Source organism: Maniola jurtina, chromosome 19 (genome assembly GCF_905333055.1).
Source record: "Maniola jurtina chromosome 19, ilManJurt1.1, whole genome shotgun sequence".
Taxonomy (NCBI): Eukaryota; Metazoa; Arthropoda; class Insecta; order Lepidoptera; family Nymphalidae; genus Maniola; species Maniola jurtina.
In genome coordinates this window covers 10902675-10974763 of record NC_060047.1, presented here as the reverse complement: position 1 = coordinate 10974763, position 72089 = coordinate 10902675, and the positions used below count along the sequence as shown (strand labels likewise).

The following is a 72089-nucleotide window of genomic DNA, read 5'->3' as shown; positions in this document are numbered from 1 at the left end:
TTTTCTGGAGTAAAAAGTAGCCTATGCCACTCTCCAGGTCTTTAAAAAAACCCGTGCCAAAAATCACGTCGAACGCCTCTAACACTTGAGCACTTAAGCTAAATACCTTAAGAGGGCTCTCTCCGTCACTCGTTTCATACAATCGTAGTTCCAATTTCATTTGAATATTAAGCAACCAAAGTCCATGAAATTTTGCAGACATATTCTAGAAACTAATATCTATGTCTGTGGTTTTCCAGATTTCTGTTAAAATATTCGGTTTCACAGTTACGCGGTCTTAAAAAATTTCATACAAATCTTTAAGCCCCTATAATTTTAAAACTACATATTTTTAGAAAAATCTAAAACACCACAGACACAGATATTAGTTTCTAGAATATGTCTGCAAAATTTCATGGACTTTGGTTGCTTAATATTCAAATGAAATTGGAACTACGATTGTATGAAACGAGTGGAAACGAGTGACGGAGAGAGCCCTGTTAAGCAGAAGAAGCGCCGGAATAAAATATGTCATGATATTGTGAGGCACAACCTGAAAAAAAAACCAGCCAAGTGCGAGTCAGACTCGCGCACTGAGGGTTCCGTACTCGGGTATTTTTCCAACATTTTGCACGATAAATCAAACGCTATTATACATAAAAATCAATAAAAATCTGTTTTAGAATGTACAGGTAAAGCCCTTCCATATGATATCCCATTTGGTATAGTTATCTTACTTTGAAGTTATTTTTTTTTAATTATGTAACCACAAATTCACGGTTTTCGGATTTATTCCTTTACTTGTGCTATAAGACCTACCTACCTGCCAAATTTCATGATTCTAGGTCAACAGTAATACGGTACCCTATAGATTTTCTTGACCGACATGATGGACGGACGGACGGATGGACGGACGGACGGACAGACAGAGAGACAGACAGACAGACAGACAACAAAGTGATCCTATAAAGGTTCCGTTTTTCCTTTTGAGGTACGGAACCCTAAAAAGTCTCAACTCAGCATGATGTTGTACACCTTGCACCTACACAAAACATGCAGCTAACGTTGCTAAATTTATTTATAGTTTACATAAAGAAAATTACAATTTGGGCGAAGGAGGTAACATAATTGACGATGTGTGCCCGACCGCAATATAACAAACAATGTATAAAACGTGTTTAATCTCGCAGAGGGAGCGCAATGCATTGTTAATAAACGGATGTAATTGGACACTGGAACATTTCTGTGCTATTATAGTATAGGAGCTGGTGGTAAAAGACGAGATAATCTAAATTCACTAATATTATAAAGGAGAAAGTTTGTATGTGTGTGTGTGTATGTTTGTTACTCCTTCACGCAAAAACTACTGGACGGATTGGGCTGAAATTTAGAATGGAGATAGATTATACCCTGGATTAGCACATAGGCTACTTTTTATCCCGGAAAATCAAAGAGTTCCCACGGGAATTTTAAAAAACCTACATCCACGCGAACGAAGTCGCGGGATCAGCTAGTAGATAAATATTGTCTGAAAGATATGTAACCATCTTAAAACTCACACTTGCAAGTTGAAATTCAGCTGGAAAAAACTTCGTTAAATCGATTTCATCCGTGTGGGTTTAGGCTTCCGAGAATCCCGAGGGAACTGTTTGATATTCGGGGAGAAAAAGTGGCCCATATCCGTCTCGGAGATAAAAGCTATATTTGTAGCAACGGATGGGCTATGAAAAGGTAACAAATAGACAGACAGACACACTTTTGCATTTATAATATGAAACAAAGAAAACGTTTATTCTGTAAACTGAGCAGCACAAGTTTTACCTAAGAGTTGGTTATCTCGGCGCTTCATTTAATTGAACATCAATATGTACATCAATTAGTACTGATTTATCTAGGCAAGTAGTACTTTTTAACCCCCGACCCAAAAAGAGAGGTGTTATAACTTTGACGTGTGTATCTGTGTGTTTTGTATCTGTCTGTGGCATCGTAGCTCCTAAAAGAATGAACCAATTTTAATTTTTGTTTGAAAGGTGGCTTGATCGAGAGTGTTCTTAGCTATAATCCAAGAAAGGTTAAGCCGTTTGAAAGTTATTCACTTTTTAGAGAGTTTTGTGTCGGGGGTTTTCAAATTTTGAATTTATGGATTATACCTCTATGACCTGGGACAACCCCTACACGCACCACAACGTATGCGTTATACTCAGTGGTACCATGTTACAATCCTTCAACTTTCAATAGCAATCTCATACCACCAGCTCTTTGGTGATAATATTTGTTGATAATTTTGAGCTAAAATTAAACGTAAAATGTTATAATGAATAGGGTGGTGATTTAGGAAATGAAATGTTTCACAATGAATAACATGAATATGTAATGATAAAGGCTATTATTTTGTTTAGTTTATAACTGCCAGCATGCCGAGGGTGATTTTAGTTCAATTAACATCGAAATTGGACAGTTTGATAATGGTAACAGGGCCTGTGCCCATGTAAGGTGGAAGCCTCCATACTTCTATACTAATATTATGAATGCGAAAGTATGTCTGTCTGCTAGGTTTTCACGTACAGAAAATAACTTGCATCCTGAGGACATAGGCTAATTTTTATCACGGAGAATTCATATCGGATTTTTAACAAAACGGGATCCACGCGGGCGAAGTTGCGGACATTATCTCATAGTTTTTTATGTAGTAGAGTTTTTATTTAATTTAGAATTGCAAACAGAAAAAAAACATTCCGATGAATTGAGAACCTCTTCCTTTTTTGAAGTCGGTTAAAAAACACAACACTACAGCAAAGTAGGTAGCACCACAGCACTAACACTTATACTACATCACTAAAAATATATTTTAACTCAAATCAACATCAGAAAAATCTATCGTAACAATAAAACAACCCTTTTGGCGTGGGATCGCTTGGGGCTATGAAACTTTGGCTAATTAAACGTATCGGGAACAACTCGTTACATGCCTGATTAGGTAGGTATTCAACCTTTTGTTTGGCCGCCAAGAACTTTTTTATTGGTTTCTGTTACTTTTGGAACCCTAAGACTTAGTCAAAGCAAAAAGATAGACATAGACAATAAATGGCTTACCCGAAAATTAAACTGTGCGAAAGAAGTAAGTTAAACACTCATCCAGCATCAATTCTAATATAAGAGACTAGATGTCTACGATTTCGTCCGCGTGGATATACACAGGTTTTAAAAATCCCGTGGGAGCTCTAGTGATGCGGAAGTGTGTTTGTTTGTCTGTTAACTTTACAAGGCCCATCCGTTTAGTAAAATATAAAAAATAACTGTCATTTTTAACCCCCGACCCAAAAAGAGGGGTGTTATAAGTTTGACGTGTGTAACTGTGTATCTGTCTGTGGCGTCGTAGCTCCTAAACTAATAGACCGATTTTAATTTAGTTTTTTTTTGTTTGAAAGGTGGCTTGCTCGAAAGTGTTCTTAGCTATAATCCAATGAAATCGGTTCAGCCGTTTGAAAGTTATCAGCTCTTTTCTAGTTACTGTAACCTTCACTAGTCGAAGGTGTTATAAATATTTAATTTACACTTGTGTACCTATGGGCCCCTACTATATATGCCTATTTCAGAGACATTAATGTAATCAGTATCTATTGACATTCCTGGATTAGACATGAATAAGACTCGAAGGCACTATCTACTTACCCAAAACAGCGTGACACGAAATACATAGGGAAATAGAACTTACCTTTGCAAAGAACGGTTTGCATAATTACCAACATCAATTGGGACATACAAAAGTAAAATAACGCTCGTCTAATCGTCGTTAAGAGTCACAATGGTTGAAATTGGGGGTAGATACACAACAAAGTTTGTCGCCTGCTTAACGCAATCCCGGGGACTGAAGTTATAAATTATCGCATGTTCACACAGATGGTGTTTTTGGGTGATTACTCGCGAATGGCAAAGTTTCCGTCATAGGAAATTAATTTTGTGAGGAGATAAGTGTTCGTATTATTTAACGCGTTATCTTAGTTTGGTTACAAGTGTAAATTAAAAATTTATAACACCCCCGACAAGTGAAGGTTACAGTAGCTAGAAAAGAGCTGATAACTTTCAAACGGCTGAACCGATTTTCATGGGTTATTGCTAAGAACACTCTCGATCAAGCCACCTTTCAAACAAAAAAAACTAAATTAAAATCGGTTGATTCGTTTAGGCGCTACGATGCCACAGACAGATACACAGAGACACAGATACACAGATACACACGTCAAACTTATAACACCCCTCTTTTAGGGTCGGGGGTAGGGGGGGGGGGGGGCTGATAACTTTCATACGGCTGAACCGATTATCTTCGTTTATAGCTAAGAACACTCTCGATCAAGCCACCTTTCAAACAAAAAAAAAAAACTAAATTAAAATCGGTTCATTCGTTTATGAGCTACGATGCCACAGACAGATACACAATTACACAGATACACACGTCAAGCTTATAACACCCCTTAATAAAAGATTAATAAAAGAATAACCCCTTAATAAGAGGGTTAATAAAAGGATAATAATTCAAACAACACCAACTCTAAATAAATTGCTTTTGTTTACTAAGACCGGGAAATGTATAGGGAAGGGAATAGAAACACAACAGAGCAAAAACAAAATGAGCCAATAGACTACGTCACTTGAGTCCATAGAGAATAGTTGTTATCTAAGTTAAACAAATTAGCGTGCTCTGCCTGGCGTCTTGTTAGAAGTTGGGACAGGAATTCCGGCGGGACTCCCACCTGCTAGATTGGATGTCGATAGTATTGGCTAGTGGAACAATATAATACAGGACAGAATGATAAACTACTAGCCGATGCCCGCGACTTCGTCCGCGTGGATTTTGGTTTTTCAGAATCCCGTGGGAACTCTTTGGTTTTCCGGGATAAAAAGTAGCCTATGTGCTAATCCAGGATATTATCTATCTCCATTCTAAATTTCAGCCAAATCCGTTCAGTAGTTTTTGCGTGAAGGAGTAAACACACATACACACACATACACACACACACACACATACAAACTTTCGCCTTTATAATATTAGTGTGATATTGATAATGGAAGCTAAGCTTTAGAGAATAATAAACGAACGTAATTTATAAAAAAACCAATAGATATGCACCCACATATAAAAATCACTCAAGTGCGTGTCGGAGTGATACACGAAAGGTTCCGTTCTATCGTAAAAAGTCCTGACTCACTGACTGACTCATAAACGGGCGTTCATGAGTCAGTCAGTGAGTCAGGACTTTTCTCCAGGACAAGAGGTTGAGGTCTGTTAGGTAACTAGTGGTTATTCGTGTCTCCAGCATCTCGATTGCGGTAGAGTGACAGCTAGGTACAATATCACGATCGCAATCACATCTGATTGGTTGACGCTCGCTCACTATTGGCTACAATGCATTGTTGCAACAAGAATAGCATAAGTTTAGCCAATAACAACAATTGCGATTGTAATCATGATTGATGCAGGTTTTACGGAATCGAGCTACTGAACTCAGCTGATGTATACAGACAGAAGACTGCAATATAATATATCCGTTTGATATACCTACATTACATCATCAATTTATAAAAATGTAATAATAATAATGTACGAGAAACCCAACAATAACCCTCTCCAGCAAATGGAAGGGTAGTTTCCAAGTAAATTGTCCAGGCCAATAGTTTGAGAATTGGCTTTATTTCTGAAACTAACTTAAACTCAATGGTTTGTTGGTTTCCTTTAAAATTTTCCGCTGCAGCTTTTATATAAAGCTTTGTTTACACGGAGCTTTTATTTAATTACGAAAGAGCTGCGTATTTTCTTTTACAATATCGCATTTTGTTGGCTGATGTCACATTTTGTAGTGTAAGTTTAAAAATTTAAGTAATTGTTTTTGTGTTTTTTTTAATCTTTTGGGATAGGTGCAATTTTTAAGCTGTGTGAGGCGTCCGATAAGACGTCCCACTTTTATTTGGGAGGTCGGGAGTTCGATTTCGGGCACTCACCTCCAAATTTTCGGAGTTAGGTGCGTTTTAGACAATTACCCGAATATCAAACGTGTCTGTGAAACTTCAACAGGCAGTATTGGAGATACCTACTTAGACAAAAAAAAGTTAACAATTTCATCTGAATGAAGACAAATAGGGGGGGGGGGGGGGAACTAATTACACCCGGACAAGTGAGAGTCGAACTCACATACGAAGGGTTCAGTGCCATCGTACAAGATATAGGTAATACTGTACATAGTGTTTCAAATTCAAAAAAAAAATTATGAGTAATTTGCATGGCACTCATTTTGAATTTCGACATCTTGGTTTTTTTAACTATATTTTTCTGTTATTCTGGCAAGAGCCCTCTATGAAAATTTCAACTCTCTATCTATTACGGCTCATGAGATACAGCACGCTGACAAACAGGCGGACGGAAAGACAGATGGACAACAGAGGTCAACGGTATCGTATTTCTAAAATCCCGTTGGTACCTATCGGGTATAGAATCCAAAATGCTTTTAATAAAAATTAAAAATTTGAAATACCCCCAAAACAAAAACCTAAAACCATCGTAATAGTAACTTTTTTATCCAAGAGCTTGTGCGTCAGGGGACACTGTCGGTTAGTCCCCTTTCAATCAAAAACACTAACTCAAAATCGGTTCATTCATATAGGAGCTATGATGCCACAGATAGACACACAATACACAGGTACAAATGTCAAACTTATAATAGGACTTCGTCTGTATTGGTGTTAGCTGGCGGGCGTGCTCTGCCTTTTTGGAGTGTTTTTTTGTTAAAACTGACTGGAAAGCGCTCTAAGGGGGTGCCGTGCGTGTGTCGGCGAGCGCCGGCACAGACGGGGTCCATACTTGTATAGTTTCCCTAAATTGTTACAAATAACTACAAACTTGACATTGGCTAATCTTTGTAAAGCCAGACGAGAGAGCAAAAAAAAAAACTTATAATATCACTTCTCCTTGGCCTTTTGAGTCGAGGGTTAAAAACATGCCCCGTGTGAGCGCAGCTTTACATCTTGCGGTGCGAGCATCGGTAGCGACGTCGCAAACAATTTTCCATTTCATCGCTTTCGTCTTATACGTAGAAGCAAAACTTGGAAAGGAATCCTAGTCTACATCCATCTAGAATATTCCGTCGGTAATTTGCTTTGATGGGGCACGTGTGAAGCGCCTTTATATCCCGAGGAATTTGAGAGATGCAATCTTGCCTCAATCCGATTTGTGTTTGCGCGATAATAGAATGCAGCGGGCGTTCTCTGAAAAAGAAAAGATTTTCAGCGTAATGTATTTGTAGGAACTATCTAGTGTGATTTTACTTTGATCTTCCTTCTTTCTTTTCATCCTGCTCATATCGCCATAGGTTTTCTTTGAGAGATCGCTCTCTAAAGTAATAAGACCGCCTCTGCATGCAAAACTATGCTTTCATAATAATAATAGTAGGTACCTGTTTTGTTGTAAACGAGCAGACGTGTCACCTGATGTTAAGTGATTACCGCCGCCCATGAACATTTGCAGTACCCAGAGGAACCGCCATGATGCGTTGCCGGCCTTTCAGGATATATATTTGATAGTCCGCCCCTTGAATAACCCCATGTTATCTAATGGGAACACCACAGAAGGGAGTTGATTCCACAATTTGCATGTGAGTTTCTTAGGGCTTGTGCAAGTACATAATCAACAGGAAATTGCGGCCTGCAACGTGTTCGCGGATCCTCTGTTGCTGCAAATGTTCATGGGCGGTGGTAATCACTTAACTTTAGGTGACCCGTCTGCTCGTTCGCTCGATATTTGCGTATAAAAAGCCACTAAAACTTAGAGTAGAAAGAAAAATTATTCCTAAGTGACATAAGTTACATTTTATTTAAAAAAGATTAGAGAAAATTGTATTAAGCTACCCGTGCGAAGCCGGGGCGGGTCGCTAGTAAGGTATAAGAGCAGCCTTGTATTTCTGCACAACATTAATCATAATGCCCCATAGACTGAATCTAACTGCACTTGCAGTACTCAAGGATATTGTCATCATAAATAATGTATGCTACATTGCCTCCGACCGTGTCTAGTGTAGTTTCAAGTTTCAACACTGTGGTATACTTTAGTTTTCCTTAGTCAATGGTCTTGTGGTTAGCTTATTTGGCTACTCATGGGATAGTGGGTTGGAGTCCCGGGCCGGGCGGAAATAGTTGTTGGGGTAGTTCAAGGAATTTTCAGTAGCAACCCGTAGCTAGAAAGTCGAGAAGCTCGTAAAGTCGTCGGTATTGTGTGTTATCTTTCTCATGTCGTGTCGGATTACTGTTCCATCCAATACGCACCATACCCACGCATAGAAATACGTGGGGATGCCCTGCACATCCCCCCCCCCCCGTCTCATACCCCGATTGCTATCTCAACCTCGCCTGTTGCGTACTATAGCTAAAGTAAGGTAAGACTGACTGACTGACAGACTGATCTATCAAGGCACAGCTCGGGATGAAAGTTTTTATTCAATTTTCTTTCGGGCTGAAATTTGGAATGAAGACGGCTATTATAAAGTAAATATCGGCTAAGAGAGGATTCTTGAAAATTCAATTTCTAAGGGCTTAAAATAGGGGTTTGAAATTTGTGTAGTCTACATGGACCAAGTCACGGGCCTAAGCCAGTCTTATAATCTATATATTTTCCAGAGTGTTAGAATAAACAATTTTCTTTCCATCTTCTTTAATAAAATATCAGTTAGAACGTAGGTAAGAGAAAACGTACCTCTATGAAATGTAAACCGTGTTATAGCCGGGAACATTTCTCACACAGCACAGTCCTGTAGACTGCGAATCTAAACTGCACTTTACATCTGTACTCTAGATTATTACGCTTAAATAATGTATGCTGCTTCAGCTGTTGCACCGTTTCAGTTGCGAACACTGCAAGATAATATTATTATTGTTGGTAGTGCTGCATATTGTAGAGCATAATGTAGGTAATATCAACAAGCTAAATCGCTCCGGGTTGCACATGATCGCTTCATTGTTATCCTTATCAATCGACTAGCCGATGCCCGTGACTTCGCGTGGATTTAGGTTTTCGAAATCCCGTGGGAACTCTTTGATTTTTCGCGATAAAAAGTAGCCTATGTGCTAATCCAGGATATTATCTCCATTTCAAATTTCCGCCAAATCCATGTAGTAGTTTTTGCGTGAAGGAGTAACAAACATACACACACACACACACACATACATTAGTGTGATAGATGCCCACGGCTGGACATAGGTCTCTTGTAGAAACTTCCACACGCCACGATCTTGCACCGGCTTGATTTTCTGGGACAAAAAGTAGCCTTTCTCTATGTATGCGTTGTAGGTACTTATGCATAATTGTATAATACGTAATTTTGACGAAGTTTGGTACAGAAATACTCTCTAACTTCTACAAAATCGATTAAACGGATGGCCGTGTACACCTAGCAGTCAGACACACTTTGGCATTTAGGTATACCTAAATATCAAGTATGGATATGGATTATAATATTATATTATAAACTTACCACTTATGTAATTTATTAGCCATCAACTGGATAAAATGAGGTCAAAATCAACATAAGTGCCCCAAAGACCCATAAGCCAACTTTCCATGGGTTTACTTTATTGTCCAAAAAATCTAAAGATTCACTCACCGTAAAGAGGGTCCCGAAATCTATTGTGCGAAAATACTTCAAAAGAAGATTCGAAAGCTTGACGATACAATATTTCAGAGTCTCAGAGCAGGTGGGAAATTTTGGAGAGGTACTTAATATAAAAAATTAAATTAAAAATTTAAAAAACCCCCGACACAAACCTCTAAAAAGTAAGAAATAATAGGTAAGTATGTATGGGCCCTTTAAGAATAGTATAAATAGTAAAGTTTTTATCCAAGCGCTCGTTGCGCCAGGGGACCGCTACCTATCATAAACTATGAAAGTCATCTGTTGTAGAAAGAATAGTTTTTGTTAACTTTAGCGGTCCCCCGACGCAACGAGCGCTTGGATAAAAACTTTACTATTTATACTATTCTTAAAGGGCCCATACATACTTACCTATTATTTCTTACTTTTTAGAGGTTTGTGTCGGGGGTTTTTTAAATTTTTAATTTAATTTTTATTTCACGCTTTTTAAACTTTTATTCATAAATTACCGTTTATTTGTGCCATTCTAAAACCCAATTTCTATAATAATATAAATCCAATAAGGCAGCTAATATCTCTTCAAAAGTAACATCAATGTGTTAATTATACGTTCCATGAAATATTTTTGACCGAACATCACTAAATCAAGAATTATCTGAATGACTCACATAGTTTAACATGACCAAAACGAAATATCTGTTTCTAACATGTCGTTGCTTTAAAAATGTACCCATTTTACGTAGTCGTATAATAGTTCGCTTTTCAAGATATACCTACGATTAAATTGAAATCGACTTTCACCCGATGAAATAAGGAATAAAGTGGCTTGTATTTCATTTTGTTTGTTATTGCATGTCAAATTTTTATTTGACATAACTTTCAAAAACCGGTCAAGTGCGAGTCTGCCTCACACATGAAGAGTTCCGTACAAGTTTTTTTTTTTTATGTAATGACAATTCAGTTGTCGGATTTTTCTGTTTACTTGGGCCACAGGAGTAGAGTGCTTGGGCTATAAGATATTGCTACCTGCCTTTCATGATTCTACGTAAACGGGAAGTACCCAATTTATAAGTTTTGATTCTCTTGAAAGATGACACACAGACAGACAACGAAGTGGTGAAGGAAAACATCGTCAGGGAACCTGCATGCTTAAGAGTTGGCCATAATGCTCCCTCAAAGGTGCGTGAGGTGTGCCAATACGTGCTTGGCCAGTGTGGTAGCTTCTCATTCTGAGAGGAGACTTGTGCTCAGTAGTGAGCCGGCGATGGGTTGATCCTGATGATGATGAATTTTAAACGTATTTTGTCAAAGTAAATAAGCTGAGTTCAAGCAGATAAAATATAAAGAAGGTGCGCCTAATGCATCATCCAAACCTGCGCGACAAAGCGACTACGATGCGGGAACCTCAGCCGCGCGGAGGGTCATCGCCTCCTACGATATTTAATGGTGACATGCACACCTACGCGACTACAACAGTCGAGGCTACAAAATTTTTTTTTCTACAGATACCTACTGAACCCTAAAAATAGTTTGACTATGGTTTGGGTTTGGGTTGATTGTTCGTGGCCTTTGGTTGACTGTTGGATATTATAATTGAATTGATGTTTTCTCGTTTAACTGTGATTATAATATTTTATAAATTAGAAACTCCGCGCCTACGATCCAAAGTATCGGAGTTTTCCAAAACATTATTTTCAAATAAATAATTATGTATCTAAGCAACGTCCATCTTGAAGCTTGACATTTGCCAATTGACAAAATATTATGAACCTCTGTTACAATAGTGAAAGATCCCAGGGCCACCAGCCGTCACGTATTTTCTGACGAACGAAATGTGGACGATTGAGTAGTGTTAGTATGTACTAAGAACGCATGCCTACAGACCTGCTAGCTTGCTTAGATGGCCATTTTTCAGGTATCAGGTAATCAAGGTACATAAAAACATTACTTACCTCACGTAAATTCTCCAATTTTTTTAATTTTTAGCTGATTTTTTTTTAATATTAATAATTAATTGACATAAGTAAACTATAAGAGAGTGAGAGAGAAGTCAATATATCCTAATACATGTCTTACTCAGTCTCATGCGCGTAGATAATGATGCCCTCGCGCTCAAACCCACAGAGGCATTAAAATTGAATTTAGGGGATGATTGGCCCTCTGGATGGGTCTGTCTTCTTGTAAAAGGTTTTAAAATAGTTGTCTGGTGGACATATATAAAAATGGAGCATCAGAATTTACGTGCAGTTAAGTAATTACTTATTTTGGGAGCTTTAAAGCGTCTGCAAAGCAATACGGCCGACGCGGGAAGTGTCTGGGAGTATTGGCGACATATTTTTAAGGATATTGCCTAAAATATACGTAAAAATCAGTTTGGAGAATTTACGTGAGGTAAGTAATGGTTTTATGTACCTTGATTATCAGATACCTGAAAATTGGCCGTCTAAGCAAGCTAGCACGTAGGCTAGGCATGCTTTCTTAATACTTACTAACACTACTTAATCGTACATATTTCCTGTGTCAGAAAATACGTAACCTCTGGTGGTCCTGGGATAAAAGTAATAAGAAAACCAGAAAAGAGCTGATAACTTCCAAACGGCTGAACCAATTTTTTTGGATTATAGCTAAGAACACTCTCGATCAAGCCACCTTTCAAACAAAAAAAACTAAATTAAAATCGGTTCATTCGTTTACGCGCTACGAGGCCACAGACAGATACACAGATACACAGATACACAGATACACAGATACACAGATACACAGATACACAGATACACAGATACACACGTCAAACTTATAACACCCCTCTTTTTGGGTCGGGGGTTAAAAAGTAACTTTTGTATCTTCAATATTTTTTGGCTTTGTATATCGGATACACGGTATCTTCTAAAAATGCTTGTCTGGGAAGATGTTGGAACTTTGGACTGGGATTCTTTATTACTAAACACCCCTTAGTAGTCACTAGTTACCCTCAGCTTATATAGGACAAGGAATCTGGAAAAGTTTAAAACTAAAAAGGATATGGAATCTGAAATTTCAAGTTATCGTCTTTCATTTCTGAGGATCTTTTCGATGCATTATCATCATGCTTGCTTGCATCATCACCTTGGAGTCAAAAGAACCTCGAGTGAAGAGGACCTATTACCAAAGATAAATGGTTAGGTGCCCCTAGAAAAGTGGAGCAATGATATCCGGAAGGTGGTTATCAATCGTATGTAAAAAGCACGTTGTCATTACTTAAACGGGGCATATCTTGAATAATGAATGTGTATTGCCTGATAATTAAGTATATAAATAAATATTTTTTATTTATTTATAACACAGTACAAAAACTGACAATCATCAACAACATCAGATATTCTTTGTATCGTTAGCCCATAAGATCGAAAGCTTAGGCGCCCTTGCTATGCTTACTTATACACCGATCAACTTAACTTTTTGGCTTCAACAGCCATCGCCTCTACAAGCATGGTTTGTCCACTGCTACTCTATACAGCTTCCTAATAGTTTTGGCTATAATAAGGAAACTAACTCTTCAAAATGATCCACCAGCTCTCAGATTACAAAGAAGGACACACGGGACACGGGACACAAATGAATAGCGCCCAAAGACGTCCTAACGTGGAGTCCCGGAATCAATCCCGGAGTGATTTACGGCTCCATCCCGCATTCCTCTCGCTCCCGATAGTTTTTGTCACCCATGTCTCGGATCTCTGAGTTATATCGGTCCTTTTGCCAGGAAATTGGGAATTACTTTTAGCTACTTCCTGATTTACATGAAGGTTTTCTTATTTATTAATGTAAAAGGTTTTGGAACATCTCGCAACATTTCGACGACTTCCCTAGCGTAATAATAATTACGAGTACTGTTTTATAATTTTTAATACAGTTGCTCAAAAAGTGGCGTATTGCAGGGATGTATAGCGTTCGGGATGTAGGCTATTACATAATCGTGCTTTTTTTTTACCTTTCCCGCACTCGTGCTTTTTCTTTCCCAACTGTCAAAATATTAAAAAAAAAAACCAACCATGAAGTTTTTACTAAAAAAATCCATAGAAGTTTTTATGATTCATGCAAATACGTATATTTCTAAAAAGAAGCTACTAATTTGTTTCAATATCAGATTTAATGATTTGATTTAATGAGTTTGGTTAGGTTTCATTTCATTTCATCTCATTAAATTTCATTTTCATTTCATATCAATAAAAAACTTCTACTGAAGACTTGGCTGTATGGGCATGTTCCCTTTGCCTACCAGAATGGGTGAAGAAAAAAAAACTCTACTTATATTCTACGGTTGGCGCCATTTTTCAGAAATTTTCTTTGCAAAATTAAAGTTGTTTTAAATTAAATTAAATTAAGTTAGTTGAGTTTATGGTGTTTTAATTATTTTATTAAATGGCTTCATTTTTTCGCAACTGTATTAAAAATAGTCGTTCAGTACACGTGCGGAACCGTCATTGCAACTCGTTCCGACTGTCAACCCTCGCCTTCAGCTACGCCTCGGCTCGGGTAGACATTTGTCGGAACTCTTTGCAATGACAGCCTTTCCGCACTTGTAATGAAATATACTATTGCATGATTGAATGTTCCTTTTCGCACGTCATCAGTCAATGTCGCTCACCTTCAATGCTTTCCATTCATAACTCAAAACTAAAAAAAACCCCCGACACAATAACCTCTATAAGAAAACTAGAAAAGAGCTGATAGCTTTCAAACAACTCTCGATCAAGCCACCTTTCAAACAAAAAAAACTAAATTAAAATCAGTTCATTCATTTAGGAGCTACGATGCCACAGACAGATACACAGATACACACGTCAAACTTATAACATCCCTCTTTTTGGGTCGGGGATTAATAAAAAAAAATATGAGTCGTCCTGATTACGATTTTGTGAACGCTGTCGATTACGATTAAATAAATAAAATAAAAATAAATAGGACTCGATGGTAAATGCCATCGGGTGGCTAGTAAAAAAAACTTCAATTTTTCTTATACTCACTCAAAAAATCACGTCTCCACAATATCCGTAATAGGATATTCAGGTTTATAATAGCAACTATTTACGCCGTTTTGCTCCATTGATAAGACTTTTATGGCATTTATTTTTTCCTTCATTTCAAATGGGTAGTGGGGATTATCCCGTCCGGTTAAATCCATCGGAAAATTGTATTGGATCGATTCCATTTGGATAAGATAACCCTAATATGGCTATACAAGAAGCTTCAATAAGTCTGCGGTTAGGGAGCGAACTGAAATTCGAAAGGTCTAAGATTTTTTTTTAAAGAATATTAGCCATGTTAAATGACTAATATTCCCCTTTCCTCTCCAACTAAGCGTCAGGCTTGTGCTAGGAGTAGGTACGACAATATTGCAACGGGCGGGGTTTGAACCGTCGACCTTTCGGTTTTCAGTCCACTCCTTTACCGGTTGAGCTATCGAGGCTCTAATTGATTGAAAAGATTGAAATAATACACTATTGTCACACCTGCTGTGTTATTGCTTCATCGTTTGCATCGATTGCAGCCAAGCGCTAGTCTGTAAATTAAAAAAAAAACCGGCCAAGTGCGAGTCGGACTCGCGCACCGAGGGTTCCGTACTCGGGTATTTTTTCAACATTTTGCACGATAAATCAAAAACTATTAGGCATAAAAATAAGTAAAAATCTGTTTTAGAATGGAAAGGTAAAGCCCATACATAATATGATACCCCACTTGGTATAGTTCTCTTACTTTGAAAATTTAAACACATTTTTAATGATAGCCACAAATTCACCTTTTTAGGATTTATTCTTTTACTTGTGCTATAAGACCAACCTACCTGCCTTTCATGATTCTAGGTCAACGGGATGTACCCTATAGGATTTCTCAGACAGACAGACAGATAGACAGACAGACAACAAAGTGATCCTATAAAGGTTCCGTTTTTCCTTTTGAGGTACGGAAACCTTAATTAAAAAAAAAAATTAATTGATAACTTTACTAATGTAAATGTACTTATGAGAGTGTTTATATTAGTAAAGTCGTAAGTTAATCATGTAAGTATACATGATTAACTTACGAGAGTAAAACTTACAGGTGTATCCGCCCGCGGCCTTTTACAACTCATCAAGCCCAAACCAACCACGATGCGAACTTTCCCAAAAGTTTTATGTTATTTTCTCTCCACAAGCAAACAAAACAATTAAAACGCTACATATCCTCAGAAATGTTTCGAATAAACCATTTTCAAAAAAGTTTTTTTGTGGTGACTGTGGTACAAATAAATAGTTTTTTTTTAAATTTAATCTCTTTTTAACATTGTTTTAACCTTTAACAATAGTTAGGATAGAAACAGTTCATGGGGAAAGATCATTTGACAGGATCATCACTTTGCTATAATTGCTTGGTTGCATATTTTACCCGCTGACTTTGGCGTTGTGGACATGTTCAAATGAATGAAACTAAGTATAAGTACGTTTGTATGGAGAGAGTGACGGAGAGTCCTCTGTTAACTGGATTATTAACACAATCAAGCGACTGAAGCGCATCTAAGCCGGTTTAATCCAGTACATTGCATCAATATACTCGTACTAATCTATATTGTGTCCGGCCATTAACATAATCTCGTAAGTGAAATTTTATGTTATAATGAACATTCATTTTCCCTATAATTTGCGTTCTTTATTTAGGAGATAGATATATACGAATAACAAATACATAATATACCTACCTATTTAAGTATTCTTTATTTGGACTGAGAAAGAAGGTCTTTTTGGAAGTAGGTAGGTTAAAAAGTTAAACAAAAAAAAATCGGAGATATTAACGAATTTGAGTTTGTAACCCTTATAGGATTTCTTTGATGTCTATCTCTGTCTGTCCATCTGCCCGTTTGGCGCGCCTGTCAAGAATACCCACAGGGTACTTCCCGTTGACCTAGAATCATGAAATTTGACGGGTAGGCATGTGTTATAGCACAAGTAAAGGGAAAAATCCAAAAACCGTGAATTTGTTGTTACATCCCAAAAAAAATATCTTAAAATGTGTTCACGAAAAACTACTTAATTTACTAAATCAATGATTAATTTACTAAAACTTCGAGTCTGACTCGCATTTTACCGGATTTTTAATTGAAAAATAACAAAGTTCCTAGAAAATTTAATTACAGTAAACCACTGGCTTCTGAACTGACGGGCTAATTAGCAATTACCATTCAAGAAATTGTACTTGTCCTTCGCAGATCACTAACATCGTCTCACTAATTAGAGATTAACTAATTACTAACTGCTGAAACTCTGTTATTAATTATTGTAGCAAATGATCATTTAATTAACTTACATTTTGTGTTGCAGAAACTTACTAAATCAAATGCTGAGTAGGTACAAGTGTAGATTAAAAATTTATAACACCCCCGACAAGTGAAGGCTACATTAACTAGAAAAGAGCTGATAACTTTCAAACGGCTGAACCGATTTTCTTGGATTATAGCTAAGAACACTCTCGATCAAGCCACCTTTCAAACAAAAAAAAATTGGTTGTCTGTAAAGTCGGTTTACTGACGATAGTTGAACGTGACAACAAAGGCCGATTGTGCTTCTTTGTTGCTCGTTCCGCGCTCTTGCTTGCACTTCAAGCCTTACATGGAACGCCTCAGAGCGAGGTAACGCCGCATGAGTCATGTTTTTTCGTGCGTGCAGCCGCCGGCTCTATCGAATTATAAGACGTTGTCACGTCAAAAAAACTAAATTAAAATCGGTTCATTAGTTTAGGAGCTACGATGCCACAGACAGATACACAGATCACACGTCAAACTTGTAACACCTCTCTTTTTGGGTCGGGGGTTAAAAATCATAGGTATTATTGTTAAGATTTATTTAATTGAATATTTAAGCTAACACAGCGAGAACTGATGCTGGGCGCTCCAAATCCTAGTGGGTCGAATTAGAAATGAGGAGGCAAATCGCTTCATATATTGTATCCGTGTGCCTAATTTAGACTCTACTGAGACTTGAAATTTTGAATGTAGACTCCTACGGGATCATTAAAAACTGACACAATAGATTTTTTTTTGTATTCAGATACAAATTAGCCCTCGACAGCAATCTCAGCTGGTGGTAAGTGATGATGCAGTCTAAGATGGAAGCGGGCTAACCTGGAAGGGGTATTCGTTAAACCCATACTACTTCGGTTTCTACACAGCATCGTACCGGAACACTAAATCGCTTGGCGGTAAGATTTTGCCAGTAGGGTGGTAACTAGCCTCGGCCGAAGCCTCCCACTAAAATACGTATGTATTCATATAGGTATCCCTCCTCCCAACAAATACGTATGTAACTTTCAAATTTATCCGCGGTTCCTTTAGTGCTGCAACTATTCATGGGCGGCGGTAATCACTTAACATCAGGTGACCCGCCTGCTCGTTTGCACGCTATTTTTATTTGAAAAAAAAAAAAAATGTAGATACTTACTGCTGGTCTAGAGCATTGAAGTTAGCATGTCAGTCATAGTTCCAAACACTTTCACTTGAAATAAATTAATACTACGTCAATTTAAAATATGGTATTGTACCTACCTACATTTTGCCATGGGCAATCAATAACATTTTGGACATTGATCATTTTATATTCTAACTGCCAACGATTCCAACACCAGATTGATAGATAACTGAATCCTATTTCCAGACTTTAAAGTAAATTTTCCAGTGGCCATAGTGAAATCAAGTTTTTAGAACGGAAAGCCATCTGTCACAAACAATGATTGAATCCGGTGGTTTTGATTTATAACTACTTTTATGGCGTAGACATTAGACTCGGTTTTTGCAATTTAAAAGGGATAGATGGTTCAATGTTTCCATTTTTGAAATTTTGATTAAATTCAGGTTTGTCTTCGTAGACTGGATGTCGTCATCCAGTGGCGTGCAGACTGTTCGAAGTCAGGGTAGGCATTAGCTAGCTACATACCTACCTACCTATTTTCTGGCTGGGCATAAAGAAAGCCTCTTCATTATTTTGACGGCCTCTCTGGCGGTTGACGCGGTGCTAACTAATGTGGGAGGTGACGGGTTCAATTTCCGGCAGGGGTTTAAAATTTTATAATTTCTAAATTTTTGGTCTGGTCTGGTGGGAGGCTTCGGCCGTGGCTAGTTACCACCCTACTGGCAAAGTCGTACCGCCAAGTGAATTAGCGTTCCGGTACGATGCCGTGTCGAAACCAAAGGAGTATGGGTTTATTGAAAACTGCCATACGCCTTCCAGGTTAGCCCGCTTCCATCTTAGACTGCATCATTACTTACCACCAGGCGAGATTACAGTCAAGGGATTACTTGTATCTGAATAAAAAAATACGTATTTTATTGTACTCTTTGACGAAAACTGAGCATTGGTTATTTGAAATGCCTTTATGCCTCTATAGCCTTCACGCCACTGAACATTTGATCTTCACTTCTTAATCCGTACAATAAGATCTTACAAAACTTTTAACTAAACTGCCACTGACACAGCCGACAAAGATTAAACGTTTTTGCACTTTTGAACAATTTTAGAAATTAAATCAATTTGGCTCTATGGAAGTTCTTGCTTAGAAAGTACCTAATTCATACTGTGATATGAAAAGTAAAAGAAAGCATACGAAATATTTCATACTGTGAGATGAAAATTAAAATAAAACTAAGAAATCTGAGTGCATAAAAGTATTCGTAGCATAATAATGGCCCTACCATTCTTTGTCACTTTACCTCATTCGGGTCTGTGTGACTAAATTACAAAAAGAAAGCACGATTTCCATTTTCAAAGGGCATATTAAAAAGTTTTTTAGCGGAACATAGATTATGTAAATGGTATGCATCTCGTGAGTATGTTGGTACCATAGACTTAGAGAAACTAGATACCGCAAGCCGCCCGTCCAGCGTGGCCGTGGGCATTGAACCTAGTTGGCATACATATACCTACATGACTATTGAGTTTACAAGTGTAAATTAAAAATGTATAACACCCCCGACAAGTGAAGGTTGCAGTAATAACTAGAAAAGAGCTGATAACTTTCAAACGGCTGAACCGATTTTCTTGGATTATAGCTAAGAACACTCTCGATCAAGCCACCTTTGAAACAAAAAAACCTAAATTAAAATCGGTTCATTAGTTTAGGAGCTACGATGCCACAGACAGATACATAGATACACAAATACACAGATACACGGATACACACGTCAAACTTATAACACCCCTCTTTTTGGGTCAGAGGTTAAAAACCGTAGAAAAATCCAGTAGTCTTAACTACTCCAAACTTATTTGTAGCTTTATTTTTCTACGGTTTTGAACTCAAATGTCTCTGAAAGTATATTATCCCTACATAAGTTACAACATTCATTGGATGCTTGTTATCACTTACTCTGTCGATTGACATTTGGCTATCCAGGCCAACATCACTGGCCGCCAAAACAATGTTTTTTTCAAAATTGCAGACTTGTAGGTATGCTAGGTTCCATACAAAAGTGTTCATACCCTTTGGGGCCTATTTTATTTACATTTCTCTGTCACTACTATCATTTCTCTTTCCAAATACGAAAAATCTATCTTCTGTTGAAGTCGATTGAAACTTTTGATTACTCGTTGTGATCATCACTACATGACTTCCATGACGTCATCATAGGTAGAAAAAAATAGGTATACGGTTGGTTTCAATAACTTCATACTATTTAATGAACAAGCGGCATCTAGCTGTTCCAAATCCATGGTCGAAACGGACGTTTGTGCCATTTTCATTTTGTGAAGAATTTCTTTGCGTGGTGACCTAGAGTTACTATATCTTGAATGTGACTTAAGCTATCTTTCTTTAAAATAACTATGGTCTATGGACTCTATGGTTATTTAAAGATTACATCCAATAATATTCTTATTAACTTTAAGGTACTTAGAAGAAAAAGAAAAATATTGTGTGGGTAGTAGTTTATGGCGAGCATGCGTTGCATAATATAAGCGATGCATATAAGGAAAACCTATATACAAAATCTCAAGATTATATATATGTGGAGGTCTGGCAGTTACCTTAGTCAAACCTCTGGGAGGTTTGACTAAGGTAACTGCCAGACCTCCACACCCGTGGACTCCACAAGACGGGATGACAGGTCCTTAAAAAAGGATCTGGCATCTGTTTTTTTTAAAGTATTAGTATAGATTTAAGTTTATTTTACAGAATTTTCAATTACTATTAAAAACCTAATTCTGTATTAACTAATAGAAACCACATCCAACATATCGAGGATCCCATAAATTTTAATACACAGTCCTAAAATTCCGCCCGGTTTTCCGCATTCGACGCGAAGAACAGTGTGGCCGGATGCTAGCATCTTTTTTTCACGTCATATCTCTTCCCTTACATTTTTCATTCCTCCCAAATTCGCATCTAGCCAACCTGGTGTATTATGAAATTGAAGTCAAAGGCTCACATTTAGAACTGTTGAAATTATGTAAATGCACTAGCAATCATAATTATTATTATATTTCATTAGCTTATGCCCCCAACTTCATCTGCATGGCCTACACCAAGCCTAAGTCCCTTGATCTAATCTGATCGAATTTAATCTGAGATGGGCCGGCGACGGCGATGGGCTGAGATTATAGTTTTTTTTTTTAAATTCAGATACAAGTTAGCCCTTGACTGCTATCTCACCTGGTGATAAGTGGTGGTGCAGTCTAGGATGGAAGCGGGCTAACCTGGAAGGGGTATGGCAGTTTTCATTAAACCCGTATTCCTTTTGGTGACTACACGGCATCGGTCCGGAACGCTAAATTGCTTGGCGGTACAGCTTTTCCATTAGTGTGGTACCTAGCCACGGCCGAAGTCTCCCGCCAGACCAGACCAGAAATTTAGAAATTATAAAATTCAAATCCCCTGCCGGGAATCGAACTCGGGACCTCCCACTAATAAGACAGCGCTTACCAATGCGTCATTGATGATGATAAACCTAAAAAATACATAGGCAAGGAGGGCAAAAGTTAGAATCATGTAATACAAGAGGAGAACAAAAGGTAGAATCATGTTAGAATTATGTAAATGACAAAAAAGCTTGGATTTGACTCGCTCCAGTAATACACGGCGCTGCAATTGTTTGTATACAGTATGGCATAACTATTATTGTAAATTGAATACTTGAAAAGAGCAACCGCCGAGTTTCTTGCTGGTTCTTCTCGGTAGGAACGGCATTCCAAACCAGTGGTAGATTATTTTGACGATTCAAAAGCACTTGTAAAAGTTTAATTGAATAAAAATATTTTGAATTTAGAATTTTTTTTTTGAAATCTATGGCACTAACCATTTGGTATTATACACTACACACCTCATATTTCGTTGTGTTATATGATTTAACAATGCTCTGTATAGCTATGTACAAAGTAGATTCCTCTTCCAAAGTAGCAAAATAGCAAAACTTTCCACGTTCAAAGCAAACTAGCCGTGTAAGCAAAGTGAACCGACTTATGAGAGGTGGCCGCTGGGGAAATAAGAGGTGCGACGTTTGTTGTATGCCATCTGTGAGAACAAACACGATAAACAAAAGTGTAGACTGTCGTACTATCATTACAGGAGATAGTACACTGACAGTATCATTAAAAGAGATAGAAAAAATACCAGACAAGTGCGAGTCAGACTCGCGCACCGAGGGTTCCGTACCACAATTTTTTTATTTTTTATTACCGTACAGTCTATATTCTTTGTTAATATTAGGTTAAGAAGTTTATTCATATTGTGTCACCCTAGTTCTATTGTTAAGCTGTGGATAGTGTAGCTGATTAGATATTTACTAATATTTTACGATATATTTAAGTTAAAGCTTTAATATATTATATTATGTAATTGTTTATTGTCCCAAATGAATAAAAAAATACAAAAAAAGTAAATCGGTAAGGATCTATTTTATTAACGAACCGCTAAACTAACTTTGTTTTTAGAGGTTTATTGTTAATATATAAAAAAAACTATAATAGTCAGAGCGTTGGATTTATTTTTCCTGTAAAGATTGCACCACGAAAATGACTGCTACTTAGTTTACAATTAACATTTCTTAGATTAAAATTTTTCTTAGATTAATTTAAAAGTTGCTCCTACAAAAAAACAGTGCGACATTGCGGCATTGCACGCGCTTCTCCATACAAACGTATTTACGCCTATTCTTCGTTGCTCATTCGTTATTCTTTGTTGTTCTAGATCTATAACTAAGCAATATTATCGATTTATCTCTCCACTAGCTGATACCCGCGACTTCGTTCGCGTGGATGTAGGTTTTTTAAAATTCCCGTGGGAACTCTTTGATTTTCCGGGATAAAAAGTAGCTTATGTGCTAATCCAGGGTATAATCTATCTCCATTTTAAATTTCAGCCCAATCCGTCCAGTATTTTTTGCGTGAAGGAGTAACAAACATACACACACACACACACACACACACACACACACACACGTAGAAACTTGTGACACGCGGACACACAGATAGACGAACAGACAGACAGCAAAGTGACAACAATCGGGCTCCGTTTTTACCTTTTGAGTACGGAACCCTAAAAACTCAAATCCGTGCAGACGAAGTCACTTCCATCAGCTAGTGCTTATCAAGTTAAGAGTGTACGAAACTGCTTTACATTTTATTGATTGCTCTTTTGCGCTTGTAGCCAACTGAATGGTATTCGGCAATAAAACGCCAATTTTTGGCCATACATTCAGAGATTTGCATAATACCGTCCGCGATTTCCGCTTGTACATCGCCGGGAATTTCGCATATTAATGGCAACATCCGGCGGCGGGTATTATGCAAACTGAATTCAATTATATGTGCGCATTTTGATGTAAGCCATTATAGAGAAATGCCAAATTTTCGCACAATACCTATTGATGGGTGTTGTTAATTTTGAATTATTATTTTCCTATTGTGTAGTTATCTAAGTATGTAATTTTGTTCTGCAATCAATTTATGAGTGTACTAAAGTTGATATAGCATACAATGTTTACAAGCATTTAATAGAAAATCAATTTTCGAAATTCTTAATTTTTCTTTACCTTTACTTATTTTTTTCTATATATTTTTTCAAAATTTTATGTTCGGCCCAGTAGATTAAGATCAATATGGCTGTGACAGAAGGACAAACAGACGCACGAATCATCCTATAATAAGAGTTTCGTTTTTCATTTGGACGTACGGATTTCCACAAAACGTTAGTAACTATTTCTATTAGTTTTGGTTTTAAAAGTAAGTTTGTACCTATTTTTCTAAATCCACGTAGATGAAGTCGCGGGCATGAGCTACATACAGACTTTACAGAACTTAATAATAGTTGCGTCTCTAACATAGGTTCCTTATAACACTTAGAATTTAAGCTTAAATTGTTAACAAGAACAAGACAGTCGCCAACTCCACTCGCAGGAGTCTTGCCAAGAATCCCGAATAGTTTTGTAGACTTTACAACTGCTACTTGCTGTAGTACTAGAGAGCACCTCTTTAGTAGGATTAAAATAAATAAAGTTCAATTTTCTTTAGCACTAAGGGCCAGCGCAAACAAACGGAGTCGAGTCAAAGTCAAATCATTTATTCAAATGTTATTAAACTGTAATGCCCAGTTTTTTACTTCTTCTAAGGCTCGATAGTGTATCTATGAGATGTGTTGTTTAGTATCGTAATAGGTATATGTTTATTTATACAACAATATAAATTAAAAATTTATAACACCCCCGACAAGTGAAGGTTACAGTAACTAGAAAAGAGCTGATATCTTTCAAACGGTTGAACCGATTTTCTTGGATTATAGCTAAGAACACTCTCGATCAAGCCAAGCCACCTTTCAAATTACAAAAAACTAAATTAAAATCGGTTCATTACTTTAGGAGCTACGATGTCACAGACAGATACAGAGATACACCCGTCAAACTTATAACACCCCTCTTTTTAGTTCGGGGGTTAAAAAAAGTGGTGATAGCCGCAGTGGTAAGAAATATTTTGTGCTGATTTTCGTCCAAAAGAATTTTCAAAAAGGGAGAACGTTTCCTTCACCGATTTTACCTACGGAATCGAAAACTTCGAAATTCCTACCGAAACCGGGAAAGGAAAAGTTCTCCCTTTTGAAAGGAAACGCTACAAACTTCGGCTTCGTTTGCTGGAAAAATGGTCAAAAGGTATTCGTCCGTGACAAATCACTAATAAATGCCTACTAATGTATGAAAATTAAACCTTGGATCAGTAGGTTTAACGGCGATACGTCAAAATGGGCAATAATTGAATTCCGTGCGCATAATATCGCTTAACCGTTGTTGCAATTGCCCAATGTTGCCATTAGCATGCAAAACTCGCGGAAATGCATGCGAAAATCGTGCACAATTGCAAGATTAGAGCACAGCGCTAGATACTGTGCCAATAGGTGTGAATGGGAATCATTAATCATTGAATTATTTATTGTTAACGATTACTTTTTTAATTGCTTGAATAACGCACGTAACTCTGAAAGGTTAGAGATGCGTGCCGGGAATCGAACTCCTGACCTCGATATGAATCTACCTCGAATACAGCTTAGCCCGAGGGCAATAACTGAATTCAGTGTGCATAATATCGCCTGTCTGAATGTTGGCATTAGCATGCAAAATTCGCAGCAATGCGTGCTCAAATCGTGCACATTTGCAGCACTAGACCAGAACGGGAAATACTGTGGCAATGGGTCTGCATGGGAATGAATTAATTATATTGCTGAACGTAAGTTCTACGGTCAAGGTTTCACTAACCCCCGAACCAAAAAGAGGGGTGTTATAAGTTTGACGTGTGTATCTGTCTGTGGCATCGTAGCTCCTAAACTAATGAACCGATTTTAATTTAGTTTTTTTTGTTTGAAAGGTGGCTTGATCGAAAGTGTTCTTAGCTATAATCCAAGAAAATCGGTTCAACCGTTTGAAAGTTATCAGCTCTTTTCTAGTTACTGTAACCTTCACTTGTTGGGGGTGTTATAAATTTTTAATTTACTCTTACTTCTATTGATGTTGGTAGGTTATGCATGATTTTATACACTCTTCAATCTTAATTAAATACAAAAAAGGAAAACGTGACTGACTGACTGAGTGATTGATCTATCAACGCACAGCTCAAACTTGTCGGATTTGACTGTTTGGCATGCAGATAGCTATTATAATATGGCTATGGGGTTAAATAGAGGTTTGAAATTCGCGGGTAAACGCTAGTACTCAAAAAAACTTTATGAGTATAAATTTACTTTGGATGACAATAGATGATTATGGTACCATTGAGGTAGGAGGGGTGGATATTCAAGTACACATTTAAGTAAATATTCCAAAATTTATAATTTCTTCTCTATACAAAATACGGTTCCATAGAGGGGAAAGAACAAATGTAGTAATTAACGGCACTCCAGTAAAGAGCTGTATTGTGCAACCCTTTCCCTAGGGATCCTAGGTTGCCACCCTTTTAGAGACTACGTAGGTATTAGGTACGAGTAGTTCATAGTTATATTGAGTCTAGGTAGATGATATTTCTATTAATATCTAACTCGTTAAAATTATCAGGCTTATTTTAATCCCTGACAACTCTAACTAATGGTGGTTAATAATCAGGTTAGTTGTGTGTTTAGTGATGTTCACAGTAATATACTAATCGACTTACATGAGAAAGCTTTTAGACAGTAACTTATGGGGCACAATGCGATTTGTTAACAAGTGTAAATTAAAAATTTATAACACCCCCGACAAGTGAAGGTTACAGTAACTAGAAAAGAGCTGATAACTTTCAAACGGCTGAACCGATTTTCTTGGATATTAGCTAAGAACACTCTCGATCAAGCCACCTTTCAACCAAAAAAAACTCAATTAAAATCGGTTCATTAGTTTAGGCGCTACGGTGCCACAGACAGATACACAGATACACACGTCAAACTTATAACACCCCTCTTTTTGGGTCGGGGGTTAAAAAGAAAGAGTAGCGCATTCACTCTTTTACCTTGTGAAAAAGCTTTGATAAACAAATATTTACAACATCGACTTCCTATATTTTATTTGGGGGATTCAGTTAGAGTTTGACTTCAGGTATCATGCACATCTGACTTTTCGTAGATGCACGGTGGTATCCATGAGGAACTCCCTACAAAAAAAGGTACTCGATAATAAGTTTTTAGTGGTTTATTTAGGGTAAATTATAATATTTTCTTGAGATATAACACTGTCCGACAATCAACAATATATTTTATTTTTTAACCTCAGATCCAAAAAGAGGGGTGTTATAATTTTGACGTGTGTATCTACTATCTGTGTATCTAATGAATGTATACTAATGAACCGATTTTAATTTAGTTTTTTGGTTTGAAAGACGACTTGATCGAGAGTGTTCTTAGCTATAATCCAAGAAAATCGGTTCAGCCGTTTGAAAGTTATCAGCTCTTTTCTGGTTACTGTAAACCTTCACTTGTCGGGGGTGTTATAAATTTTTAATTTAATGTACTAGATGATGCTCGCGGCTTCATCCGCTTGGATTTAAGCTTTTAACATCCGGTGGGAGCTTTTCAATTTTCCGGGATAAGAATTAGTAGCCTATGTCCGTCCCAGGGATACAAGCTATCTCTGAGCTGTGTGTGTTGGTACTTTAAAGGTTTGATGTCTGGTACCATTAGCAATTAGTTTCAATGAATCCTATCCAGGCTTTACGTAGATATTCTGCAGTGGCACATTATCATAAATCCTGTCCGTTAGCTGGTCTGGAACAGACATAACGGCCGAAGAAATTAGAGGACTGACTCAGGGTAGTCTTTTGTAAAATATTCGCTTTTATATGATACCAATTCTTTTGGAATTAAAATTACCTTATAAGTTTGTAACTTAGAGATTGAGAAAAAATGCATATCCATATTATATACCTAACTAGTTATAAATGCGAAAGTGTATCTGTCTGTCTGTTTATCTGCGAGCTTTTCACGGCCCACCTGTTTAGCCGATTTATATGAAATTTGGTACAGAGGTAGTTTGCTTGACATAGGCAACTTTTTATCCCGGAAAATCAAAAGAGTCCCCGAGGGACTTTACAAACCAAAATCCACGCGGACGAAGTCGCGGGCATCATCTAGTGGTTACTAATTTAGTTCAATGGCCACTCTAAATAGAGGAAGTTTAAACTTCATCATACCTAAACATTGTTATTCAATTTTATGAAATTATCATGAAGCGAATAGCTCGGACTAATAACTCCGGGATGACGTCACGGGCGCGTCTCGATCTCAAATTGCCCTGTTAATCGTCTATTCGCCGAGAATCGCATTATTCTCAGCATAAAACGTGTCACCTGAATAGTTTAGGGGATCTATACATTGAAGACTGTCTTGAGACAAACAGCAACGCAGAATAGCGCTGACTTGACCGGGATCACGGTATCGTATTGTGCCAGCGTGCGACATCGTGCGAGCTAAGGCGCCTTATCGTGCTGTGCTACGGTGCGACATCGTGTGTTACGGCCCAACGTCGTATCGTGCTTCGGTGCGAAATCGTGTCGTGCTACGATGCGACACCGTACGAGCTAAAGCGCTTTATCGTGATGTGCTACAGTGTGACACCGTACCATGCTAGGGCGCGACATCGTGACACGCTACGGTCCGTCATCGTGACTTGCTACGCTGTGGCATTAATATTATGGTGCTACGGTGCGAGATTGTGTCGTGCTACGGTGTGATATCCTGTGAGCTAAGGTGAGTTGTCGTGCTCTACTACGGTGCGACATCGTGTCGTGCTTCGGTGCGACATCGTGATGTGCTACGGTGCGACATCGTGCGTGCTACAGTGCGTTGTCATGCCTTGCTACGGTGTGACATCATGCTGTACTACGCTGCAAAAATGGAGTGTAGAGGTAGTGTAAGGAGCTCGATTTCTGTGTATGAAATAGTGTTCGTTAAAATTTGCTATATAAGGGTGGCGCTACAATAAAAAATAAAAAATAATAAATAAATTTCAATGGGGTCCTTAAAAACCTATATCCATGTGGAAAAATCGAATTCTACGTATCTTTTACCTGACTACGGCAAAACCGAAGGGAAAGGGTTATGATTTTATCAGTCAATGTATGTATGGATATATGTATGTATTGTATGTGGGTATGTGTGTATGATTGTATCCAGATTCTGTGTGTTCCACCGTAGCGTCTGAACTACTGGGCCGATTTTTTTTTAATATAATAATAGCGAGCAAATAAGCCGGTGGGTCACCTGATATTGAGTGATTACCGCCGCCCATGAAGATTTACAAACCCAGAAGTTGTTGATGATTGATGTTTGCCCCGTGAATAATCTTGTATGAAAATCTAGTGAGAACACTGCCAAAGCGAGTTGGGAAGGGAATTTGGGAACGGAGGGAGCAATTTTTAGTTTCACACTCATTTAAATGCGTTTCTCTTCGACGGCTACTATAAAAATGCATAGCATTGTTAACAAAACAATTTTCGCGTAGACCGTCTTGACTTCGAATTGCAGAGATCCTTACACAAACGAGGGTGGCAATAAATATGTAAATTCAGCACACTCTACAGTAAATACGCAATTTTAGTGTCTACCCGTTTCAACTTTATGTCCAATTTCCCGTGAACGGAGTTGTCTAAGTTTACTATTGTCATTCTTCGGGAATTTTCGTTTTTATGTTTTTTCCTTGATCGATTTGTATTGTAGATTTTTGACATCGTGTCGGAGCAGGTGTAGATAATGGATGGCAAATATTTTTCGGTTATTGACTTGTTTTTAGATTTATACTAGCTGATGCCCACGACTTCGTCCGCGTTTTCCGAAATCCCGAGGACACTCATTGATTTTCCGGTATAATGTTGTGATCTGATGTAATGATTGAGATAATGTGTATCTCATGTGTGTATGTGTAATGAGATCTATCTGTTTGTCTATCTGCTAGCTTTTTCCATTTAACCAATTTTGAGGTTTATAGGACATAAACATGAAGGACATTTTTAATCCCAGAAAAGCAGAGAGCATGGGATTGTAAAAAAAAACTAAACGCATTTTTATTTGTTTTTTAATTTTAACAATTTTTTAGAACAGTAGTTTAAACTCTATTACTTTATTAGTCTGCACGATATCAGAACATCGTAGATGCAAATGGAATTCGTTATTCACGAACTGTTGTAAGAAGGTACCTGTAATCTTTAGGAAAACAGTTTTCAACACTCTTAGGTATCTCTAGCAAATGCTATTTGCAAGTTTGTCGAACTCGGGAACACCTGCATTTTAAAAAAGCACAACATAAGGACGTCGAATTCGCACCCTATAGTTACGTACAACTAAATTGCACACAACAAAACATCAATCCGAAACTTTCCCTGTCTACAAAATGTCTTAAGAGGGGTCTCTCCGCCACTCGCTCCATACAAACGTAGTTCCAATTTTATTTGAATATTAAGCAACCAAAGTCCATGAAATTTTGCAGACATATTCTAGAAACTAATATCTATGCTTGTGGTTTTCCAGATTTCTGTTAAAATATTCGGTTTCAAAGTTACGCGGTCTTAGAAATCCATACACAAATCTTTGAGCCCCTGTAATTTTAAAACTACATATTTTTAGAAAAATCTAAAACACCACAGACACGGATATTAGTTTCTAGAATATGTCTGCAAAATTTCATGGACTTTGGTTGCTTAATATTCAAATGAAATTGGAACTACGATTGTATGGAGCAAGTGACGCAGAGAGCCCTGTTAAGTAGGTACGTCCCAGTATACCTCCTTAGTTTATTGTACACAAATTCCCAAGTATTCGTATCTACAATGTGCCGAGTAGCGCCCGCTCGCAAACTTTGTATTCTGTATTGTTCACCCTAATTTACACGACATCACTTCACGAACTTTGCTGAGTATAAGCGCCGTTTTCCATTTCAAATTTGACTCGTCGTTGCAGACGGTAGACGAGACGTAAGACAATTTTGACGTACAGTAATAAAAACTTACACATGTAGCTTTAGAAACAGATAATCAGCAGCTTCGCCTTTGAAGAGCGTTGCTTATGAGCGACAAAGACGTTGTCGTTCATAATGCAACGGGGTCTTCTCAGATTGTCGCCAAGTCCCCATCTTGGCCTAATAGACCTCGAGGTCTGTAGGGCCAAAATGGGGCCAAGATGTCTGAACTCTTTTACCGGGTATGGCACAGGGCAGAACACTTCCCCAGTACTAAATTTTAAGGCTAAGACGTGATGTTTTGTAGCTGATTTGTAAGTCTCAACGATAAATAACGCTTCACGAAGCAGAAGCTGCCGATTATTTATTTTTAAAACACGCTGTGATAGGTTGTAACTTCAGCATCCTAACCTCTAACTTTTCGGAATTATTATGTCCGTTTCAAGCAATTGAATATCACTTGCTTTAACGGTGAAGGAAAATGTCGCTTAGTTTTCCATAACGTTCTCAAAGGTGTGTTTGCTGATCCACACTTAACCAGCATGGCTAATGGCCTAAGGAAACCTGTTGAACTAAAATGAGCTGATGATTGTGATCATGATGAATTTGTAAAGGAATTCAATCGTTTTATAACTAAAGATTGGCAGAATTTTGCAATAGTAAGCAATTAGTGCTGAAAAAATTGAATCAGACAATTTGATCGCAGAATCACATACATAAGACAGTAATGTCTTTTGTCTGGAATCCTATTCATGTAGGATGTTTGGAATTGCGGCAAGTAAATCGAAAGTAGATCGCTGCAACTTCTCAATTATGGCTATTATGATGAAGCGTGAGTGCCTTGTAAGACTTCAAAACTTGGAAACTTGGAAATAACTCCGAGCATACACGTTGTCTGATTAAAACCTACTTACCTCCCTCCTTGACAACCTCCCTGGCGCAGGGTGAGGGCTGTGGTCTTATAAATGGTAGGTCATGGGTTCGATTCCTGTCAGGGGCAATTTGAGATTGTCGCTGGTCTGGCCTGGTGGGAGGTTACGGCCGCGGCTAGTTACCACCCTACAGACAAAGCCGAACCGCCAAGCGATCTAGCGTTCCGGTACGATGCAGTGTAGAAACCTACAGAGAGTATGGGTTTAATACACCCTTCCAAGTAAGTCCGCTTCTACCTTAGACCGCATAATCACTTACCACCAGATGAGATCGCAGTCAAGGGCTAACTTTAGACGTAGATTTTTTAACTAAGTATTCATAACTTGTAAAACTTTAATTTAGTGGTACACTTTTTAACTATTCAGAACTTGTAAAAGTTTAAATATTTGAAAAAAACTCTTTCTATTTCTACTTGCCCGAAAGTATATTAGAAATTCCATCTGGATATAAAAAAAACAGGCCAAGTGCGAGTCAGACTCGCGCACTGAGGTTTCCGTACTCGGGTATTTTTTCCAACATTTTGCACGATAAATCAAAAACTATTATAGATAAAAATAAATAAAAATCTGTTTTAGGATGTACAGGTAAAGCCCTTTCATATGATACCCCACTTGGTATAGTTATCTTATTTTGAAAATTGAAACAAATTTAAATGTTTTTAAAATGATGTAACCACAAATTCGCGGTTTTCAGAATTATTCCTGTACTTGTGATATAAGACCTACCTACCTACCAAATTTCATGATTCTAAGTCAATGGGAAGTACCCTATAGGTTTCTTGACAGACACGACGGACAGACAGCCAGACGTTTTTCCTTTTGAGGTACGGAACCCTAAAAAAATCAACTCCACGAGGATGAAGTCGTGCGAAATAGACAGTAGATCAATTTAATCTAGAATGCTCTAGCACGACTCTAATAACTATAGGTAGTTCAGTATTAGATACTGTAGACAATAATCTCGGGACGTGAGCAAAGTGGCTGTGTAGGATTAGTAGCACTTTGAAATATTGTCTCGATACAAGATGAAACGACTTCAGTAGAAAAGCTTCACAATCAGCACTTTTAGTTGCCTAGAAGAAATCGCTAGGTACTTATTGCCTGTATTTTTGTCTTGCTTTATAATGTGCTTTTTCTGTACTGATTTTGTGGTGTACTATAAAAGTGTAAGTATTCATTGATTCATTCACTTCATACGATTATTAATTTTACTCCTATGCACAGTGATGGACACATATACAAACAATTATAGGAACCCCCATAGTTGAAGCCTGCATTGCGTTCTCTTGGTAATTGTAGCACCCGCCAAGATGTTGATTCTACCGCCTTTGCATGGTGCAATAAATAAATAAATAAATAAAAGTTTATTCAGCTCAAGAAAATGACAAAAAAAAGAATAAAAATTAAAAATACAATTGATACATATTATCAACTAAACTTAAAAATAGAAAATACTAAGACTAATATTGTATCTTCTCAATCAATCTCTCTTCAATCTTCTACGTTCTTTCGTATCTTGTATTGTTTCTTGAATTCAATTCTTTCTTTATTGCGAATATGGGTAAACAGTGGAGCTATGTTACAAAAACAAAAAGAGTACAGCCAAATTCTGCCTAGTAGCATGCAATATGTTATGATATAACAACTTGTATAATACATAGATGGTTTGGTATAATTAGTTATATTAAATATTTTGTCACAAAAAATATTAAAATCATAGTAGCAGAGAGTCTGAATTTGAAGTAAATTAGAACTTTTCTGGGAGGTGATCATTAATCGAGTAATAATGTCTTTTCTAACAGTTTAACTACTCAGTTCTCGCGTTTCAATCATAAAAATACTTCTAAATAAATGAATAAATAGCCCAGTCTAGTTAATATAGAGAATAGCTGTAGATAATATTGAAGGTAATTGTAGAATAACTTACTTAATTTATCCACTCTCAACTCTGAAGTAATAAACTGAAATATACTCCGTGTCCCTAGAAAGTTCTCGCATAATTTCAACGGAGCAGACAATTTCCGAACGACAGAGACACTAACGTTATAAAAACTTGGAGTCCAAGAATATTTCATGAGTTCACAACAGTTGTGCATGTTGGAGCATGTTCCTCTGAGGCCGAGAACAAGTTTGGACAGCCGCAACAGTTTATTGTATGGTTGATCCCAATAGTAATTTGTTCATGAATAATACATTTTTCACACAATAGTAGCATCCATGGTCGTTGGTGAAAGTTGAATTTTTCAAAAATACTTTCTTACCGGTTATCTGTGTCATAATAGCTACCTGAAGGCGAAAACTCAACCCGATCCGTCCAAAAGTTTAAGCTGTGCGTTGATAGATTAGTCAGTCAGTCAATCAGTCAGTCAGCTTTTCCTTTTATATGCTTACTTAATAATATTTAGATTGTATGGGACTGATACCTGTAAGTTCGTCCACGTAAAAGTTTCTATTTTAGAGTTGCGTGTCGACGGAACTCTATTACTAAGCCTCCGTTGTCCATCGGTCCGTCCATCTCTCTTCAGCGGGCGCTTGCTGTGGTGCTACGGTGAAGCTACGGCGTAGCAAAAAACTGTCATTGGTTTGTCTTTTCGGCATCTAAATAAATTTCAATGCTGAAGAAAACTGATTGTGAATAATAATATGTCAAAAGTATAAAAAACCCTGCTAAATGCGAGTCGGGCCTCGCTCTTTAGGGACCGTACATAATAATGTTATGGTCACAGTTTACAAACTAGGTAGGCACTTACTTTTTGAATCGTTGTTTTCAGTATTTGTTGTTTGAATTCAGTAAATATTACAAAATATACCGAAATTTCACTATTCCAAACTAGTTTTGTTCTTCTTCCCCGGCTTCTTTATTTTTTTTGAAGATAATAAGGAATAAAAATATATACTGGTATTCTACTCAATGAGCTCTAGACCCTATATGCTAGAGTAAGAAAAAAAATCTTCTGCTTTTTATCTACCTATAAGATTTCCCGTGAAAAATAATTTAATTGAATTTCTCAATAATATTCGGTTATAATATTCGGTTTGAGTCAACGTCCTACACCAAATGCCAAAATTTCAGGTTCATAACTCATTCCGCCTACGAGCTCGAGACCTGGACAGACATGCAGACAGACAGCAAAGTGACATTATAATAAGGCTCCGTTTTACCATTTGGGTACGCAACCCTAAAAAGTGTCTTGTTTTATTCATTGTTATTATTTTCGTGGTAATTATTAAAAATACTGATTAGGTACCGTAATCAATTAAATGTGGCGCAGGAAACCTCACACAAAAACTATCTCTTACTAGCCGATGCCGACGACTTCGCCCGCGTGGATTTAGGTTTTTCGAAATCCCGTGGGAACTCTTTGATTTTCCGGGATAAAAGTAGCCTATGTGCTAATCCAGGATATTATTATCTATCTCCATTCCAAATTTCAGCCAAATCCGTAGTACAGTAGTTTTTGCGTGAAGGAGTAACAAACATACACACAAACTTTCGCCTTTATAATATGTGATGTGATAACTATATAACAACTCCATCTAGTCGTAATAAGTGTCATACTTTTCACTCAGACTTGAAAAAGAATATTCTCCTACAAAACTTATTCCATTTCGAGATAACATAAAAATCGTGTCGAATGCAAATTTCCCCTATTCCCTTTATCAAAGGAAAGTGGAATAACACAACGCCTTTTCCCCTTCTAACGAGCGCCAATTTGGGGACAGATTTGCGTACCCATCTTGAGAATCAATCGCAGCGCTTTGTGGATCACATTACCCTAACTATCTGGGGCACTGCGTAAATGGGGACATTGGATCTCATACACAATAAATATTATAACACCTACACGGATTTATTTATTTACTTAAACGCTCTTTAAGGTTTTTAAATACTACATACCAATTACGAGATGCAAGTTATCCACGAAGATTTCAGTTTTTTATAAATTCCGTGGAAACTCTTTGATTTTCCGGGATGAAAAGTGGCCTAGGTATATGTAAGACGCAAGCTAAGTTTCTCTGAATACCAAATTCCATCAAAATCGGTACAAATGTAATAAATAATAAAAATAAACTATTTTTTTTTATTTTGTATTTATTTTATTTGCCCATCTTTTTAAACGATAAAAAGATGGCTCATGACAAAGTAACAGACAGATAGGTGCACTTTTGCATTTATAATATTAGTTTGGGTTAGTATATAGCCGAAGCCCGCGATTTCGTTCACGTAGTATTTGATTAAAATTTTATTTCATACCGTCAATAGCAATGATTTTTGCAACTTGATGTCCAGAGGTATATTTAATTAATTTCAATAGTTTCATAAAATATTTTTGTATGAGATACTGGATACTAATTTAGTTCAATCATCAAAAATCTTTTATTAATTTTATATTTCTCACTAACGACGGAAAAAATCACCTCTGAGTACGCAACTATATTGAACCCTAAAATGATCTCAAGAGAAATAAAAGTTTAATTACGAACCAGCTATAGAATGTACTTAGTTATTATAAAATAGCTCCTTGGGAAATATCTAGACTTGCAGCAAACCCTTTATGGCGATATTGCGGTCACAGGAGTTGTTAGCGATGAGTTTTAGTTGCCTCTAAAATGTAACTGCTTATTTTCTGTCCCTTGCCAATACTTATTTACAGATTATATGTATATTATTTTACAAATGTTTTAGAAATCGTTTAACGTGCTATATAAGGAGTCTTCCTGACATTAGTTAACGAGCATAGTTCTTCATTATATCTACAATATTTCTCAAAATTATGAAAATTGGACTATATTTACGGGGAGAAACACTTTATCACTTTTTGTATGAAAATTTACAACTAGACAATCCTCTGATCATCAAAGTTAGGGTATGTACGCTCTACAATCCTAAGTCTATCCATTCAATTAGAACTAACTTATCATCAAAATAATTTCCATAAAATTACCATACAAAAGTAAATGATAATAATAAAATGAAATACCACTTTACCAGTTGAATAACATATCTAACGGAACATTTTTAAAGTCTTAAGCTTCCATTTGTTAGTGTCAGACCAAATTAGCCAGTAAGTTAGTTATTATAACGTAGCGTTTAAATTATACGTATTTTTATATAGTAATACTAGCTGATGCCCGCAGCTTCGCCCGCGTGGATTGGTCAGATCCCCTGCAGCATCAGGATTGAGGAGTTGGAATCCAAATTTTTTATGAAACAATGTCGCAAAGTTCCTCTATCGATTAAAAAGAAATGACGCAAATCGGTTCAGAAATCTCGGAGATTTCGGTGTACATAGGTAGAAAAACACAACTCCTTTCTTGAAGACTATGACTATGACTATATTCATGACTATGTTATTGTATTATTGCATACCGAAAGGTAGAATTTGGAGCACCTAACAATAATAGTTTTAAGATCTGTAAACTAACCCAAATTCGCAATAAAGATTATTGAATATTGAATTGAATTGAAAGTCGGTTAAAAAAGTAGCCTATGTTACACCCTGGTCAATCCTCTACTTGTCAGTGAAAATCCCGTCAAAATCGGTTCAGCCGTTCCGAAGATTAGCCTTTTCAAACAGACAGACAGACAGACAGACAAAAATTTTAAAAACGTGTGATTCAGTCATGGTATCGTTCAAATAACCATATGACCTTAATATGTGGTAGTTATTTCGAAATTACAGACAGACACTCCAATTTTATTTATTAGTATAGATTCCAGTCTAGCTAATAAAATTGTTCTAAACTAACCGCCCTAGCGACATGAGCAAACATCTGTCTAGTGTTTTGCCTCATAATATACTCAGACACATGCAACTTTTTACCTCGGAGCACTTTAGCTTTGTTAGTAGATAAGTTAACTTATATGTACGTATAAAAGGTAAAACGACAGTTTGTCAAAGGCTTTGACCGTGCCCACTCTCTCATAAGTAAATAATTTGAGTTTGTACCCAAAAAGTAACGCGGCTGGCGTGAGGGACCTACGAAAAATGTTCCTCTCCGCCAAATAAGCGGATCCCTGGGTCTAGTAAGTTGTCCTTGAATTGTTGATGTATTTTTGTATTATATTGTAGTAAAAAATCATACCACGATGAAGGGAGCGGGTGTATGAGGAAGGTGGAGGACCGTGTTTGGTGGCGCGCTCCCGGAAAGGTCTATGTCCAGCAGTGGACGCATACAGGCTGATGGAATGGACTGGAACAAATCATAGGAGCTAACATCTATCACAAGTTACCAAGGTCATGGCCACGGCCTTGTCCAAGTAGCAACAACCCACAGCATTAGCCGATGCGACGAATGACTAAAAATAAATCTATATACCTAAAGCGCTAAGGTGTCGCTTATCACACTGTCAAAAACCATGGCCCTGGGTTAACACGGAACCAGATGCAATAAATATAACACCCAAACTACAGAGTCCATTTTAATTACAGCCCTAAAATTTGTCCCTCCCATTTGTCCAAGCCAAACAATACTGCTCACTCTACCGAATAGGTTATCTGTGCCAGACTTGCAGGAAGCAAACCTCAAAACAAACGTGTAGCAACCCTAACTGTTTTACATAATACACACATTTATATGCCAATTTTCGGCAGGCGAACACCCCTGAATCACAGAGACTTGCATGTGTCAGCAACATTTGGTACATTCCATTTCAACCTTTATTGTATAGGCTTTTGTTACTATAGTTGCGTGGTTTAATTTTGAGGGTAGTTACGAGGTGTTGTACGTTTAGTGCTCGGATGCGATTCTGGATGCGATTGCGTCGTATGTTTCGCCGCAAGCTTAGGCTTACGATGCGTCAAAATCACGTGCGTTGTTCCGTTATTTATTACTTTTCAATACCGTTTCCACTCTTTTTTTTGAGCTTAAAAATAGCCAGGCTATTTCAAAAGGCCAAAGGTCCTAAGGTCCTAAGGTCTATCATAAAATAAGTGATCTATTCATATTTTCGAATGAAGCATTTCATATAATAACGATCGAACTTCACTTCAAGAAGTTCGTTTGATCACTTATTATTGCTGCCGCAGGTTATACATGAATCATAAAAAATATAGTGTGAAAAAATATGTACACGTAAGAATTATTGATGGCAACTTAGCTTCCTATATGTATGTAGGTATACCAAACATTTAATAAACACTACAGTAAATATAGAAAACTAAGAACAAAGCTATAAGAGGGCTCTCTCCGTCACTCGTTTCATACAATCGTAGTTCCAATTTCATTTGAATATTAAGCAACCAAAGTCCATGAAAATTTGCAGACATATTTTAGAAACTAATATCTATGTCTGTGGTTTTCCAGATTTCTGTTAAAATATTCGGTTTCAAAGTTACGCGGTCTTAAAAAATTTCATACAAATCTTTGAGCCCCTGTAATTTTAAAACTAGGTACATATTTTTAGAAAAATCTAAAACACCACAGACACAGATATTAGTTTCTAGAATATGTCTGCAAAATTTCATGGACTTTGGTTGCTTAATCTATAAGTACTTTAATAAATAAAATTGGAGTGTGTGTCTGTAATTTCGAAATAACTACCGCATATTAAGAAGGTCATATGGTTATTTGAACGATACTATAACTGAATCACACGTTTTCAAAATTTTTGTCTGTCTGTCTGTCTGTCTGTCTGTCTGTTTGAAAAGGCTAATCTTGGGAACGGCTGAACCGATTTTGACGGGATTTTCACAGACAAGTAGAAAATTGACCAGGGAGTAACATAGGCTACTTTTTTAACCGACTTTCAAAAAGGGAGTTGTGTTTTTCTACCTATGTACACTGAAATCTCCGAGATTTCTGAACCGATTTGCGTCATTTCTTTTTTAATCGATAGAGGAACTTTGCGACATTGTTTCATAAAAAATTTGGAGTCCAACTCCTCAATCCTGATGCTGCAGGGGATCTGACCAATCCACGCGGGCGAAGCTGCGGGCATCAGCTAGTATTCAAATGAAATTGGAACTACGATTGTATGAAACGAGTGACGGAGAGAGCCCTGTTAAGAAGAGATCGCTAAGCTTCGATCTTTCAAACGACTGATATACGAAGGCACCCATCACTCCACGTCGTATTTTATTTATTTTCCATTCTATTTCGCCAGTATAGAATATATGAAGCAAACAGACGTCAGACATCAAACGTTCAAAGGATACGACAAAGGACTTGTATCTCGAATGACTCTATTTACTTTAGGAATGCATAGAATTCTTATATCTGACAGTCACATTATCAAGTTCTATTCGGATTGGAATTAATAGGTGAAATACGTACTTTGATATAAAACAAGTGTAAATTAAAAATTTTCAACACCCCCGACAAATCATTTTCAAATAAATAATTATGTATATCTAGGCAACGCCCATCTTGACAGCTTGACATTTGTCAATTGACACTTGAATATTATGAACCTAAGGGTTATCTAACCTTATTTTCTACAAGAAAACTAGAAAATAGCTGATAACTTTTAAACGGCTGAACCAATTTTTTTGGATTATAGCTAAGAACACTCTCGATCAAGCCACCTTTCAAACAAAAAAAAGTAAATTAAAATCGGTTCATTCGTTTAGGCGCTACGATGCCACAGACAGATACACAGATACACAGATACACAGATACACAGACACACAGATACACACGTCAAACTTATAACACCCCTCTTTTTGGGTCGGGGGTTAAAAAATATAGGACACAAATATATAACTTTGCATGCAAAAATAAAATAGTACCAAATTTTTTACAATTCCAGCAAAATATTGAAATCTAATTAAAATATATGAAATTAAACAAAATTGGCCAAGTGCGAGTTGCACTCGCACACGAAGACCGTACCATCGTAGAAGAAATCACACTTTTTGTTGTTTTTTTTTAAATTTTCTTGGCGGCCATTTTGAATTTTTTACTATTAGTTGTTATAGCGGCAATGGAACTACACATTTGCTCTTTCTAAAATTATTTCTTTTCCGAAGATTTTCAGTTTCTACGGAGGTGCAGCACAAAGCACCTTTGATTCACTTGCAGTCCATTAAAATGAAATAGGACGAAATCCTTAAATAATAGACTTTAAGCTCCTTATTGGAGCTCTTCAATGTACAATTGGAAGAATTTTCAGGTATTGCTTCGAAAAATTCGAGCGGGATCACCTGGGGACATTGTTATAATATAAAAAACGTTGCTAAAGATTTTATGGTATTTAATTATTTTGAAAAAGCATCATCTTAGTAGAAAAATTTCGTTTAAATAATTAAGTAATTTAATTCTTCTTCATATTTCTAGAATTTTGAACGTGATAGTCAAAATAATTTTTAGGATAAGTAGGTACTTACTAAAATCCGTAATAGAAAATATTAAATTCGAGCTCAATTTATGGAATAACCAGGGTTATCAGCCAATGAAGCAAATATTAATATTAAGTACTAAATTAAATCACCTAAAAATCGGGTATCCTTTAATAATTACGAACTATGCATTATATTATAATAAATGTCTGTTAGTCTGTTTGTGACACAATTTGGTACAAAGATAGCTTGCATCCCGGAGATGGACACAAAAATTTTATCCCAGAAAATGAAAGAATTTCCACGAGATTTTTTAAAAGCTATGATATAATCGTTGTGATTATAGGAAAGTCTCATAGAAATGTTTAATACCACGTCTAGTACCTTTGGAAAACATCGTGCTTGCGAATTCTTGTATAAAGAGGTGTCTTTGACGTCATAAAATAAATTTTAAGGGTTTTTAAATGAAGGGTAAAAATCTTTTGCAATTATTATCAGTAAAATGATAATAAAATTGTTCACACAAACGCCAATGGACGATTAAGTGAGTTGACAAAGGCTTTTATCGGGGAAAAGGACTTAAAATCGTTTTACCATCACTTTTCATAGCCACTTGAAAATGACGCGCATTTACTTAACATGGACAAGCGAAATTACGAGAGACAGTTTTCACAAACTGAAGCGAAAATAAAACACTTTCGGCTCTGTAGTGGCTTTTAGTGCTACTTAAAACTATTAGACACAGCATGAAATGGCTGCATAATTGCTGAATATTAACTCAGAATGCCCATTTTTTTTAAATAAATAAAATGAATTATATTTATTAAGTATTTGTTGTTTAAATACAATAGGTATATGGCACCATATATTTATACATACCATACCGAAATTTCAAATTCCTAACTAGTTCAGATTTTGAATTAGCCGCCGCCACAAAAATGGTCTAAAACTGACAACTTTGACGACTCCCGATTTCCTTATTTTTGAGTTTTCGTACTCTACTAAATGAGTTAGTAACAAGTGTAAATTAAAAATTTATAACACCCCCGACAAGTGAAGGTTACAGTAACTAGAAAAGACCGAAAAGATCTGATAACTTTCAAACGGCTGAACTGATTTTCTTGGACTATTCCGCGCCTACGATCTAAAGTATCTGAGTTTTCCAAAACATCATTTTCAAATAAATAATTATGTATTTAGGCAACGTCCATCTTGACAGCTTGACATTTGTCAATTGACATAATATTATGAACCTAACGGTTATCTAACCTTCTTTCCTACAAGAAAACCACAAAAGAGCTGATGACTCTTAAACGGCTGAACCAATTTTGTTGGATTATAGCTAAGAACACTCTCGATCAAGCCACTTTTCAAACAAAAAAAAGTAAATTAAAATCGGTTCATTCGTTTAGGCGCTACGATGCCACAGACAGATACACAGATACACAGACACACAGATACACAGATACACACGTCAAACTTATAACACCCCTCTTTTTGGGTCGGGGGTTAAAAACACATGCTAGGGTAAGAAAAAAACTTTCTCATGCTCCCCTGAAAAATAATTTAATTGAATTTCTCATTCTATATTTGGTTTTGGGTCAACGTTCTATACCAAAACCAAAATTTCGAGTTTGGAACTCATTTCGTCTTCGAGCTACGAATATATTATATATTCTTAGCGCCCTTAAGTCTTGTCTTGTCGAGAGTGTTCTTAGCTATAATCGAAGAAAATAGGATCAGCCGTTTGAAAGTTATCAGCTCTTTTCTAGATTTCTTATAGAGGTTTTATGTCGGGGGTTTTTTTTATTTATTATAGATTGGCAATTAGTTTTATATATAAAGAAGCCTATATCTCTTAAGAAGAGCAGATGAGAGCAGAGTTCAACCAATCTGGGTAGGTACTCCTTAACGTCTCACGTAGAACTTAATTTAAGCCGGCAACTTGAACACCTCTTAAAATTTGTGGTTAATTAAAACGTCGGTATAATTAAATGTAAATTGAACCCAGCAGGTGCAAGCTGAACAGCGCTCCCGCGGTTCTTACTACTTCTGATTTCTGACGGGTTTACCTAATGAAGAGGCTAATAGTTTTGACGCTCGCTAGTTCAATTTTGTACGTGAAAATACAAATATTTTGTGTGCTTGCCCATCTGTACCTACTTAGGAGGGGAACTTTTTTTAAATACATACAAAAGAAAAGTCGACCGCCAGGCATAATTGAATCGTGGCCTTGTAGTCAAAGGCACTCCAGTCGCGATATGGAAAGCATTGCTTTTATAGTATTAACTAGCTGATGCCCGCGACTTCGTTCGCGTGGATGTAGGTTTTTTAAAAATCCCGTGGGAACTCTTTGATTTTCCGGGATAAAAAGTAGCCTATGTAGAAAGTATCCAGAGTATAATCTATCTCAATTCTAAATTTCAGCCCAATCCGTCCATTAGTTTTTGCGTGAAGGAGTAACAAACATACACACACACATACATACACACAAACTTTCGCCTTTATAATATTAAGTGTGATTAATTATAACATTGTTCTATAATAATAATAAATAGAGTCGAGAGAGGAAAATATCTCAAAATATATAAATATATTATAATAATAAAGTTTCTTTAAACCCAACAAAGCATAAAATAAAAATATACAGAAATAATATTATCTTTTAAGTATAAATAGTAATTGAGGATTCTATAAAATAAACTTAAATCTAAATTAAAACTAAAAAAAAAAATCTATGGTCTGACTGGCCGCACGTTAAATATTAGTACTTACTGATTTATTAGGGTTAGCGGATTGTAGAAAAAAAAATGTAGATTTTTATGTACCTACCTACCACGAACTTACGCAACATTTTCGAGTACCTAGTTAAAACCTTAAACATAACTAAGTAGATAAACAAAACTTTTCTTTTCCTGCATTTTCACTTAAAATATTATAACTCGTACTAGCCGATGCCCGCGACTTCGTCCGCGTGGATTTAGGTTTTTCGAAATCCCGTGGGAACTCTTTGATTTTCCGGGATAAAAAGTAGCCTATGTGCTAATTTAGGGTATAATCTATTGCCATTCTAAATTTCAGCCCAATCCGTCCAGTAGTTTTTGCGTGAAGGAGTAACAAACAGACACACACACACACACACGCACACACACACACACACACACACACACACATACAAACTTTCGCCTTTATAATATTAGTGTGATACCTAATTACACCTGAAAAGCCATTAAAACTACTAAATACTTCGAAGGTGCTACTAAAGCTGCGTAAAGGATTTATGGTAATACATTCTAAAGCCAGGTAATAAAAACGCTAGCGTAAAACTATAAAACATTTTCTTTATACCTCCAAGAAGATTAATAGTTAGATTTTACAGTTTATTACTGAACTAAGTATTAACTACTATATTTCAGCTGTTTTGTGTTTAGTGAAAAGTCAGAAGAGAAAATATGATTCAAAATTTGCTGATTCATACTAATAATAACTGTAAATTCAAAAGTGTGTCTTCCTGTTTTCTTTTCACAGGCCAACTGATATACAGATCTTGAGAATTCGACATAGATATAGCTTATGTATCCTGGGGATGGACATAGGATCTCTTCACAGAAATACAGTCAGTTCTCACGGAATCTATAACTAACTAACTGTTATTAGAAAAAGTAACCTATGTCACTCTAGGCAAAAGATCACATCGTTTTATTGGTCCATTGCGGCATAACTAACAAACAAACACACTCTCGCATTCAATTATAATTACTAGGATTTATCTTTTTAACCCCCGACCCAAAAAGAGGGGTGTTATAAGTTTGACGTGTGTATCTGTGTATTTGTCTGTGGCATCGTAGCTCCTAAACTAATGAACCAATTTTAATTTAGTTTTTTTTTGTTTGAAAGGTGGCTTGATCGAGAGTGTTCTTAGCTATAATTCATAAGAAAATCGGTTCAGCCGTTTGAAAGTTATCAGCTCTTTTCTAATTATTTATTACTATAACCTTCACTTGTCGGGGATGTTATACCTAAACTTTTAATTCACACTTGTTGCAACTTACTTTTTCGGCGGTTCTTTATTAGGGATAGATTACTATCCCTAAGTTCCATCCAATTAAAATACAATAGTATAAAAATTATTTTATACTATTGTATTTTAATTGGATGGAACTTAGGACCAATCCTCTATTTCTAATTTTATACAGACCTAGTTCTTTTTCTAGCGTTTTAACTTTACAGTAGAAAGCTTCAGCTGCGGTATATCTTCCGTAAAATCTATCAGTTAGGCATTTCAATTAAAAAGGCCATCTAGAACGCGATTAAAATTCGAACAGTATCTGATTTAAATCAAGCCACTGGTACGAGTATGTTCATTCAATAAGGACTGGCAAGAACGGAAACGGAAACCAATTTTGTTTTATAATTGATCGCCGCGGTCGATTCACCATTTGTATTGGACCTACACATTTGTGTCTCCGTTCATAAGGTCCGTTCCTTTTGGCTCTTTTCTATCCCCTTTTCCATCTTTGTCTTTATTACGGAAGATTGTATTTCTATCTCTACAATCATATTTCTCTCTCTATTTTTCTTTGATTGGACCGCTTCAGCTGATTCTAGCTCCTTTCTATCTCTGGATAGTATAAAGGTCAAGTAAAGTATCGTGGAATATCCAAAAGAAGCCAAGCTTTGTATGGAGATAGCGATGCCTGTTGCATATTCCTTTTCTGTTCTGCCCAGCCAATGTTTTAGTGCCGTACTGCATTTGTCTAAAGAAAGAAAAGAAAAAACTCAAGAGAGTTTCAGGATGTGAAATAATAAATGTAAATAGTTATTGGTTCAATTGAAAAAATAAAATAAAACAGTAAACTCGGGGCTGGTCAATGTATTCACTTTTATCGTCATTTTCTGTAAAAGGTTTATATTTTGTTTAAATAATTCACATAATATTCTCACTCTTCATTGAAACCGCTTAATAAATTCCACTATGAAACGCTACCCACAAAAAATAATATAAGTACTTACAGTATTATTTTTCATACTTTTCTTAAGCAATTCAAGCGAATAAGCTTTTAAATATACGGCGGAATAAGTAGGTGAATGTGCCAAAAACTGTCGTCGAGTCGCAGTCTATTCATTACTATTACCAGTTCCTATCGAAAGCAAAACTTAAACTATTACAAACTGTCGTCCAACTGCACTTAATCTATTCGTTACTGCAGTTCGCGGACATTTTTCCTATCGACTGAAGGCTTGCCTAAAAACTTTTTAAAAGTTCCTACTTACCTACTTGACAGCTCAAGAACTCGGTTCGTTTTAGAATAGTAATGAGCTTTTGAAAAAACTTCCTTAAAAGAATATTTTTGTGACAGTAGGTACAAATAATTTTAATTTGAATAATCCTTGGCCTTTTTACAGCTCTTCTGTATTTTTATAGCTAACTCTCACAAATTTTCGAGATGTTGATTTAAGATATTGATCTTATATGTATGTATATTGTTTTGTAAGATCTTCTTTTTTTTCTCTCGTCTGGCTTTACAAAGATTAGCCAATGTCAAGTTTGTAGTTATTTGTAACAAGTTAGTTAAACTATACAAGTATGGTCTGTGCCGGCGCTCGCCGACATACGCACGGCACCCCCTTAGAGCGCTTTCCAGTCAGTTTTAACAAAAAAAAAAAAAAAAAACACTCAAAAAGGCAGAGCACGCCCGCCAGCTAACACCAACACAGACGAAGTCAAGATCTTCTTATACTTCAGAAGTTTTTGTTTTGATTCGTAATGTTGTCTTTCCTTCTATGGTTACATGGAAGATCACAATGTAGCTTAGAGAAGAAAGTGCCTTAGTTAAAGGTTTCTTGGTGCATATAGCATCGTACAAATGTACCTTTGTATGGAAAACGCTGGGGAACACGGAGTTCATTTTTAGGGTTTCGTACCCGCAGGTTACCGGGATCCTATTACTAAGCCTTCGCTGTTTACCCGTCTGTCTATCAGCGGGCTATATCTCGTGAACGTAATGGGTAGAGAATTCAAATTTTCACAGAACATGTATTTCTAATGCCGCTATAACAATAAATAATAAAAATTTCAAAATGGCTGCCATGAACACATAAAAATTAAAAAGTGTTATTTCTCGTACGATGGTACGGAACCCGTAGTGTGCGAGTCCAATTCGCAATTGGCCGGTTGTTTTACTTCTCTTAATTGCTATGCTGCGATTCGACATCATATTTATGAGTACCTAGTATATACTTTCCTTGCTCTACTACTGTTTCTATCACACTGCACACTAATATTATGAAGGCGAAAGTTTGTGTGTATGTGTATGTGTGTGTGTGTGTATGTTTGTTACTCTTTCACGCAAAAACTACTAGACGGATTTGGCTGAAATTAAGAATAGAGATAGATAATATCCTGGATTAGTACATAGGCTACTTTTTATCCCGGAAAATCAAAGAGTTAATCGGACTAATATTATAAAGGTGAAAGTTTGTATGTGTGTGTGTGTGTGTGTGTGTGTGTGTGTGTGTGTGTATGTTTGTTACTCCTTCACGCAAAAACTACTGAACGGATTTGGCTGAAATTTAGAATGGAGATAGATAATATCCTGGATTAGCACATAGGCTACTTTTTATCCCGGAAAATCAAAGAGTTCCCACGGGATTTTGAAAAACTTAAATCCACGCGGACGAAGTCGTGGGCATCGGCTAGTAATCACATAGAACCAAGTGGAACACACCTTGCGAACCACGTCTGGAGGCAACCGCAAACCTCCCTGAAATTAATTGTAACCCCATACCCTGCTGCCACTAAGATATTGTAGAGCGAATGAGTTTTTAACGAGAGCTGTCTGTTTGAGTTATAAGCTTGATTTTATTGCTGCTTTACAGCCAGTTAAGAGGGCTCTCTCCGTCACTCGTTTAATACAATCGTAGTTCCAATTTCATTTGAATATTAAGCAACCAAAGTCCATGAAATTTTGCAGACATATTCTAGAAACTAATATCTATGTCTGTGGTTTTCCAGATTTCTGTTAAAATATTCGGTTTCAAAGTTACGCGGTCTTAAAAAATTTCATACAAACCTTTGAGCCCCTGTAATTTTAAAACTACATATTTTTAGAAAAATCTAAAACACCACAGACACAGATATTAGTTTCTAGAATATGTCTGCAAAATTTCATGGACTTTGGTTGCTTGATATTCAAATGAAATTGGAACTACGATTGTATGAAACGAGTGACGGAGAGAGCCCTGTTAACTACTATGAGTATGTAATTACTTCCATTTCAGAAAGAAAATGGTTTTACAATTTAAGGTAAATAAATAATAGCTCTGGGCATCTTCTCAAAGGACAAAGTGAGCTTTAAATAAATATTAAATAGGTATAAATAAATATTTTTTTTAATTAAACTTTTATAAGTGCTTTTGAATCGTCAAGTGCATCTGCCACTGGTTCGGAATGCCTTTCCTACCAAAAAGAACCAGCAAGGAACTCGGCGCTTGCTCTTTTCAAAGATTTGATTGATATACAATATTAATAAACTAATTGTAGTCCCACGCAGTGCTGGAGAGAGCTGCAGGTCAAATCCACGCTCTTTTAATCTTAATCTTCAATTGTTTATTATGGTTTTTTCAGGAACATACTTATAATAGATTTATTCTTGTGTAAAGGTAAGTCCAAAATTGACAATTCCCCCAAATGACATTGGATGTTACCTTTGTACCTTCAAAAGAAGTGTGAATAGACAGTAGACACATCTAGGCATTGCGCATCTAAATTAGGCTGCACCATCTCCTGTTTGGTGTGATTGCAATCAAGCGCATGTTTATATGCCTAGTTTAACAAGTGTAAATTAAAAATTTATAACACCCCCGACAAGTGAAGGTTACAAATTAACTAGAAATGAGCTGATAACTTTCAAACGGCTGAACCGATTTTTTTTGGATTACAGCTAAGAACACTCGATCAAGCCACCTTTCAAACCACGTCAAACTTATAACACCCCTCTTTTTGGGTCGGGGGTTAAAAACCGTTCTCTTTCAAATGATTCCTGCTTAAAGAAACGGTAATGATCTAAGAGAAGACAAGAATATTTTAGCAAATATTAGCATAGCGCATAGAATAATATTGTAACAAAATGAGTCGCTCTCCGCTCAGTAGTTTGACTCGCTGACAAATTCACCTTTGTCCGTACTTTCCAGACGGTGTCGTTTGAACCACTAGCTGTAATGGGTCTAGACCCAAGTTATAACATATAGGCGATTTGATCTGAAAGTACAAAATATAACTATATTCCTTCCACGGAACGAAGTTACTATATACTATACTATACTACATACTATACTATACTATACTATATACTATAGTATGTGGTTCTCTCTGTTGTTCACTGTGTGGTCCTCGTATTGGTTGGCGTGCTGCTGTTCCGGCATTCTTCTAACGGTGTTTGGGGCACGGTGTGTCCCAGTTTTAGGTCTGCTGCGGCGGACATCCGCTGGCGATTTTACGAGGCGTTTTCGGTCCCTTGTGCCCCGTCGTCAGCGTCGGGATAGAACTTCGTGAGGTTTTTAGTCGGTAGGAGTCCGACATAACCATTGTGCGTTATGTACCCAAACTCAGTGGGCGTTTTCCGTTTTGAGACACTAACCAATTATTCTACCAAATATGCAAATTCAAAATATTTTTATTCAATTAGGCTTTTACAAATACTTTTGAATCGTCAAAAGCTTCTACCACTGGTTCGGAATGTCTTTCCTACCGAGAAAAACCGGCAAGAAACTCGGCTGTTGCTCTTTTAAAAGATTTGATATACAATATTATGCCATGTATTTACCGTCTACTCTTCATATTGTATGTGACTCCACATTAGTACCTCATTGGCACCGATTCCAAAAACTGTTACTATAGAATTATATTAACTCTTGTATATACAATAAATATCCGGTAGTAAATTAAGTAGGTAATTTTTTAGTTAGTGTTCGTGGTCATTGCAATCGGTTTTTATGTTATTTTTGAATTATTTTTTTGCTTGTTAACACTATCTACAACTGCTAGTCAAGTTCTATTTATGAACATCCAAGGGCAACTATTTTGTTACTTACGTATTTTATTCCTTAACCCTTTTATCGCCCAGATCAACCCTTTCCCGCTCGCTGGTAGCCTTTGGACCCCAAACACGGCAAAGTTCATCAGTCTCTGACGGTAACGTCGTTACAGAGCTCAATCAGCGCCCATTGACGACACGATGTAAGCTTAACTCGATTACCTCACATTATTCTCGCCTTACCCGCGCCAGGGGTGGTTTAGACCCCGTGTTGTAGCGAAAGTGTTAGAACACTGCAATTGTAACCGTATTAATAAAATTTGTTCCACTTGATTTAAGAGGAATTTGAAAATGCCCGTGACTTTGTATAGGTTTTTTAAAAATCCTGCGGGAACTCTGCTTTTCCGGGATAAAAAGTTGCCGAAGTCAATTTCCGGGATGAAAACCACCTCTTAACCCATTAAATTGGATAAACGAATGAGCGTTCAAAAATCCCGTGGGAACACTTTGGTTTTCCGGGATAAAAAGTAGCCTATGTCCGTCCCCGGGATGTAAGGTAACTCTGTAGACCGTACCAAATTTCATCAAAATCGGTTAAACTGTTGGGCCGTGAAAAGCTAGCAGACAGACAGACAGACGGACACACTTTCGTATTTATAATAATATTAAGTATAGATAGGTAGTGTAAGTAACAATGCTGCCTGCGTCAGGGAATTACGCTGATAATAATAACCTATTATTACGGAACCGAATCCCAACCTAAATACCGGAATATCCAATATGGCTAACCATAAATGGATATAATATTAACAGTGGTTATTATATAACAGGTTTGGCAGCCAAACAGAGCTGAATTCAACCTGACCGCAATATTACACGCAAGTATTCCATGTTGTGTTCCAGATTCGTCAACATAGCAAGTAGCTTTATCACTAAACTAAACATATAGGTACAGACCAGTATAAGTTGAACTATACAGCGACTTTAATTACAAGTGTAAATTAAAAATTTATAATACCCCCGACCAGTGAAGGTTACAGGAACTAGAAAAGAGCTGATAACTTTCAAACGGCTGAACCAATTTTCTTGGATTATAGCTAAGAACACTCTCGATCAAGCCACCTTTCCTGGCTGGGTTGCGCGAACGTGTTTGGTCCCGTAGCCCGGCTACCAGGCGATACGTGGAACACCGTGGCGTTTAGTCGGTACGAGTCCGACATAACCTCCGAGCTTCCCCAGACGTGGTGGACCCATGAGGTTTGGACCTGCGAAAAAGAAAAAAGTATACGATTTCGGTGTAGTATTCTTAAGGAAAGCTCAAAGGATTAGCAACCTGAAGTACGGCAATGGGCAGGTCATGTCTGTCGCAGAACCGACGGCCGATGGGGCAGACTTGTTCAGCAGTGGAGACCGCGTACCGGTAAGCGCAGTGTGGGACGACCTCCAGCCCGCTGGACCGATGACCTGAAGATGTGGCGGGAAGCGGGTGGATGAGGAAGGCGGAGGACCGTGTTTGGTAGCGCGCTCTTGGAAAGGCCTATATCCAGCAGTGGACGCATACAGGCTGATGGATGGATGGATGGATGGATTCTTAAGAATTTAAGAAGCACAACGTAAACGTCCTTATGACCAGTGGCCTATATTGATCAAACTTCAAGGGCTGGACACAAAGGTCATACATAAATGGCATCTGTATAACAATATAACTGGTCAATATGCAGGACCGTGAATAATTTAGAGCCACTAAATAGAGGGTAGACAACTAATATATTCCGAGGACATTTTGCTACCCGACACATTAGGGTTGAACTTGAAAGGGTTACGGACAAAGGGAATCTTTGATTAGATAACTTTTATAATGTCCAGTTTTAAGTGCTTCCATGATATAAAGTAAGCCTTTGTGATTTATTTAATGACAATAATCCATTGTTCACTAGCTTTTTCGAGGATTTAGATTTCTAGAGATCCCGTTGGAAATAATCAAAAGTTGGTTAGTGGTTGGTTTAAAAAAAATAAAAAAAAATATTAGCCATGTGAATCATGACTAACATTCCCCTTTCCCATCCAACTAAGCGTAAAGCTTGTGCTAGGAGTGGGTACGACAATAGTAGAACGGGTGGGGTTTGAACCGCCGACCTTTCGGATTTCAGTCCGCCCTATAACCATTGAGCTATTGAGGCTTATATAGGTTGAGCTATTGAAGTTGGATAGTTGGTTAGTTATAGAGAGATGCTACTTGCAAAAACTTCAAGTTTATAGAACTAGTGGTTTGAGCTGTCTATCATCATCATGATCAACCCATCGCCAGCCCCCTACTAAGCATAGACCTCCTTTCGAATAAGGGCTTAGGCCCTATCGTCTGTAACAGATACTATAAAGTTTCGTATACACAACCTCTTACACAGCCATTTTATGCTACAATAGTTTTAAGTAGCACTAAAAGCTAATATAGAGCTGAAAGTGTTTTATTAACCCTCGACCCAAAAAGAGGGGCGTTATAAGTTTGACGTGTGTATCTGTGTATTTATCTGTGGTCTCGTAGCTCCTAAACTAATGAACCGATTTTAATTTAGTTTTTTTTGTTTGGAAGGTGGCATGATCGAGAGTGTTCTTAGCTATAATCCAATAAAATTTGTTCAGCCGTTTGAAAGTTATCAGCTCTTTTCTAGTTTTTTTATAGAGGTTTTTGTGTCGGGGGTTTTTAAATTTTAAGTTATTTTGGTTCAGTTTTTGAAAACTATCTCTCGTAGTTTCATAAACCGCTAAGGTGCGGAATGCTTACTGATAAATTCGGCTATTTTTTGATATTTTAGAAATAGAGAAAATTATCGAATGGCTTCGACAAAATTGTTCAGACTCAATCTATTCAGATTTCTTCTGGGAAGAGCGCAAGATGAATTTTTATAAGATAAGCTTATTTTTTTAAAGAAGGTATCTTTCGTTTCAAAAATTACATTCGACTTCACTTGGAAACCATAAAAATAATCGAATCCTATCCAACATTAGCTGAATTACTTTAGCAACTTTCAAAGGCAACAATATAACAATGTCCCCAGGTGATCTCGCTCGAATTTTCCGAAGCAATACCTGGAAATTCTTCCAATTGTACATTGAAGAGCTCCAATAAGGAGCTTAAAGTCTATTATTTAAGGATTTCGTCCTATTTCATTTTAATGGACTGCAAGTGAATCAAAGGTGCTTTGTGCTGCACCTCCGTAGAAAACGGGAAATCTTTGGTAGAGGTAGTATTTACTTTTGGGAAGGATGCCCTATTGTTATCAATGGATATAGTCCAGTCATTTGGTAGTTTTAGGTGGAAAGTTTTCCGGGAGTTATGCAAATTGGTGGTTTTATAGATTTCGACGTGCTCTTTCCGAATTTTTCTTTTGCCACCTCGTATTTTACCACTACCTTTTTATTTGACCACCTTTGCCACGGCCGCTCGCACCGCCATCTTGGAAAAATGGCGTCCAAAAACAGTTTTTTGACGATAACTTCTTTCCGACTCATTTTACGATAAAAATGGTTATGTAACAATTATTATTAAACTAAAGTCAATTTCCTACAATTTCTGTAGTCACATTTTTAAAAAGATTTTTAAGAAGAGAGGATAAGCCCCTTTTTGAGCACCAAATGACTGGACTAATAAGTCAGTGTTATTGTTTGTTTTACCTATTCGTAGTTTCTAATTAATTAGGGATCCGTATCCGATGGGTGCCATTCATATTAGGTAGTGAGTCCGTCTGTCTGTCTATCAGCGGGCTTGGTCTTGCGGTACGATAGTTGAAAGGCAAAGATGTGAAGGAGGAACCAGGTCAAAAAGTTTATAAGCACACTCTCCGAATTATTATATCGGCCTAGAGTTACCAAACTTTCTCGTCTCATCAATCTAAGATAGGTACAAATATAATTTCTCTTCCCCAATACCTTTAACATCCACAATTCGCGAGGGTTGAATTCCAATCAATACAGCACATATAATATTTCAAAGGGTTAGGGCGCCGCGCGTGGCTTAACTTAGTTATAGGTTTCCTCATCAGGGCTAATGAAAACATTACATGTTTCGAATACGTATGAACGGGACGATCCGTAGGTATGGGAGGGAATTGATTTTTGGAAATTCAGTATGGAATACGCGTACCTTTGTGTGTTACGTACAATAATAATATTAATTATTATTCTTTGAAGTGTCTTTTTAAGTATTTATTAACCTCCGACCCAAAAAGAGGGGCGTTGTAAGTTTGACGTGTGTATCTGTGGCATCGTAGCTCTTAAACTAATGAACCGATTTTAATTTAGTTGTTTTGTTTGAAAGGTGGCTTGATCGAGAGTGTTCTTAGCTATAATCCAAGAAAATCGGTTCAGCCATTTGAAAGTTATCAGCCTTTTCTAGTTATTACTGTAACCTTCACCTGTCGGGGGTGTTATAAATTTTTAATTTACACTTGTTTACTTTTTAAGTTTAGTGCAGGTGTTGCACCATTTGCAAGTTATCCAACTTGTATTTGAGTTCTAAATCAGGAATCAATATCTAGGTATTGAAAAGCCACTTGGTTTTGTATTTAGTGTATGTAGTAGTATTGTATAGTAGTAACTAGTAGTGTAATGAATTAAGGTCTTCTTTCTTCTTTGTCGTTACACTCTTGGCAGAGCGGTCGTGGTCATCATGAAGTGACGTTTTGGGGGGCAGATGTTACACGCCTCACGAGCATTCGCCACTTCTCCCTGCTGGTCGACATTCTGGTACACTCGTGCACGGCACCGCCCACAGCGGACTTAATTTGGTCGGTCCATCGCGTAGGCGACCTTCCTCGCCCTCTGGTACCCTCCACCTTGCCCTGCACCACAAGACGCTCAATGGAGTCACTCTCACGCCGGGAGACATGTCCGAAGAACTTTAGTATGCGACCCTGTACTAACGCCGAAAGACGTTGTTTAATGCCGAGTTCTTGGAGTATAGAGACGTTGGTGCGAAATTCAGTCCATGAGACTCCTAGCATTCGCCTCCAGCACCACATCTCCAGAGCATCAATCTTCTTCTTCTCGACTGTTCGCAAAGTCCACGTCTCCGCAGCGTATAGAAAAATGGGAAAAACAAGTGTCCGAACGAGCCTGATCTTCGTAGCTTTTGTGATGTTTTTGTTTTTCCATATTTTCTTTAGCTTGTCCATTGCAGTTCTCGCTATCGCCATACGCCGCTTTACTTCTTCTACGCAGCCCCCATTGTTCGAGATTAATAGTGAATTAAGGTCTACTAGACATATTTTTCGTGGTGCTTTTGGCGGTATAGCACTGAAACTTTAAAGCAATTTATGTAAAAGAAACAATTGCTGGTATAATTATTGCAGGCGCGTACATAGAATTAATTATTTTTATTTTATAGGTATCGCTAATTATTTTATATGAAATAATAAATGTCTATCTTTTCGTTACCTATGAGTGCGTGCATTGTTCTCCCAGTTGCAGTTGACGATACTTGTAATGACTAAAATCATTTCAGATCCGAATTTTTTTTAGAAAAAGATACGAATAGTAGACTTTAGTAGTAGACTTTTAGACTATTAAATAACAATAACTAATACTAATTTAGTATTTCCACTGTTCGTTTAAATGTGGGGTTTGAATAAGGGCGTTACTGTTAAAAATGGGGGATAGATTTGGTCCCCTGCAGATTTTCTTAGCCATATTTTTACAGCGATTTTTTCCCGATGATCCCGCTTATTAGATCGAAGGGACGCTACTCAGGCGATAGAGCTTTTATGTCAACACGTTTACAACCAAAGTTGTGATAAATTCACCCCTCGAATGCGATAGAGTAATGGGGTATCGTGGGGTGCAATTTACAGAATTTTCCCTTTCATTGTAAGATAATTTTAGTTGAATAGACCCGATCGCCGTGACTTGCCTAAGGGGATGGGTGTAGTAACTGTAGGATATACGAAAAATAAAATGATGAATTGGGTTTTTTTAATCTCTAGTTATTGTTTCTACCTACTTATGATTTATTTTACTAGCAACACGGCTCTGCCCCAGCTTCGCGCGGGTAGCTTATTAAAATTTTCGTAGGGATCTCTAATTTTTTTGAAAATAAATTCACTCAGGGATAATGCAGCTTTCTACTAGCGAAAGAATTTTCAAAATCGGTTCAGTAGTTCCAGAGATTACTTAAACTTAACCTCTTTATAATACCTATTAGTATGATAGTATAGATATAGCTATTACATTCCCCAAAGATCAACCAGTCCTTATGTTTACATATTTAAACTTAAAATAATCGCATAATTTAATTGTAATATTATAGCCTTACTAGCTGATGCCCGTGACTTCACTCGCATGAATTGACGTTTTTAGAAAACTTATTCGGTGAAATAGAAATCGCCAAGAATATCCAAAATTCGAACATCCCTGTTCCATAAAAGGGGAAGTACCCGAATAATACTTACGGATAAACTAATTTAATGTCATCACGTAGGATAACATTCACACCTCTGAGAAAAGATTTCACACACCGCACAACCTATACCTATTTCCTTATGTACTTACCTATATTTTGATATCGTGTTAGGCCAGAGAACAAACATTTTAACTAAAAAAGTTAGGTGGATAAGCAGACACTGGTTTGAGAGCAAATGCTATAGAGAAGAAAATATAAGGAATGATAATTTTGGTTAGCCAACAATACAAACGGATTCGTACTTAAGCTGAGAGCATACTGTAGGTACATAATCTGGCTAAGGTTTGGAATAGGTACTCTTCCGCGATCTGTGTTTCCTACCAATCCGGGTAAACAAGAGTGAATAGGCACCTTCTAGGCCAAAGCGTCCCATCTTAGATCACATCATCACTTCCCATCAGGTGTGTTCATGGTCAAACATGCGCCTATAGCCAATAAAAAAAAGGTGCACTGCTGCACACATTTCTAATCCAACATACAGTAATTTCATGCGCCCAGTCCGCGTCCAGCCACTTTACTTCCATTCCATTTTACGCAAATGTCTACAGTGTGGACCACGCTTAACACTCCAGTATTCCGTGTTAGCACGTAACAGATGCTGCTCCGGATCCCATTGTTGGGCACTAATAAATACAGTATATTGCCTTTACGGGCACAATCGGTGAACAATATAAAATTATTGCCCCTGTACACGTATTTACACCAACCGATGGTGTGGAATGCAAAGGAACAAATCGGACTTGCTAAACTCTGCTTATTCATGTACATTTATAATTCCTAAGGTGTTTGTTCCGATGTTATAGTAAGGCGTCTTGTAGTTTAAAATAAGGTTAAAAGGCTTAGAAATCTTATTGCTGGATAAAGTTTAAGATAAAGTTCTTGGTATATTTTAATACTAGAGGATGCCCGCGACTTCGTCCACGTGGATTTACATTTTATAGATCCCGTGGGAACTGTTTGATTTTCCGGGATAAAAAGTTGCCTATTTCGATTACAGGGACGCAAGCTACTTCGGTACCAAATCGGTTAAGTGGATGGGCCTATGTCCGTCCCCGGGATATAAGCTAACCCTGTACCAAATTACGTCAGAATCGGTTACACTGTTGGGCCGTGAAAAGGTAGCAGACAGACAGACAGACAGACACACTTTCGCATTTATAATATTAAGTATGGATTGCATGTAAGTACCTACTAAGTACAAGGTATTGTACGTACTTACTGAGCACAAGGTATTTACTATGTGCGACATGATTCCACTCTTTATTCATAGTTCATTACTCATAGTCCGACAGGATGGCATGCAATCCGACACGATCGGACAGAGTTCGGCTTTACATGCTTTCCGAGGCGTAAGGATGTATTTTGACGACTTCCCGGCACAGCGCTGGGAATTTTATAATTTCTAAATCTCTGATCTAGTTTGGTAGGAAGCTTTGGCCGTGAGAAATTACCACCCTACCAGTAAAGCCGAAGTTTTGGCCGTCAAGCGATTTAGCGCTGTTATGCGATGCCGTGTAGAAACTAAAAGGGTATTGGTTCAATAAAAACTGGCATATCCTTTCCAGGGTCCATTTTAGGGCATGGGCTTCCATTTTAGATTGCATCATCACTTACCAGCTGAGATTGCAGTAAAGGTTGCTTCTATCTGAATAAATAAAACAAATAAAAATAAAATATCACTAAGTACCAATTTTCGATTTCTGGGCTGCTACGGAGAATCATTTAAAATTTAACTTCTTTGTGGAGTGAACCTCAGTACCTTTTGTGATGTAAGGTACAGAAGTTAGTTATGTACTAATTTGTGATAACAGAACATTTTATATGAAAAAACATTGATGCAAAAGTAATATTTCTCGTCCCTCACCACCAGCGTCCGCCCAGCGCGAGCGGCTCCAGGCGTTACTGTTATAAAATATGAACTGTCCAGCGATAGCCATTCATAATAAAGCCATTATGTGAATAAATGCTAACGACTATATTTACCAGGCGTCTACGCGTCCACCATTAGGGTTAACCATTATGCAAAGACGCTATTTGGCCTGGAAGAGACTTTTCAATCAAGTTTATTTTGTAGGAGCAAACTAGATTTCTTTGGCAGGCTTTCGAGTACAGATGGCGTTAGGTAAAAAGATTGCACGGGATCTAATATCTGGACAAAGGTATTCTGAACTCACCTACAGCTTGGACACGAGTAAGTGCAGAATAACTTTCGTCCGCGTAAGTTTCAGATTCTAAAAATCCCGTGGGAACTCTCTGAATTTCCGGGACAAAAAGTAGCTTAGCTATCTCTGTACCAAATTCCGTCAAAATAGGCTAAACGGATGGGCCGTGAAAAGTTAGCAGACAGACCCACATTTTCGCATTTATATTAAACTAGAGGATGCCCGCGACTTCGCACGCGTGGATTTCGGTTTTTTTTAAATCTCGTATACTTTTTGATTTTCCGGGATAAAAAGTAGCCTATGTCATTCCCTGGCATGTATCCCAAGTCTGTACCGAATTTCATTAAAATCGGTTCAGCGGTTGCGCCGTGAAAACGTAGCAGACAGACAGACAGACAGACACACTTTCGCATTCATAATGCATATTAAGTATGGATAGTAGATATAAGATTAGATGAGCACGGTTCTCCTCTCAGAAAAAGAAGGGTCCATAGTCTTCCAAGCTGGCCAAGTGCGAATTAGCAGACTTCACATTTGAAAACATTATGAAGAAGTCTCAAGTATGCAGGTTTCCTCGCGATGTTTTCTTTCAACGTTATACCAAGGTGATACTTAATTGGTAACTGAAAAGTTAGAGGTGCCGAGGATTGAACCTTGGAACCTTTAGTATCAAAAACCGATGTTAAGAAACCACTAGGCTATCGTCTATTAGTAGGTAATATTGTACTTATATTATCACATCCAGTAGCAAATTAACTCTATGCGCTCTCCTCAATATCAGATAGGTGCGTTGGACGCTGTTTTGAGTAACGAGCTCGAGCCTTAATAGCTCATTGTGCAGTTTTTTTGCAACTATGTGGACCTACCACGGCTTTTAATGCAAAAACGGTATCAAAAGCTTGTGTAAACACGCCCTTGTTGTAGCTTGTTTTAGTTGAATAGCCACAGCGCAGTAGGCGCTTGACCACGATAGCATTTATGGAAAGAATTGCGGGAGAGAAAAAAGTTATGACTGCCATTTTAATATAGTGCATTTTTTTTAATTTTTTTTCTTAGCAGGCATTGGCTAGTAGGTATTAGTTAAAATCATATAACCTTAAAATCTAGAAAAAAAACAAAAAATTGAAAAAAAAACTGACAGTCATTGAGACTTCGAACAAGACACGTTTTAATTTTTTTACATGATGGCCATTTCGGCAATTTTCATTAATTGTTGTTATAGCGGCAATAGAAATTATACATTCTGTGAAAATTTCAATTCTCCACCTGTTATAGATTTAGGAGATATAGCCCGCTGACAGACAGACGGACTGAGGGACGGATGGACAGCAGAGGCTTAGTGATAGGGTTCCGTTGGCATCCTTCGGGGACGGAACCAAAAAAATCAAGAGCTGTTAGGAGATACTACGACTAACGAAAGCATACTATTGACACTTCCATTTAAAATTGAATCATAATAATAGTTTGCGTTAACAGGGCTCTCTCCGTCACTCGCTTCCACTCGCTTCATACAATCGTAGTTCCAATTTCATTTGAATATTAAGCAACCAAAGTCCATGAAATTTTGCAGACATATTCTAGAAACTAATATCTATGTCTGTCTATCTAATATACCAATAGAAGACCTGGAAATAATCGCATCAAAACCATGGAACATTAATTCACCGCGTGACCTTCAACTTTGACGTTTGAACCCGTTTCCAAGATGGCGGCGCAAGATCATGCGCGCGCGCCGACAGGATAATGTCTTCATTTGAGATAATTCCACCGGTTCGGTCCACATTCCATCGAGATGGGTGGGATGAAGGCATGTAGAAATTGTATGATTTATTTTGAACTAGCTCTTGCCTGCGAGTTCGTCCGTTTATATATTTTAAACTAGCTGATGCCCGCGACTTCGTTCGCGTGGATGTAGGTTTTTAAAATTCCCTGGGGACCTCTTTAATTTTCCGGGATAAAAGTAGCCTATGTGCTAATCCAGGGTATAATCTAACTCCATTCTAAAATTCAGCCCAATCCGTCCTGTAGTTTTTGCCTGAAGGAGTAACAAACATATACACACACACACACACACACACACACACACACACACACACACACACATATACATACCAACTGTCACCTTTATAATATTAGTGTGATCATAATCAATACTAGTAGGTACCTATTAAGAATGCGAAATTGTTATTGTGCAGTTTTTGTAGTAGGTATAAGGGCATACCTACCAAGGAACAGTATTAAAAGTTTGCGTAAATACGTCCGTATTGTAGCTTGTCTTTGACAGACGGACAGACGGACAGACGGAAAGACGGAGAGACGGGCTGACGTAAATACAACGAAGTGATCCTATAAGGGTTCCTTTTTTCCTATTGAGGTACGGAACCTCAAAAACACACTTCCACATTTAGAATATTAGTAGGATGGAATAAACTAATGTTTTTATTGACAAAAACTGGTCGTCAGCGCTTATTTACACTGAACGTCACTCCATCGCTCATAAAATTGAATAATTTAAACGACAACTAGAACTTCTAGTGCCGCGTCAGTAAAAGTTTTCCCTCCATTATTGTAAGACCGTAAAAGCTTGTAAAAGCCGTTCGTAAAATGATCAAAAAAGCTATTAAGCATTTCACTCTGAAGTTGGGCGCGCAGAAATTCATTAATGGCATTCTGAACCTCTCAACGGTCAAACTCAAGTCTTGTTGCGTTAATCCTTTGATTGTTAAGTTTTTGAATGGTATTTGGCATTTTAGGGCCTATAGTCATACAGATGGAGTGGAATGACAGCGAGTCTTTTTACCCGACTACAGCAAAGCCAAAAGGAAAGGTTATGATTTTAGCAGTCTATGTATGTATATATGTAGGTATGTATGTATGTATGTACGTATGTGGGTATGTATGTGGGTTTGTATGTTTGTATCCAGATTCTGTGTGTTCCACCGTAGCTCCTAAACTACTGGGCCGATTTTGATGTAAGAGGTGCCAATCAATTCGACGTAAGGGTCCGGGTGACATAGGCTACATTTTATACGAAACAAATTGACCAAACGGATGTTACATGAAAAAAAGTGGGGGTCTCAAATTTTTTTTTGCTATTGTATTGAGTGGGGTGTCAAATGAAAGAGGAGAAAATTTTGAGTTCATAAATATAAATGTATTACAACATTAAAATATACCAAGCGACAGAAATAATTTTACTATAATATTTCAGCGTTTATTAAGACGATCGCAGTCGGGTTTTAGTTTTCAACTTTTTTAATTACGGCTTGTTAGGGTAAGTATATCTCCAGAAAAAAAAGTGGGTGTGTGTAAAAGTAAATGTGTAGATCACGCACACATTCATAATAAATAATAAGCCGATTGGCCGTATTACTTTTGTTTATTCCACACACATACTTGCACCGCTGCCATTGCAGTTCTTCAATCCTTTCTTAGCGACAATTAGTCCGCCCTCTTTTATTAGTCCATGATGGTAGATGGTAGCAAATTCTCGCAAATGCAAGTCAAAGCTAACTTCTGAGACTTCGTAGTTAATGCCTACAAGCACCGCTGAAAGACTTTCGGCAGTTAAATGAGTTTATTACACCATTCTCTTGGAGTTATTGTTTTGTTGGGGCGGGTTTATTTCCTACTTGACTCAGTTTATGACTAATTAAAATATCAATATAAAACTTGATTAACGGCTGTACTCACGTATCTATTTAGTCAATGTAAGGGACTAACTGCAGTTTTCTAAGGCTGTCTACAAACTAATTTGGCTGCTTAAAAGACTGATTTCTGAAAGCTCTGTAACCAAATCCCTTCGAAATTTTGACGAAAATTCGGGATGACGCGGGAATATTCAGGAAGTAACTGCCTATTAACGTCTCATTCCCAGAAAAGGACAGCTTTTAGCAGCATTGGCACTCACAATGAGTGCTTTTGAAGGCTCGATTCAGTTTGAGAGAGTGGTACTGATTCTGATGGGAAGTACAAAAATAAGGACCTAGGTACCTATTCGCTTCTTTTTTCTTATACCAATGTAATAAGAAAAGGGCTGAACTGCCATTTTGAAGCTCGTCGATACCAGTTTTGAGTAGTGTTTAAATTTGTAACGTTCATTACAAGTACATATAAACAATAGTTCATTTTCCGTCCCTTTTTAACAATATTAAAAAGAAAAAGATGCAAATATATTATTTAGCAGAATCGACGCCGATCGATTTTTGTATGGGTATATTAAAGATCTGGAGGGTGACATATTCTATTTTTATCCCGGAAAACCAAAGAGTTCCCACGGAATTAAAAAAAATAACTAAACCCACGTCTGCAAGGCCGCGGGTGTCAGCTAGTATTATTTTATTTGAAAGCTAAAATCTAAAACACAAAATAATGAACACATTTTTAGTCAAAGCGGAAATTTCCGAGACGTGTCTCGCAGTCTTGAAAGCACCCAGGTACTGAAAAGTTTTCAGGTGGCACAGCAAATTAAAAAAAAACTATTGTTTGGTTTCTTTTTGGTCTGTTAGGTGACAGCGCTTTTACTCCTTGCATTTAAAATTCGCAAGGAAATAAAATCCTGTCACTTTTAATGGTTCTTACTGAAACAAATGACAGAGTTAAATGAGGACAAATTAAAACTGAATCCAGCTTTAAAATTTTGCTTATTTGCTTAACCCATGTTTAAATTTTAAAATTTAGAATGTCAACGATTTTTTTAATGTTAACTAGCTGATGCTCGCGACTTCGTTCGCGTGGATTTAGATTTTTAAGATCCCGTGGGAACTCTTTAATTTTCAACCAGTAGTTTTTGTGTGAAAGAGTAACAAACATGCACACACACATACACACACATAAACACAAACTTTCGCCTTTATAATATTTGTGTGAAGTGTGAAGTGTGATTTAGAACAGACAGACATGCTAACAGACAAACGGATAGTCAGTTCAGGCTCAGTTACAGGGTTCCGTAACCCGTTGGGGTTATTTATTTATTTTTATTTCGATCACATGAGCAGATATGCCCTTACTCTGCGTTTCGATCATTGTAAGGGAAAGAGGGGAAAGATAAGAATTAAGCGTGGGTTACCACGATTGACGAAACTTTGAGTCTAAAGCGTTAATTTAATGTTATCCTCGTTGCTTTATCTGTGAGGACTGATAAAATGACTGACTGACTGACTGATCTATCAATGTACAAACTACTGGACTATTAGGCTGAAATTTGGCTTGGAGATACTTATTATGACACAGGCATCCGCTAAGAAAGGATTTTTGATAATTCAACCCCTAAGTGGGTAATATAGGGGTTTGAAATTTAGGTAGTCGTTAAATTTAGGTAAGGGTGTCGTCCACGTGGATGAAGTCAGGGGCATAAGCTAGTATTCGATATGAAAAGTGCAACGCATACGCATCGAATAAGAACCCTGCCACTAACGATTAAAAATTTAAAACAATGTTTTTCAAACTTGGTTATCAGAAATAGAGAAAAACACGGAAACTTAGCAAAGCGGGTTTCACAAGATGTCTAGAAAGAACCTAGATACAAAAGACTTCACAGCTGTGGTGGGGAATTAAAAAACGCTTTTATTTGCTCTTTTTTGTCTGAGGTGCCATCTTTGACTCAAAGGTCGTTCGCTCTCCTTACATTGAAAGTTTTGAAAGGAAATGTCTTTTTAATGCACCTTGCTAAGATAAAAGTCTGAATGAATTTTCTACGCGCGATTTTATCTTAAAATCTAAGAGATCTTGGCAAAATTATACTGTTTAGGGGGTTTTTTTGGGTTTTTTTTAGGGTAGGTTCTACCCGAAGTGTGTACCCTGTTATTACTAAGCACCCACTGTCCGTCCGTTCATCCGTTCGTCCGTTCGCCTGTCTGTCAGCGGGCTATATCTCGTGAACCGTAACAGATATAGAGTTGAAATTTTCCCAGAAAGTGTATTTCTATTGCCGCTATGACAAATAATAAAAATTTCAAAATGGCTGCCATGAAAAAAAAGTGTTATTTCCTGAGCAGTTGACCTATTTTTATCTACTACTTGTTTTTTAAAAACCTTGCAGCAAGAAAATTAAAAAGTTTCATATTTGTTTTATTGGTGATTTTTAACCGACTTCAAAAAAGGAGGAGGTTCTCAATTCGTCGGAATCTTTTTTTTTTAAATTTTTTATGTATGTTCCCCGATTACTCAAAGACGCCTGAACTGATTTGGAAATTTCTTTTATTTGAAAGGGTATACTTTGCAGGTGGTCCCATATCTTGGTGAAGATCTGATGAATTTTTTCGGAGATATAGAACAGAACTCCTCAATGGATAAGAGTAAATTGCTCGTGATCAGTGTAATAGCTTAGTAAACAGTAGATTTTTAACTAGGCATAGCATATTTTAGTACAGTGGGGCTACTAAATATTGTGAAATAAAAAATTTTCAAAAAAAAAACTGACTCCAAAAAGAACCGATAAGTAGGTATTGGGGTTTCCAAGTACTAAAATGGTGACCTCGTACCGAAAAGCGAAGCATTTGTAGAACCCTACAAGGTGGACAAACGACATTAAACAAATTACGGGAGTCGCAAGAAATGTTTAAGGAGGTACCTCTTTCTTTGGTTTAATCTGTTGAGTGTGGTCATATATTCCACTAATCACCATATTGGTATTCTTGATATAGGTACAATGCCGTTTGCTCCCAGATCTAAGAGCCACCCGAAGAGACCTAAATAAGCAAAAACTTCCTTACCCCTAACCCGATTTTACGTTCTTCAAAACTAGTAAACATTTTAGAAAATATCCAGTTTAAAGCCGTCTTTGCAACATGCACATGGAACTTTTGGTGCTAAAGTTGGCTAAAGCCTTAGTATTTTAGCTGGGAGAGAATGGAATATTCTGAAAGTAGGTAAAAGTGTTAACACAGTTTCAGAAGAGGCTTAAAATATCTTATTGACTTGAAAGTTAAATGTAAACGTGCTATTTCGAATAGGTATTGTCTCTTCTCTTCTTTTGTAAATTGGGTCATAGTGGTTACAGTGTTATGTGTGATCGCAGGATGACACTTAAACTCAATGGGACTCATATATAACTGCATTCTCCATCATCCGACCAGTAGGTAAGTAGATAGTTTCTTGACAGACTCGACAGGTGGACAGACAGACAAACAGACGGACAGACAGATGGACAGACAGACAGACAGACTGACGGAGACAAATTTAGAAAATGGGAAACTCTCAGGCAAGCATGTTTACTGACTTCATCAGTTGATATTTTTCCCAAAACACAATAAAGTAATGAAACAAACCCATACAAAAGTGTCAAATTCAGGCTATTAAACGCGAAAACATTTGTCGAACACACCGCAAGTCAATTACAGTGAAACGGAAAACAATTACATGTATGTCCGATCGCAGCCAGCGGAAAAAGAAATGGCAATTCGGTGTTACATTGTATTGTGTGTTTTCTGAAAGCTATTGAAAAACTTTTAACAGGGCTCTCTCCGTCACTCGCTTCATACAATCGTAGTTCCAATTTCATTTAAATATTATGCAACCAAAGTCCATGAAATTTTGCAGACATATTCTAGAAACTAATATCTGTGTCTGTGGTGTTTTAGATTTTTCTAAAAATATGTGGTTTTAAAATTACAGAGGCTCAAAGATTTGTATGTAAATTTTTAAGACCGCGTAACTTTGAAACCGAATATTTTAACAGAAATCTGGAAAACCACAGACATCGATATTAGTTTCTAGAACATGTCTGCAAAATTTCATGGACTTTGGTTGCTTAATATTCAAATGAAATTGGAACTACGTTTGTATGAAGCGAGTGACGGAGAGACCCCTCTTAATGGAGAGCGTTTATTTTTGTGACTGGTAGATTATTATGAACTTACTTATTGGTGTTTAATGAATTGATAAACTGTCTAAAGGTCATATAAATAGAGTTAATATTAAGTACTACAGGATGCCCGCGACTTCGTCCGCGTGGATTTAGATTTTTATAGATCCCGTGGGAACTGTTTGATTTTCCGGGATAAAAAGTTGCCTATTTCGATTACAGGCACGCAAGCTAAGTATTTCGGTACCATATTTCATACAAAAATCGGTTAAGTGGATGGGTCTTTAGGAATCCCGCGGGAACTATGATTTTCCGGGATAAAAAGTAGCCTATGTCCGTCCTCGAGATATAAGCTAACCCTGTACCAAATTCCGTCAGTATCGGTTAAACCTTGAACAAAATAGTTGCTTTAATAATGCACTTTTGATTTTTGATTAATTGATCAATTTTTCCAAAGGATCCTGAATATAGTAGATACTTCCTATTGAAGTTACAATAAGTAGAATAAGTAAGTATACCTGCCATATTCAAAAACGAAGCTGCGAGCATCTCAGGCAAAAATTTAAACTCCTTTAACCTATCTTTATAATGACTACTCCATATTGCTTACAAGTTTAACAACGGATATTATATTCTTGAACAAGTTTAGATGTGGTATGTACAGTGTACACTGAGCATTAAATCTCCAAAACCCCACTCAATCATCACCTTTATCATAATAAATATAAAGAAGTAAATCCTATACACTAATTTACCATGTTGATGTATAAAGCGGTAATAGAGTTACGAACAAGTCGTTGCATTATAGCCCGAGAGCCGGCGGATTAAAAGTGCTTGAGTGTAGGCCAGGTCACACATGGATAATTATTGGCGTGTGAGTAGTATTGTACTAACCTAACCAACGATACCTCTAAAATTATCCAAAATGGTTTCACTTCTGATTATGATTTTAAGCGTTGTCTTATTTTTATAGGTTTTGATGAAATAAAAGGCTTTGATCTGCAAAAAAAAAGTGTCGACTGTATGACGTCAATATGTTCGATAAAATCTAAGACTAAAAAATATATATCTTCAATGGCGGATGGAGAGAGCTTGTCGGCCCTCGATACTTTTATTTTCCATATCAAAATCTTAAGTTTGGTATTTTCAATATCGTAAAATAAGACAACATTAAATGTTGTCTTATTTTAAAGTCATTACCGAAAGTGGAATTAGGTATATTATTTTTGTATGCGGGCAAAATCATTTTTTTTTTTAAATTATATACTTGCAATCTTGGGCTTGGCTGCAATCAGACTCGCTAGCAAGTGATAATGCAGCCATTCCACATCCTGGCGGTTCGGAACGGCGAAAAATCGGACAATATTAGAGGTGTTGTCAGTTAGGTCTACGGCAATCCTATCACTACTCACTCCAAACAATAGTCCATGTATCTGATCTATACAACTTTGAATCCCCGGCTCTCAGACTGTTAAGACGGTGCGCGTTAACTCGTTTTAAATTTGCAACACTATTATCAAACTGATACAATAAATTGTTAATATTATACTGTGGCGTTCGAGCCTTTGTTCAATCTTTTGTTATGTTGTAGTTTACTAACTGACCCACGTCGACTTTGCAAGGATAGGACGGAATTCCTAATTTCATATTTTATTTTTCTGACGATAATCAATAATCATGCTTGAGGCATTGATATCTGAAAAAAAGGGGTCTAGTTTGGAGCACTTTTGCTTAGAAGATGCCAATTCACTCTTTCTTTGAAGGTACTTAAGCTTTATAATCCTTTCTGAGTGGGGAGTCTACGTAATAGAGAAAACCTACGAGTAAAATCTCAAGCATGTACTATGTCTCTAGGTCTAGGTTAAAACTATACATTGATGTCAGTCAGTTAGTTTATTTTATTACTAGAGGATGCCCGCGGCTTCACCCGCGTGGATTTCGGTTTTTTCTTATTCCCGTAGGAACTCTTCAATTTTCCGGGATAAAAAGTAGCCTATGTCCTTCCCCGGGATGTATCCCAAGTCTGTACCAAATTTCATTAAAATCGGTTCAGCGGTTGGGCCGTGAAAACGTAGCAGACAGACAGACAGACACACTTTCGCATTTATAATATTAAGCATGGATTTGTATAACGTTAAAACACCTACATTCTATGGAGTCACTGGGTTAAAAACTTGAGATAAGATGAATTTCCCCAGCTTTGTCCAAAACTTTGACCCAGTATTGCGTAATAAGTTAACAATAACAAAAAATAAACACGTTAATCCGAGTGTAACATTGTGATAGCAACGGCGGTTTATTCTCCGTTCGACCGCTTATTTTCATTCTTTTTTGTCTCGCTGAGCTGTTTGAAATAAATTGAACGGCGATTAAACTAATTTAATCACAAGAATTCTATGTAATCGTGATTAAATCCATACTTATAGTATTATAAATACGAAAGTGTATCTGACTGTCTGTCTGCTAGCTTTTCACGGCCCAACAGTTTATTTTGATGAGTTTTGAATCGATTTTGATGAAATTTGGTACCCAGTTTACATCCCGGGAAAGGACAAATTTTTACCCCGGAATATTAAAGAATTCCCAGGGGACTTTTCAAACTCATAAATCCACCTAAGTCATATCCGACGTTAAGTTTAATCAACATCAAATCTATTTACAAAACGGTCTCTAACTAGAATAATACTACTACCGCAGGAGCCACCTCTGTTATGATACTTATAATACAGTTAATGACAAGTGTAAATTAAAAATTTATAACACCCCCGACAAGTAAAGGTTACAGTAACTTAAACTAGTAAAGAGCTGATAACTTTCAATCGGCTGAACCGATTTTCTTGGATTAGGTTTAGCTACGAACATTCTCGATCAAGCCACCTTTCAAACAAAAAAACTAAATTAAAATCGGTTCATTAGTTTAGGAGTTACTATTCCACAGACAGATACACCACACGTCAAACTTATAACACCACTCTTTTTGGATTGAGGGTTTAAAATATGCACTGAGCAGGGTACACACCTCAACCAAACCAAGTGATGGCTGTTTGTTCGATAAAGCCGCGCATATTTTTTGAGATTATACGCAATATACTGACGTGGGTGGAAAAATATTACATGTGTTTCTCCTGTTTATGTTTTTAGAAAGAGTATTAAGTGAGTTTCGTTTAGGATTATTTGTTTAATACCACGTTTATGTTTACTTATCAACTTATATTGCGTCGTATATATGCAAATTTTGTAGTTAGAACGCTCGTTAACGTTTAGTATAGACAAGTGTGGGGATTAAAACAATATTTTATACACAAGTGCCGTAAAAAAGTGAATTTATTATGACGCGTGCTAAATAAAAATAAAACTTGTCATAAACAGTTATTAATTTTTAACCCCCGACCCAAAAAGAGGGGTGTTATAAGTTTGACGTGTGTATCTGTGTATCTGTGTGTCTGTGTATCTGTGTATCTGTCTGTGGCACCGTAGCGCCTAAACTAATGAACCGATTTTAAATTAGTTTTTTTTGTTTGAAAGGTGGCTTGATCGAGAGTGTTCTTAGCTGCAATCTAAGAAAATCGGTTCAGCTGTTTGAAAGTTATCAACTCTTTTCTAGTTACTGTAACCTTCACTTGTCGGGGGTGTTATAAATTTTTAATTTACACTGTTTCCTGTATGTTTCTATGTTTTGTGTTGTGTTTGCGTTATGGTCCCAAAAAAAAAATACGTAGGATTTATGAATGTTTAGGATTCGGCTATACCTACTTACCTAATTACTAATTATCGTATTTTCCATTTTCAAGCAAGAGTGAATATTTTAGATAGATATACATTGCAAGGCTAGCTAAAGTATATCACACTTTTCAGTTGCTTGCTTAAAAGTTTAGTTGCAGCCTACTCTGGTCTGAAATTAATTTAAAAATTGGTAAAGAAAAAAAACACATTTTAAGAATATTAAGGAGAGATGTCGAACAAAACATACAACGACTTATTTTGTGAAACATCTGAGCTAATAGTCGAAGCAACACAGGCAGATGAAGCGGTTTTCGAAGCTGGCAGCGCTGAAAGATCAACTTTCGAGCCTTTGCTATCTGATCTACGAATACGGTACACTGTGCTGTTGTCTAGACTGGATGCGGTGTACGACCAACTTCTGCAGCCGCAAAAGCGCTTGATTGTCAAACGACTACTTGAAGCGTGTTTGGGACGCCTTTTGGAAATAAAACACGATCTGGTCGAGCTTCATTTATCAGATTTTACTTATGACGACGATGAGGTAAGAGAAAATCTATACAAATCTATAACTTTATACTATAACAAGTGTAAATTAAAAATTTATAACACCCCCGACAAGTGAAGGTTACAGTAACTAGAAAAGAGCTGATAACTTTCAAACAGCTGAACCGATTTTCATGGATTATAGCTAAGAACACTCTCAATCAAGCCACCTTTAAAACAAAAAAAAAAACTAAATTAAAATCGATCCATTAGTTTAGGAGCTACGATGCCACAGACAGATACACAGATACACACGTCAAACTTATAACACGCCTCTTTTTGGGTCAGGGGTTAAAAAGCGAAAGTGTGTCTGTCTATGTATCCTGTTACCTTTTCATGGGCCATCTAATAATCCGTTTTGATGAAGTATAGAAGTAGTTTGCATCTGATAGTCTTATCCCGGAAAATCAAAGAGGTCAAATGCGATTTTAAAAAAACCTAAATTTGCATCATCTATTGATATAATAGAATAGATCAGCAAAGTTTTTATTCAAATAAAGTTTTACAAAGTGCTTTCGATCGCCAAGTAAAATGATAAAACTTTGCAAAAAATTAAGAACTTTGCTAATTTAAAAATTTAAACGACAATTTTGGTATTGTGGTTTAAATTAGTAAAGTTTAGGTTTTTATTTAGACTTTAAAAAATTGCAGCATATCAAACAAATGTGTGCAATCCATAAACGTATTAATTATTATATTCAGGTACTTGTCAAACTTGGAGTCACACCTCATGAAGCAGAACCAAGCGTACCTCAATATTTTGTCAGAGAGAGAGAAGATGAAGTGGAAAAGAAACGCGATTTTATAACTGATACTCTGAGGAAGCTTGGATATGAACCTCCAAAACCACGGGCATTAGTGCTAACTGAACAACAAGCTGTGATCATAATACAAAGTCACGAGAGGGCTAGACAGGGACGACTTAGGTATGAAGATAAAAATAATATTATTTGATATACAAGGAACTCAAAGCTTAATTTGCTATAATCCGGTAAACCAGACTAATCTGTACTGTATATCATGGACTTCCGCAAAGTAACACCTGCTTGCGTACAACTTTTAATAATTTTATACTGCAATTGAATTAATTGGTTACGTTCAACATCTATAGTAAATTAACATGTGATAACAATCACCCTGAATCTATATTCAGATACTTAATATCAAGTCCATGGCAGGCCATGCGATAGCTCTATTAAGGAGTAAAAGTATTTGTTCCTTGGAATAATTCTATATCCACTGGGGTTTATTATTCCGTATTATTGATGTGCTGAGGGATATGACGTTAAGTTACTGTGTCAATCTCACAAATTAGATTCATTCCTACGTGTGAAGCCTTTACTATATTTTTTTTCAGAGGACAGTTCATGAAAGAGATTCGTCTTTTAAAAGAAAAGGGTCGAGATCAAAAGGGAGAAATGTCAGCTGCAGCAGCAACAGCTATTCAACGGGTTTGGAGAGGTTACTTAGCAAGAAGAGATACTAAAAGGAGAAAACACGAAGAACAACTTCTGATTGGAATGAAGTTAGCACCTTATACTGAATCTGAGGAAATAAAGAAAGCAGAAGAAGTAAGTGATCGTCATACTGTTATATTATTAGTTTTTTAATATGGTATTAACAATATTCTTTTCCCGAAAGGTAAAAGAGTTTC

At 37.0% G+C, this 72089-nt stretch overlaps 1 protein-coding gene and 2 long non-coding RNA genes across 4 annotated transcripts in view; 2 read left to right on the top strand and 1 right to left on the bottom strand.

Annotated features, from left to right (window-relative positions):
* Positions 1 to 9702, bottom strand: part of LOC123874733 — an 18272-nt gene extending 8570 nt beyond the window's left edge. The window contains exons 1-2 of the long non-coding RNA XR_006797997.1: positions 9692 to 9702; positions 3605 to 3608 (exon numbers count right to left, since the gene is read on the bottom strand). This is a non-coding gene — a long non-coding RNA (uncharacterized LOC123874733). The remainder of the gene's footprint in view (positions 1 to 3604; positions 3609 to 9691) is intronic.
* Positions 9703 to 18666: 8964 nt separating this feature from the next.
* Positions 18667 to 31652, top strand: LOC123874750. Its single transcript, XR_006798001.1, has 3 exons — positions 18667 to 18752; positions 24549 to 24553; positions 31573 to 31652. It is a non-coding gene; the product is annotated as an uncharacterized LOC123874750 (long non-coding RNA).
* A 38445-nt stretch (positions 31653 to 70097) lies between these two features.
* The window catches only part of LOC123874756 (IQ and AAA domain-containing protein 1-like), a 5277-nt gene continuing 3285 nt past the window's right edge, over positions 70098 to 72089 (top strand). For both annotated transcript variants that reach the window (XM_045920247.1, XM_045920246.1), the window contains exons 1-4: positions 70098 to 70433; positions 71138 to 71361; positions 71793 to 72006; positions 72077 to 72089. The exon at positions 72077 to 72089 is cut by the window's right edge and continues 213 nt beyond it. In XM_045920247.1, the coding sequence (XP_045776203.1) occupies positions 70122 to 70433; positions 71138 to 71361; positions 71793 to 72006; positions 72077 to 72089 (763 nt within the window). In that variant the 5' untranslated portion in view covers positions 70098 to 70121. The remainder of the gene's footprint in view (positions 70434 to 71137; positions 71362 to 71792; positions 72007 to 72076) is intronic.